This window comes from Cibotium barometz, chromosome 56, assembly GCF_041138505.1.
Source record: "Cibotium barometz isolate CiBa-2024 chromosome 56, ASM4113850v1, whole genome shotgun sequence".
Taxonomy (NCBI): Eukaryota; Viridiplantae; Streptophyta; class Polypodiopsida; order Cyatheales; family Cibotiaceae; genus Cibotium; species Cibotium barometz.
The window spans coordinates 26,100,114-26,172,202 of NC_141101.1; positions in this window are offsets into that span (position 1 = coordinate 26,100,114).

The window sequence follows — 72,089 nt, forward strand, 5'->3', positions numbered from 1 at the left end:
CTGCTGTTTCATAAGTTTACACCAACGCTTTGATACTAGCTGTGTGAGATCCCACTGTCCCCTCAGTGCACCGGATTCGCGGTTGCTAGCAGCGTAAGTAGCTTCTTCTTGCGCGGCGGGGTAGGGTTTCCCACACTCAAGGCCTCGCCCTCGAATGTCCAGATACGAGACTAATTTGGTGGTCATTCCGAAACCGAAATCGAAAAAATTACCCTTGCCCGAAAAACGGGGACGATTCCACCTTTTTTTGATTTCGTTAAAGGAATTTTCTAACGGGGTCAAGAGACTAAACTAACCTTCAGCTGATTAAACCGAATGGAAGGAAAATTATTATAGACTTAACTTGAAGAAATCAATGCTTTTTTCCTAACTCATTCAGGCACAACCATTGATTTATTCATTTGAGAAGTCTTTAGGTTTTTATTTAACTACTCGAGTTCTAAGCGTATTCCTATTATTCAATTTCATTATTAAAACTCTACTGATTCCAACCTAACCCCATCCGGCCCATGGGTGAGCCACCGCCCAACCACTAGAATTGGTAGAACCAGACAATTACTCACCCACCCATAATTAAATGCCTTTCTTAACTTTTGCTTTCGATGAATACAGATACGCACACGCTCCTCTTTAAACTTAAACTTATAAAACAATCCATTGATAAATAGTTATTGATTACAGATGTCATAACTCAAAATTTCCATCCAATCCTTGTTTCTCAACAAAAATAGTATCACTCTGGACTCTCCGTTGGCATCAGCTGTGATCAGCAACAACAACGAGATCCAGTAACAGTTTACAATAATCATTGGTCCATCATACAATATCTTCCACGACATACGCATGGGTGTCCTAGGCACCGCGAGCCCGTGCATTGCCTGGTCAGAACCCTCGAGGATCCTCCTTAGGTGTCCTGGCACTTCACTCAGGGACCACTTCGTCGGCTCTCGTTCATCGTACCGAAATCGTACCGAGGCTGACCTGGGCAGGTTTTGCCGCGTAAGCTGTCCTTTGAACACTCCCCGCCAACTGTTGCAACTGAACTTCCCTTAGATAAACACATATACCAAATGCTCCCTCCAGCATTTTAGTATAAGACAGTCCTTAAAGAAAACAGGGTTTCTATGCAAGTTTTCAATTTGATTTTCTTTTGAATATAATGAGTATATCTTAAATCAGTATCCCCAAAACTTCATAATCGTACTACTGGATTTCAAAACAGAATTCCTCAAATTTCGTGACCTTGATCCTCATATCAGTTCGAAGGGTCTTATCTTAGTTTCAGATTTGGTGGGAGATTTGAGTGTATTTTCCTAAACTGGCCACATCTTCTTTCCTCAAAACTGACGAAAGAGTGGGTCTTGGTCATAGTCTAATTCAAGGTTCGAGTCTGATAAGGTTTTTCCTGAACTATCTTTCTCCAAAGGGGGTGATATTTTAGTTACTATTTTATTGATTTTTATTCATTGAATATTCACTTAAATGATTTCTAAATTAGTCACGAATTCCGATGAGGGATTAATCATTTATCTAAATTTTTGACTTCAATAGATTTTTTGAATTTTCTCTTTACAATCTGAGTGAATATGAAACAATAGAAATTTCCCTCAGAGTATTTGCTTATTCATTTATCAAATACTCGTAGAAATTAAACATAGAATTAAAAATAAATCTAATTTTGATATTAAAAGTCTTTATGCATCTATTTATGCATAAAGTCCAACTTCAATGGAAATAACACTTTTATATAAAAGAAAATCCTTTAATGCATAAAATCAATTTAATAGGAATAACACTTTTAAAATAAAAAGGATTTCTTTATGCACCTTTTTATGCATAGAAATTAAATTTAATGAAAATAACACTTTTATAATTAAAAAATTTCTATTATGCATCTTTCCATGCATAGAATTTGAATTCAATGAAAATAACACTTTTATAATAAAAGAAATTCTATTATTCATCTTTCCATGAATAGAATTTGAATTCAATGAAAATAACACTTTTATAATAAAATAATTTCTATTATGCATCTTTTCATGCATAGAATTTGAATTCAATGAAAATAACACTTTTATAATAATAAAAACTTCTATTATGCATCTTTCCATGCATAGAATTTAAATTCAAAGAAAACAACACTTTTATAATAAAAAAATTTCTATTATGCATCCTTCCATGCATAGAAATTAAATCTAATGAAAATAACACTTTTATAATAATAAAATTTCCAATATGCATCTTTCTGTGCATAGAATTTAAATCTAATGAAAATAACACTTTTATAATAAAACAAATTTCCAATATGCATCTTTCTATGCATAGAATTTAAAGCCAATGAAAATAACACTTTTATAGTAAAATAATTTTCAATATGCATCTTTCTATGCATAGAATTTAAATCTAATGAAAATAACACTTTTATAATTAAAACAATTTCCAATATGCATGTTTCTATGCATAGAATTTAAGTCTAATGAAAATAACATTTTTATAGTAAAAAAATTTCCAATATGCATCTTTCTCTGCATAGAATTTAAATCTAATGAAAATAACATTTTTATAATAAAAATAATTTCCAATATGCATCTTTCTATGCATAGAATTTAAATCTAATGAAAATAACACTTTTAGAGTTAAAAAAAAATTCCAATATGCATACTTCTATGCATACAAATTAATTTAAATAATTAATATCAATGATATCCATGCATATTCATGGGTGAATATGTACATGGAGTAAATAAAAATATTCCTTTTAGAATGCACAAATGGTGGGATAACTCTTTTAGAATAACATAAAATAAACTTTAGTCTCGATAAAATTCAATAAAATTTTGCCATAACCTCCTTTGTATGGCTGACCATTTCTCAATTTTTACATTCTAATATCACTTTAAAATCAATCCTTATCTGAAGTAAAGTACTCTAATCTATTTAATTTTCACTTTCTAAAGAGTAAACAATAAGAAAAGTTTAAATCAATTTATTTGTCACTAATTTTAGGATAAAGAAAGGCTGAATTCTTAAGGAAGAGAAGGGGGTAGCCTTTTCATCAAGGCATAACATCAAGATTCACTTTAATCAACTAAAAAAAGCAAAGAAATCAGAAAACCATAGATTAGAATTTGAAAAGTAGAATTTTTAGCTTACATGGAGTTTTGTGAGCTTTTCTTTGGCTTGAGGGATTGAGGGTTCTACTCTTGTTTGGATCAAGAGTGGCCACCAATTATTTTGGAGATAATTTAGTAAAAAACAATTGAATTATCAAGTGAATTTAATATATTTGGCTCTAGGGAGGAGTAGAGAAACAATGCATAAACACTATGAAGCTTTTACAAAGGGGGAGGCTTCTATTTATAGGAAAAAGTGAGCTTTTCTTTGGCTTGAGGGATTGAGGGTTCTACTCTTGTTTGGATCAAGAGTGGCCACCAATTATTTTGGAGATAATTTAGTAAAAAACAATTGAATTATCAAGTGAATTTAATATATTTGGCTCTAGGGAGGAGTAGAGTAACAATGCATAAACACTATTAAGCTTTTACAAAGGGGGAGGCTTCTATTTATAGGAAAAAGTGAGCCTCAAACCAAGCAAACTGATTCTAGAATTTTCCAGATCATTTTGGTCAATTTTTGACCATTTTTGGGTCAATTTAGCTTACTTTTTGGAACTAGACTCGAAATAGGAGAGAGGAGAGATGAAATATCTCGCTTTATTGATTTAAAATTGGGAAGAAATGATGAGAAAAAAGACGCCTCCCTCATGAGGGGGAATCCCCACTCTGAGGTGTCAAAAATCAGTTTTCTAACTATTTTCTTTGGTCCTTAGTCCACTCTTTATCTTATGTGAGTATTTACTCATTTTGGTGGGTTTTTCTTTATTTCTTCAATTTATCTCCTTCCTATTTTGGATTAATCTGATTGGTCCCTTAGAACCTTAATCCAAAATTTTTAGAAAATCTGGACCCTTAGGCTAAGGTCTTTTGAGCAGATTATAATTTATTTCTAATGCACCTTAGGAAATTCTTTTTAAACTTCTATTTCAAGGGAATTTAGTTTAATAAGAAAGGATATTTTTCCATCCAAAGATATCTAAAAACTGAGTTATCTCTCTCTAGAATATTTTCTCTCTCTAGGCCAAAACAGGTAGGAACAAGATCTTTTACTTTTATTATTCTGAAAAAGGGGATTAATTACAGGGGAAGAAACTGGACCTCTTAAGGGGCTGGGGAGGAATCTTACATTCTCTCCCACTTGAAAAACGTGAGATGTCCTCATCTCGCAAACTGGGGGTAATCCCGCATCAGTTTGGCTTCTTTCTCCCAGGTGGCGTCTTCAAAAGGATATAACTTTCATTTGACTAATAATTCTCTTAGAATTCTGTTCCTGAGAACCTTCTCTCGAACATCAAGGATTTCTTTAGGTTGGAGTTCCATTAGCCCTTGGGTTGAAGAAGTTAAGAGTTCATCATTATTAAGCACATGATTCGGGCTCGGTACATACTTCTTAAGTAGGCTGACATGAAATACATTAATATGTACTTTGAGATGAGGAGGCAGAAGAAGTTCATAGGCTAAGTCACCTACTTTCTTTGTAATCAGATATGGCTTACAATATCTGGGGGGATAACTTCTTGTACATCCCAAGAGATAGAGAACTTCTTTTTGGGCGTACTCGAATGAAGACCATATCTGCTTTTTTGAACTTTCTATCTGACCTCTTCTTATCTGCATATTGCTTCTGTCTATAGCTCTTAAATCTTTGTGGATTGACTGCAACTACTGCTCCATGTCGTCAAGCATCTGTCTAGACATCTCGACCCTAAATCAATGGGTCGAACCAAGTTAATACTGTTAGGCAGTAGGCTCATCCCGATGCTTTGGTGATAAGAGGCATTGTAGGCGAACTCAACTAGGTGCAGATAGCTTAGCCACTTCTTGGGTTCCCTGCCACACAGTATAACCAAAGTATATCTTTGATTACTTGGTTCACCCTTTCTGTTTGACCATCGGTCTCGGGGTGGCAAGCTGTGCTGAGATCCAAGAAAGTTCCTACTGCTTTGAAAAATGCAGAGTAGAATCTTGACATGAACTTGGGATCTCGAATCACTTACTATTCTCATGGGTAGGCCATGCCATCTGCAGATTTCCTTGAGGAACACTCTGGCCACATCCACTGTAGTGTAGGATTCTTTTATTGGAATCAGGTGGGCAACTTTGGTTAGTCTATCAACTACCACAAAGATGGAGTTGTAAGAGTATAATGGTGGATAGACTGATTATCCCAAGCTTGGTTGCTGCATTAGCGGTATCGTATGCCTTTCATTATAGAAATATGCCGATGGAACTCGTAAGAAAGGTAGTCTAGTAATAAAATCCATACAGCAAGGAGTCTTTTGTACTGAGGGCATCTACTACCACATTTTCTTTGCCTTGGCGGTACTTGATTTCAAAATCAAATTCCTACAAGGTTTGCATCCACCTTCTTTGGTGCATGTTGAGATCCTTCTGAGTGAAGATCCACTTTAAGCTCTGATGATCTGTCCATCAAAGTGAATCTTTGACCCAGTAGGTAATGTCTCCACAACTTCAGGGCATATACTACTGAAAGTAGCTCCAGGTCATGGACAACATAATTTCTCTCATGTGTTCTCAGTTTTGGGATTCATAAGCCACTGCATGACCTTTCGGCGGGGCAGACCTTCCGGCATGAGTGCATCTCCCAAGGCAAAACCACTAGCATCAATTACTACCTCAAAGGGTAGAGAGAAATCTCGCAATTTCAGAATGGGATTGGTTACCAAGGCAGTCTTTAGCTTATCAAAAGGGCTCTGACAGTTGGCAAACCGTTGAAACAGGATATTGTTCTTGAGAAAATTAGTCAAGTGGGAAGCTATGAGAGCGTACTTAGGTATAAAAATTCTATACCAACTAGTTAATCCCAAGAATCCTCTGACTTCTTTCATTGTCTTTGGTTCAGGCCAATCTATGACTGCTTGGACTTTTGCAGAATTTGGAGAAATTTCATCTTTGGATACATGGAAGCCCAAGTATTCAACATGGTCGATAGAGAAAGTGCATTTGCTCTTTTTTGCAAAGAGTTGGTGCTTCCTTAGAATCTCAATAACTTTTCAGACGTGAGCTTCATGATCAGCTGCATTCTTTGAGTAAATCAGAATATCATAAAAAAAAACAAGAACAAAATCATCCAAGTATTCTCTGAGAATGTCCTGCAAGCATTAGGCGATTGGATGTAGCTGGGGCATTTGTCAATCCAAATGGCATGACTATAAATTCATAGTGCCCATAGTGAGTATTGATGGCTATCTTCGAGATATCTTGCATCCTGATCTAGTAATACCCTGATTTGAGATCTATCTTTGTGAAGATCTGGGCTCCACTTAGAGAAGCTCATCAATTATGGGTATAGAATACTTATTCTTAATTGTCAAATTGAGACCTCTATAATCCACACAGAGTCTGAGAATTCCATCTTTATTTTTCTGAAAGAGAACTGGCACTCCCCAAGTTGAAACACTGGGTCTTACAAACCCTTGTTCTAACAACTGCCTAAGTTGTTCCTTGAGTTCAATGGCTTCAGGGACTGGCATCTTGTACGTGCACTGGGCTACTCGCTGAGCTCTGAGGGTCAATTCTATCACATGATCTACTTCTCGAATTGGAGGTATCTCTGTTAGCTCTGCTAGGAATAAATCATCATACTCACTTAACCATTCTGGTTCTTTAGCCTTTAACTTTGTGTCTACCGGATTCATTTTGTGACAACGTAAATGAGATGCTTCTTTCTAAGTCCTTTCAATAACTTAGAAGCTTTTACTAATTACAGAACTAGGGATCCTGAAATTACGGTTCCTTGAACTTTGTTTCCGTGAAGGTCACAGAAGGAAATGGTTCCATTATGACAGTGAATGTCGACTTGATTTTTGTGGAGCCAATCCATTTCAAGGATCCCGTTGAAAACTCCCAAAGGTAGGACTCTGAACTAACAGTCAGTTATATTCCCATCTAGATTAAATTGAATACGATCTGTCTCATGGTGAGTGAAAAGGATCTTCCCACTGGCCAATTCAACTTGCATATGTTTCCCTGATTTCTGATCTAAGACTAGCTTATGCGAACATCCAAGGGAAATAAATGAATGAGTACTACCTGAATCAATCAAAAGTTTGAATGACTTACCCAAGAACTCATTAATTTTGGTTTCCAGGAAGCCCAGAGGACAAAACCTCTTCTTTAGGTAAACTTTAAGATCATACCAGGTCTAGGTATTTCGGTCAAGATGGTTTGTCTCGCAATGGTTCCTCCATGCGACCCTAGCGATTTCCATAATTTTTAATCTGGCGAGAGCCATCTTGCTCCTCTCATTGTAACCGGTTACATCAAAGTACTCTTCCATTGCCTCAATCCATTTTTCCATTGCTTCTCCTAACTGATCCCCTTCACCCTCAATCCATTTTTAATCTGGCGAGAGCCATCTTGCTCCTCTCATTGTAACTGGTTACATCAAAGTACTCTTCCATTGCCTCAATCCATTTTTCCACTGTTTCTCCTAACTGATCCCTTTCACCCTTAAATGGACTAGGTTGGGATCGGTGCAAAGCTTTAGGAACATCCGGATCTAACTCTTCATCATCGGTAAGAGGATCCAGTTACTTAGCATGGCCCCCGCCTCATGATTCAGACAAAACAAGATTTTTGTCAACTTAACTTCGTCATTAGATTTATGACTATTTAATTTCTGAGATTTATTTCTTAAACAATAAATATTCCATCATAATTTTTGAAAACAAGATTCACTCTGATAATTTTGTTAACCAATATTCACAACCACGAAATCAATTTGGAATCTTTTGCAAAACATCATTTATTATCAAAAGTTTTTGATATATACATAGAGCGTCTCGGCTCCAAAAGCCACTACCTCAATCACGTACGCATAAAAAGGCGATACTGTAATGGAGATATGCTATGATATACACGATTCATCACTGATAAAGGTGCTATAATTCTACTTCTAGGAATAAAGCGGCTTAGACATCTAAAAATTCGGCAAGAATTTCTAAAATTTCGGGGCAAATGATTAAAGAGTTGGACATAATGAACAACTCCTAGCCTTATCAAGATCATGGCTAGTGAGATATTATGCCTGAGTCTTTGAAGCTTATTGGTATTGACGTTAATACATCGCCCTCCAAAGAACTACATGTGCTGACATCACTCTACTGGATCAGGGAAGTATATATCCTCAAAGTGACGAGCGAGCCTCACTTTGCTTTCTCGAGTTGTAGTAGAGTTCATGAGATTTTTGAAGGCAAAAGCGATCATATCCTAAGTCTGGAAAAGTCCAAGAATGCTAGACAGATTTGGCGTATCCATCTAAAAATCCAATTCAATTTATGAGTTTTTAATTTATGAATTCATTTCAAACATAATCTTAGCAAGTGAAAACAAATTTTTTACAAATTTACTTTAAAATTTTAGGCTATTTCTGCTGCTGTTTCAAAAGTTTACAACAGCGCTCTGATACCAGCTGCTGTGAGATCCCGCTGCCCCCTCTGTGCACCGGATTCCCGGTTGTGCTAACAGCGGAAGTAGCTTCTTCTTGCGTGGGGCAGGGTTTCCCACTCGGGGCCTCGCCCTCGAATGTCCGGACACGAGACTAATCTGGTGATCATTCCGAAACCAAAATCGAGAAAATTTCCCTTGCCCGAAAAATGGGGACGATTCCACCTTTTTTTGATTTCATTAAAGGAATTTTCTAACGGGGTCAAGAGACTAAACTAACCTTCACCTGATTAAACCGCATGGAAGGAAAACTATTACAGACTTAACTTGAAGAAATCAACGCTTTTTTCCTAACTGAATCAGGCACAGCCATTGATTTATTCATTTGAGAAGTCTTCAGGTTTTTATTTAACTACTCGAGTTCTAAACGTATTCCTATTATTCAATTTCATTATTAAAACTCTACTGATTCCAACCTAACCCCATCTGGCCCATGGGTGAGCCACCGCCCAACCACTGGAATTGGTAGAACCAGACAATTACTCACCCACCCATAATTGAATGCCTTTCTTAACTTTCACTTTTGAATACAGATACGCACACACTCCTCTTTAAACTTTAACTTATAAAACAATTCATTGACAAACAGTTATTGATTACAGATGTCATAACTCAAAATTTCCATCCAATCCTTGTTTCTCAACAAAAACAGCATCACTCTCTGGACTCTCCGTTGTTTGGGATCAGCTGATTAGCCAACGAGATCCAGTAACAGTTTACAATAATCATTGGTCCATCATACAATATCTTCCACGACATACGCATGGGTGTCCTAGGCATCGCGAGCCCATGCATCGCGTGGTCAACCCTCCAAGATCCTTCTTAGGTGTCTTGGCACTTCACTTAGGGACTGCTTTGTCGGCCCTCATCCATCGTACTGGAAGCATACCATTTTAACCGTACCGAGGCTGGTCAAGACCTCGGCAGGTTTTGCCGTGTGAGCAGTCCCCCTTTGAACACTACTCGCCAACTATTGCAACCGAACTTCCCTTAGATAAACACATATACCAAATGCTCCCTCCAGCATTTTGGCGTAAGACAGTCCTTTAAGAAAACAAGGTTTCTATGCAAGTTTTCAGTTTGATTTTCTTTTGAATACAATGAGTATATCTTAAATCAGTATCCCCAAAACTTCATAATCATACTACTGAATTTCAGTTTGATTTTCTTTTGAATACAATGAGTATATCTTAAATCAGTATCCCCAAAACTTCATAATCCTACTTCTGAATTTTAAAATAGAATTCCTCGAATTTCGTAACCTTGATCCTCATATCAGTTCGAAGGGTCTTATCTTAGTTTCAGATTTGGTGGGAGATTTGAGTGTATTTTCCTAAACTGGTCACATCTTCTTTCCTCGAAACAGACGAAAGAGTTTGGTCTTGGTCATAGTCTGCTTCTTCAGGGTTCGAGTCTAATAAGGTTTTTCCTGAACTATCTTTCTCGGGGGTGATATTTCAGTTACTATTTTATTGAATTTCATTCACTAAATATTCACTTAAATGATTTCTAAATTAATCATGAATTTCAATGAGGGATTAATCATTTATCTGAATTTACGACTTTGATAAATTTTCTAAATTTTCTCTTTACAATCCGAGTGAATATGAAACGATAGAAATTTCCCTCTCAGAGTATTTGCTTATTCATTTATCAAATACTCGTAGAAATTAAACATAGAATCAAAGAGAAATCTAATTTTGATATAAAAATTCTTTATGCATCTATTTATGCATAAAATCCAACTTCAATGGAAATAATACTTTTATATAAAAGAAAATCCTTTTATGCATCTATTTATGCATAAAATCAATTTAATAAGAATAACACTTTTAAAATAAAAAGAATTTTTTTATGCATAGAAATTCAATTTAATGAAAATAACACTGTTATAATTAAAAAAAAATTATATTATGCATCTTTCCATGCATAGAATTTGAATTCATTGAGAATAACACTTTTATAATTAAAAAAATTCTATTATGCATCTTTCCATGCATAGAATTTGAATTCAATGAAAATAACACTTTTATAATAAAAAAATTCTATTATGCATCTTTCCATGCATAGCATTTGAATTCAATGAAAATAACACTTTTATAATAAAATAATTTCTATTATGCATCTTTCCATGCATAGAATTTAAATTCAATGAAAATAACACTTTTATAATTAAAAAAAATTCTATTATGCATCTTTCCATGCATAGAATTTAAATTCAATAAAAACAACACTTTTATAATATAAAAAATTTTATATTATGCATCCTTCCATGCATAGAAATTAAAATCTAATGAAAATAACACTTTTATAATAAAAAAATTTCCAATATGCATCTTTCTATGCATAGAATTTAAATCTAATGAAAATAACACTTTTATAATTAAAAAATTTCCAATAAGCATCTTTCTATGCATAGAATTTAAATCTAATAAAAATAACACTTTTATAATTAAAAAAAATTCAATATGCATCTTTCTATGCATAGAATTTAAATCTAATGAAAATAACACTTTAATAGTTAAAAAATTCCAATATGCATCTTTTTTATGCATAGAATTTAGATCTAATAAAAATAACACTTTTATAATAATTTTTTTTTTCAATATGCATCTTTCTATGCATAGAATTTAAATCTAATGAAAATCATTAGAAGATTGTTTTAAAGACAGTTGAATCACAGGCAATTTCATATTGGGTGTGTAAGTGGTGTGACTATCTTGAAGTTTGCTTGAAGCACCAGCTAGGGGGCATGGGAACTCTTTTCCTTGGTACCCAAGGCAAAACATAACCAAATTCCTAAATGGATCTTATCACTAAAGTGGTTGGGCAGTTGGCTAACCCATGGGATTGGATGGATCTAGGCTGGACTAATGGATCCCTAAAATGAGACTTAATTTTGTTATGTTACGATAGTTGAAGTAAATCTCAAATAACCCTTGTTCTATGGAAAAGAATCAATGGCTATGCCTCTTGATGATGAAAAAAGCGTTGAACTCTATGATCTAATTGCAAGTCTCTTCCTTGATATGACCATGAGACTTATGGGTTCAGTCCGATTAGGTTGGTTAGTGAAGACCTTGACTACATTAGAATAAAATATTCTAGAGGAATCGCTTATGTCTACTGGGCGAGGGAAGTTTTTTCTGGGTTCAGTTTTGGAAGAACCGAGGGATTAGTCTCTTGTCCGGATAACCGTGGGCAAGGCCCCGAGTGAGAGACTCTGCCCTACGCAAGAAGTACTACTTCCGCTGCTAGCACCCCAAAATTCATTGCGCAGAGGGGGCAGGGATCTTTCATTTGGACTCTCCATGCATCGCTCATGCTTAACCTTCTAAAATACCCAAGCAACCCATTCTCACCCTCTCCATCAAACGAAGGAAGATTAGTGAAGGGTGGAGGACAATGTGAAGAAGGATCATTAGGATATAAATATCACCAACCCAAAGATCCACATTAGTCCGTCCCTGTTGTCTTCTTGCATGCTTCTCATGTGCATTCAGACCTTCTTTCTTGATTGGTGCATGATTCATTCAATATGTGAATATGCAAGTCCACCTTCCGGACTCTTGTTGAATCTGAAATTATTGCCATTCAAAAAATGGAAGAGACTATTCTGAAGTGACTCACGACTATCCTATTGTATTCACAATAGGCATATTTTATTATGAAGAGGGAGAGAGAGAGAGAGAGAGAGAGAGAGAGAGAGAGAGAGAGAGAGAGAGAGAGAGAGAGAGAGAGAGGGAGATAGACTCAGGGTTGTCCTATTGTATTCGCAAAAGGAGAAGAGCGGCTTGGGAAAAAGGGAGAGAGAGAGAATGTTATTGCAGAGGTTGGTAGGAAATGTGATGAATAATAGTAAAATGATTGAAAGAAACAAAATGTGGGGGGAATTTCAAATACTATTAAAGTGGAGTAAATAAGATTGAAAGCGTAGATATCAATGATCCTAGTAGGGGGTTTTAATAGTTAGAAAGAGAATCCTAGTTCAAAAATTAGAAAGATCCCTAGCTTTTAGGCCCAAAAGTAGGCATCATTATGAGCTTTATCTCCTTAAGCCTCAATAAAATTAGTCTTAATTCCTTAAAATTAGGAATCCTTACAGGGCCCTTTTTATGCTCAAATGCCCCCTAATGTAATTGTATATTTTCTTAATTGTTTTTTGTTAGAGAGAGCTTGTTTTGGCGTGACCCAATAAGGGAGGATTATGACTATGGGTATAGAGCCTCCCATTTGTAATTGTGGACGTGGATGCGTACACGAGGCATATGCTTACCTTGCACTTGATGGCATGTATGTAGGATGAAGGGGAAGATGAAGAGGAGGATTCAAATTATCAGCATCGTAAAGCAAGTGAAGAGGACGAGGAAGACAATAATGATAATCACTCGGAATCCGATGAGGATTCCAATTAGACACCTCTTCATACCTCTTCATTGTAAAACTTTATGTATATATGGCCAAAGGCCCAACAATTTTTGAAATATAATAACTTTTTGGGCTCAATTGCATTCTTCACAATGTATGTGTTTCTTATATTTGTGTTATAAATCTGAAACTGTGACTCTATTTTAATTTTTTTTTTAAAGTTGGGGAGTCCTATGCAGACTCCCCAATCTCTGCCCCCAGCTCTTTTATTGTTGTGCTGAGCTCTCCGGCTGCTCAGGAGCAGCCAAAATAGCAGTCGCTCTTTAGAGCAACAAAAATAGCAATGAAATGATGTCGCTGCTGAGCAACGATATTTCATTGCTATTTTTGCTGCTAAGAAACAAAAATAGCAGTGTTTCTAGCAAAAAAAATGGCTTGACACCTACCTACCCTTCTAGTTATAAAAATGTTGCTAGACTCTCATTCTATTATAGTGAGTATAGGGTGAAAAGTACTCATGATCATTCTATTATAGTGAGTATATAGTGAAAAGTACTCGTGATCAGCTCTATTCACACGTGAACTTCTTGGACACAAAAGGCTAACAACACACCCATTGAGGTTTAGGTCATCCTTTTGTATAGGATGTGTACTATAGATGACCCTCCATAAGATGAAAAAATCTACAAAATGTAAACATACTTATTACAGCTTTGTTTTAACAAAAAGAGACCAACGTATATTTATGATATTAAGGCTTGTATGTAGATCTACATACTTGATTGAGTTTGGAACCATCCTCGGGTATAAAGGAACCTACTCTCCATGACCACATCTATAAGAGTATAAGCACAAGCCTCATGAGGTATAGGAGCTTATGCATGAGTCTCATGCATGAGCCTTATGCATAAGTGTAAGCCTCATGAATAAGAGCTTATAAAGAAGCCTTATGGGACATAAGAGCTTATGCATTAGCCTTATGCATAAGAGTAAGCCTTATGCCCATGTATAAGCCTATGAGACATAATCTATGCATACATAAAGTATGAATATGCCTATGAGGTAAGCTTATGCATAAGCTTCTTAGCTTCATATTCATAAGAATCTAAGGTAAGCTTATGCATAAGACTTATGGCTTCATATGCATGACACTATAAGGTATACTCTCTTTATGCATGCATAGAGTATGCTCTAAGGCATACTCTATTTATGCATACATAGAGTATGATTCAATAGACTTATGCATAAGAGAATATGCCTATGAGCATACATACTAACCCTAAACCCTAGCATACTTACACAAATGTAAATAATTAAAAAGCATAAATATTAAGAGAGCTTGTGTGTAAGAGCTTATCTTGAGTGGTTGAGAAGAGTTGGGCTTAAAAAAGGTGACCTATAAAACATGGAAATGAGGCCAGCATGAGAGCAATGATAAGGCTATGTATATGCACAAGACTTATGCATAAAAGCTTATGCACAAGCCTTATGCATGAGCCTACCTATAAGGTTTATGAAAAATCACGTCTACATAAGCCCCTTATGCATACGATCTTATGCATAAAAGCAATAAAAGCCTTATGCATGCATAAAGAGAGAACTATTTATGCATAAAGAGAGAACTATTTATGCATAAAGAGAGAACTATTTATGGCTGCCAATTTCCAATTTCGTAATCTCTTCAACTTCTATCTTCTCGTCATACCACTTGGGTACCGGTATGATCTCATTATCTCTCTCATTTCTAGCACTTTTAGTAATGTAATCTCTTCAATAGCTAGAGAAACAAAACACTCTCTTATAATATATCGGCAATAACGTAAAAAAAACTCTTACAACACATTACATCAACAAGAAAAATGATGTTTCATTATATTGAAAAATTACAGCAAGTGTGTGAGACCCCTCTGCCGCCCCCTCCGCACACAGGATTTCTGGTTGCTAGAGCAGAGCAGAAGTAGCTTCCTCTTCTTGCGCGGGGTATGGTTTCCCACTCGGGGACTCGCCCTCGAATGTCCGAACACACGAGACTAATCTGGTGGTCATTCCGAAACCAAAACCAGGAAAATTTCCCTTGCTCGAAAAATGGGGACGATTTCACCTTTTTGATTTTTTTAAAGAGGGGTCAAGAGACTAAACTATCCTTCACCTCATTAAACCAGATAGAAGGAAAACTATCACTTTGAAGAAATCAATGCTTTTTTCCTAACCAAAATCAGGCATAGCCGTTAATCTACTCATTTGAGAAATTCTTCAGGTTTTTATTTAACTACTCAAATTCTAAGCGTATTCCTATTATTTCAATTTAATTATTAAAACTCCACCAATTCCAGCCTAACCCCATCCAGCCCATGGGTTAGCCACCACCCAACCACTGGAATCGGTAGAACCAGACAATTACTCACCCACCCATAATTGAATGCCTCTCTTAACTTTTGCTTTCGAATTCAGATATGCACACACTCCTCTTTAAAACTTTAACCTATAAAATAATCCATTGACAAACAGTTATTGGTTACCAATGTCATAACTCAAAATTTCCATCCAGTTCCTTGTTTTTCAAAAAACAGTATCACTCTGGACTCTTCGTTGCTGAGACCAACTGGTCAGCAATGAGATCTAGTAATAGATTACAATAATCATTTCGTCCATCATACATATCTTCCACGACATACGCATGGGTGTCATAGGCACCGCGAGCCTTTGCATCTCCTGGTCAGAACCCTCCAGGATCCTCCTTAAGTGTCCTGGCACTTCACTCAGGGGGACCGCCTTGTCGGCCCTTGCCCATCGTACCAGAAGCGCATCATTTTTCAACCATACCGAGGTTGGTCAAGACCTGGGTAGGCTTTACCATGTGAGCTATCCTTAGAACACTCCCCGCCAGCTGTTGCAACCGAACTTGCATTAGAAAAACATATACCAAATACTCCCTCCAGCATTCTGGCCATTCTGGCGTAAGATAGTCCTTTAAGAAAACAAGGTTTCTATGCAAGTTTTCAATTTGATTTTATTTTGAATATACAAGGAGTATTTCTTGAATAAATATCTCCAAAACTTCTTGATCGAAATTCTGAATTTCATACCAGAATTCCTCGAATTCAATAACCTTGATCCACAGATCAATTCGAAGGGTCTCAAACCTAGTTTCAGATTTGGCAGGAGTTTTGAGTGTATTTTTCTAAACTGGTCACACCTTCTTTCCTCGAAACTGACGAAAGAGTTTGGTCTGGTCTTGGTCATAGTTTGATTCAAGGTTCGAGTCAGATAAGATTTTTCTTGAACTATCTTTCTCGAAAAGGTTTGATAATTCAGTTACTATTTTATTGAATTTCTTTCTTTGAATATTTATTTAACTGATTTCTAAATTAGTTATACGAATTCCAATGAGGAATAAATTAATCATTTATCTGAATATTTTGATCTCGATAGATTTCTTGAATTTTTGTTTTACAATCCGTGTGAATATAAAATGATAGAAATTTCTCTCTTAGATCATTTAATTATTCATTTATCAACTACTCATAGAATTTAAACATAGAATTTAAGAGAACTCTAATTTTGATATAAAAATTCTTTATGCATCTATTTATGCATAAAAATCAACTTCAATAGGAATAACACTTTTATAATTTAAAAAATCCTTTTATGCATCTATTTATGCATAAAATCAAATTTAATAGGAATAACACTTTTAAAAAAAAAGAATTCCTATATGCATCTTTCTATGCATAGAAATCAAATTTAATAGGAATAACACTTTTATAATAAAAAAAATTTCTTCATGCATCTTTCTATGCATAGAAATCAAATTTAATAAGAATAATACTTTTATAATAATAAAAATTTTCTTTATGCATCTTTCTATGCATAGAAATCAAATTTATTAAGAATAACACTTTTATAATAATAAAAAATCCTTTATGCATCTTCCTATACATAGAAATCAAATTAATATCAGTGATATCCATGCATATTCATAGGTGAATATGTACATGGAGTAATTAGAATATTTTTTGTAGATGCAAAAATGGTGGGAATCTCTTTTGGAATAACATAAAAACAAACTTTCTTTTTTCATAAAATTTTAGAAAATTTTGCCATAACCTCATTTGTATGGCTGACCATTTCTCATTTTTATCTTTCTTCACTTAACTTAATTAACCCAATTTAGAATTATAAAACTCTAATCTATACAATTTTCTAAATTCAAGAGTAACAATAAGAAGAGTTTAATTAATCACTTAGTTAATCTTTCTAGGATTAAGAAAGGTTGGAATGTAAAGAAGAGAAGGGGGTGGCCTTTTCATCAAAGGCATAGCATTTGAGTTTCATTCAATCATTTACAAAACATTAAAATCAAGAAAACCATAGATTTTTCATTAAAATTTGTAAACAAAGTAAGAAAATTAGCTTACAAGCTCTCCTTTAGCTTGAGGGATTGGGGGTTCTACTCTTGTTGAAGCAATAGTGGGTGGCCACCAATTCACTTTGGAGAGGATTAGTAGGCCAAAAACAATTGAATTATTAAAAAGTTCAATGTAGATGGCTCAGGACAGCAGGATTAGAGTAACAGTGCATAAACACCATTTTGCTTTTACAAAAGGGGGAGGCTTCTATTTATAGAAAAAAGTGAGCCTCTAACCAAGCAAACTGATTCTACAATTTTCCAGATCAGTTTGGTCAAATTTTGACCATTTTTGGGTCAGTTCAGCTTACTTTTGGGATCTAGATTTGAAACAGGAGAGAGGAGAGATGAAAATATCTCATTTTATTGATTAAAAATTGGGGGTGATGATGAGAAAAAGGCGCCTACTTCATGAGGGGAGATCCCCACACTAAGGTGTCAAAATTCAATTTTTAAATTCTTTTCTTTGGTCCTTAGTCCACTCTTCATCTTATGTGAGCATTTGCTCATTTTTGGGGGGTTTTTCTTTTACTCTTCAATTTATCTCCTCCCTACATTTGGATTAATCTCATTGGCCTGTCAAACCTTTGTTTGGACCTTAATCCAAAATTTTTCGAAAACAGGGGCCCTTAGGCTAAGGTCTTTTGTGCACATTATAATTTATTTCTAATGCACCCTAGGAATTTCTTTTTAAACTTTTGTTTCGGGGGAGTTTATTTAAATAAGAAGGGATATTTTTCCATCCAAAGATATCTAAAGACTAAATTACCTCTCTCTAGAATATTTTCTCTCTCAAGTAGAAACAAGATCTTTTATTATTCTGAAAAGGGGGATTGATTAAAGGGGAAGAAACTGGACATCTTGAGGGGCTCGGGAGGAATCTTACATCCTCTCCCACTTGAAAAACGCGAGATGTCCTCATCTTGCAAACTGGGGGTGATCCCCCATCAATTCTTTGGCTTCTTTCTCCTAGGTGGCATCTTCAAAAGGATAGAACTTCCATTTGACTAATAATTCTCTCAGAATTCTATTCCTGATGAGAACCTTCTCTCAAACATCAAGAATTTCTTCAGGTTGGAGTTCCATCTGCTTTTGGGCTGAAGAAGTTAAGAGTTCATCATTAAGCATATGATTCGGGCTCGGTACATACTTCTTAAGTAGACTGACATGAAATACATTATGTACTTTGAGATGAGGAGGCTGAAGAAGTTCATAGGCTAAGTCACCTACTTTCTTTGTAATCAGATATGGCCCATAGTATCTGGGAGATAACTTCTTGTACTTCCCAAGAGATAGAGAACTTCTTTTGGGGCGTACTCGAATGAAGACCATATCTACATCTTTGAATTTCTTGCCTGACCTCTTCTTATTTGTATACTGCTTCTGTCTATCCTGGGCAACTTTTATATCCTTACGAATTGACTGCATCTGCTACTCCATGTCATCAAGCATCTGTCTAGACATCTCGACCCTAATCAATGGGACGAACCAAGTTAATGGTGTTTGGCAGTCTTGTCCATACAAAGCTTTGAAAGGGCTCATCCCGATACTTCGGTGATAAGAAGCATTGTAGGCGAATTCGACTAGGTCCATATAGTTTAGATGTCAAGGATTGGGTAGAAGTAAGAATGAACCCAATGACCACTACAGAGGAGAAACACCTCAAGCTGAGAAAAACCTAGTACTTGAGGAAAGGGAAGCATCCAGATGTATCCAAATACTTGTCAACCAATTGGGAAGGTATTACGGGCGCAAAATGATGCGAATGCCACAATTCCAATCCACCATAATGGGTACCAAGAACTTGCTATCCTTGATGGAGGTGTAGGTGTGAGAATTATCACCAAAGTGATGTTGGGGAAAAGTGGGGAAAAACACAGCTAGAAAGAGCAGACCTAATCGTTAAGATGGTAGATGGAATATCCTGAAGGCTAATGGGGCTATTAAAAAAACGTTAAGCTTAGGTCTTTTTGTTACATTACCATCATGCATTTGTTGTAATGGACTTTTTGTGCCAACCAGATTCATATGATATTATATTGGGCAGACCCTTCATGAGGGAAGCCAAGGTGGTGCATGATTGGGCATTAGACCGTGTATATATGAAAGGATTCGCAATTCTGAAGATTGATCTCCATGCATGGAAGGCACACCCCATGGAAGGTAAATTGTTTGGATGATGATTCGGTCACGACATAATGAACCACATCCTTTATAAGTTTACCAACCAATTAAATAACACTCATAGGAAGAGGAAGAGAACGAGATGTACGCATCTCTTCCACCTCCGAACTTTAATGAAAACTGGATGCATGTACTTGCCACCATAGATGTGTTGCCCCCCCATAGGAACAAATTATGTTGAATCCAGAACCATTCCCACTACCTTAGTGCACATGGTGGATGTGCGACTCATGGAAGAGGAAACAAAGGATGAAGCCTCAAGCACAAAAGGGCCTAAACCGCATGGTCGCCAACAACACCCAATGCCTCATGGCAGAAACAAAAGAGGTATATCGCTCAACACAATGCCATGCTGCAAAGTAAACCCATGAACTTCGAGTGGCTAAGATATCTTGATGTCATTAAGGAGTTCTCTAAGAACTGGGGTGAGGAGATGAGTAAAATCATCTTAGAAGGCAAACGAAGATATCTTGATGTCACTAAGGTGCACAATGAGTTCTCTAAGAACTGGGGTGAGGAGATGAGTAAAATCACCTTAGAAGAGAAAACTACTCTTCAAAATCCTGATCCACCTAAACTTACTAAGGATGGACGAAGGAAACAAAATAAGGCTCTGGCTGAAACCGAGCCAGAGGCAAAGGCAAGGAAGGCGATGGATCAGAACAAGGATGATGAGGATGACAAGATAAACTGGCTCTCACTTCCAGACCATTTCAAAACATACACCATTGATGAGTGGAAATTAGTCTAGCTGATGGCCAAAAGAGTGAAGGAGAATGACCAGTCCCCATATCTTAGGATGGACCAGTAGAAGTTAAACATGTAGAAATTGCTGGGCCAAGGAAGGATCCCAAACTTGTCTACATTGCTAATGTCTTAACTTCTCTGCTGCTGAAGAAACGGAGCTCATCGCTCTCTTGAAGGAGTTTAAGGATTGTTTTTCTTGGAAGTACACAAAAATGAAAGGTGTACCACCCAAGGTGGTACAACACACTATTCCAATCATCGAGGGGTCTAGACCATCTAGGCAGAAACCTTACTAGATGAGTCCCAAATATGCAGCTATTGTAAAGGAGAAAATTGAAAAACTCATAGATGCATACTTCATTTATGAGATTGAGCACACATATTTTCTATCACCAATCGTGATCGTGCCAAAGAAGAATGGAAAACTAAGATTGTGTGTTGATCTCAAAAAGGTCAATATGCAGCTACCAGGAAAGCCCACTACCCATTACCATATACAGAACATGTATTAGAACAGGTGAGTTGAAGAAGCCTAGAGCTTCTTAGATGGTTTTTCAAGCTACAATCAAGTGTCCATTGCACCTGAAGACCAACACAAGATAGCCTTCAACACAATGTGGGGGACCTATGCTTATAAGGTTATGCCTTTTGGCCTCACTAATGCCCCTGCAACTTTCTTTCCAAGGATTGATGTGCATAGCTTTTAAGGACTACATGCAAAAGTGGCTTGAGGTTGTAAGATTTCTCCCTCCAGCTTTTGAGGTGTGCAGGTGTAAGAACCTCCCCTTCTGATCTTATAATTATTCCCCTCTCTGAAATAAAAAAAAAGATCCTATTTTATCCTATTTTGGCCTAGAGAGAGAAAATGTCTAGAGGAAGGTAATTCAAAATTGAGATATTTTTTGGATAAAAAAATCCTCCTAGTGTCTAAAATGGTTTCCCTTGAAACAGATATTCAAAAAGAAATTTCCAATGTGCAATTGGAATAAATTGAAATCAGGTAAAAAGGACCTTAGCCTAAGGGTCCTGATTTTTTGAAATTTTTAAATTAAGGTTCCTATGGACCAATTAGATTAATCCAAATGTAGGGAGGAGATGAATGGAACAATAAAAGAAAATCCCCTAAAAATGAGTAAATGCTCGCATAAGATGAAGAGTTGACTAAGGACAAGGTTATTAGTTAAAAAAGAAGAGATATTTAGAAGAAATGATGCATTTTTGACACCTCAGTGTGGGGAATTTCCCTCATGAAGGAGGCGCCTATTTCACATGTGTGGTTGAGTTTTAAACTCACAAATATTGAGATATTTTCATCTCTCCTCTCTCTTGCTTCAACTAGATCCAAAAAGTAGGCTAAACTGACTTAAAAATGGTTAAAAATTGACCAAACTTATCTGAAAAATTCTAGAATCAGTTTGCTTGGTTAGAGGCTCACTTTTTCCTATAAATGAATCCTCCCCCTTTGTAAATGGTTAATAGTGTTTTATGCACTGTTACTGTACTCCTCCCCAGAGCTAAAAATAGTGAATTCATTGATAATTCATTTGTTTTTGACCATTTCCTCTTCAAAAGAATTGGTGTGGCCACTCTTGTTGCAAACAAGGGGTAGATCCCTCAAACCATCAAGCCAAAGGAAAGCTCACAAAATTCCTAGTAAGTTAGAAATTCTACTTTTTCTTATTCTATTTTATGGTTTTCTGATTTTTGCTTTCTTTAAAATGAAAATGGATGTTATGCCTTGCTGGAAAGGCTTTCCCCCTTCTCTTCATTATTGAATTCAGCCTTTCTTTATCCTAGATGTGTAATCAAATTGATGGAAATAAACTTTTCATATTGTTTACTCTTAATAAAGTGGAAATTGATTAGATTAGAATGATTTAAATCATCTTGGATAATTTCTAGTAAATTTTAGAGTGAAAAAAATGAAAAATGGTCAGCCATACAGAGGAGGTTATGGTAAAATTTTCTTAAATTTGGTGAAGTAAGTTTTATCTTTTTATTACTCAAAAAGAGCAATCCCCACCGCTTGTGTATTCTAAAAGTATTATTTTTATTCTAGACATAGAAAAATGCATATTAGAAATATTTTTATTATAAAAGTGTTATTTTCATTAGAATTAATTTCTATGCATGGAAAGATGCATATTGGGAATATTTTGATTATAAAAGTGTTACTTTCATCAAAATTGATTTTTATGTATAAATAGATACATAAAGAATTTATTTTTATTTCAAAAGAGTTACTCTCATCAATTTTGATTCTATGCATAGAAAGATGCATAAAGAAATTTATTTTTATTTCAAAAGAGCTACTCTCATCAATTTTGATTTCATGCATAGAAAGATGCATAAAGAAATTTATTTTTATTTCAAAAGAGCTACTCTCATCAAAAGAGCTACTCTCATCAATTTTGATTTCATGCATAGAAAGATGCATAAAGAAATTTATTTTTATTTCAAAAGAGTTACTCTCATCAATTTTGATTTTATGCATATAGAAAGATGCATAAAGAAATTTATTTTTATTTCAAAAGAGTTACTCTCATCAATTTTGATTTTATGCATAGAAAGATGCATAATGAAATTTATTTTTATTTCTTTATGCATAGAAAGATGCATACAAAGAGTTACTCTCATCAATTTTGATTTTATGCATAGAAAGATGCATAAAAGATTTATTTTTTATTTTGAGAGTGTTATTCTCCTTAAAATTGAATTTATGGATGAATAGATGCATAAACGGATTTTTATAAAAGTGTTATTTTCCACTGAAGTTGTTCTTATGCATAAATAGATGCGTAAAGAATTTTTATATCAAAAATAAGAATTCTCTTACATTCTATAAATAGATGTGATAAGATGTGATATGAATCAGATAGATGAGAATAAATAGAGAATGGATGTGATGAGAATAGAAGTGATGAGAATGAGAGGTAAATAGATGTGATGATATGTGATGCGAATCAGATAGATGGGAATGAATGGATGGATGGATGCGATGAGAATAGGAGTGACGAGAATGTGAGGTAAATCAGATAGATGGGAATGAATGGATGGATGGATGCGATGAGAATAGGAGTGATGAGAATGTGAGGTAAATAGATGTGATGAGATGTAATGTGAATCAGATAGATGGGAATGAATGGATGGATGGATGTGATGAGAATAGATGCGATGAGAATGAGAGGTAAATAGATGTGATGAGATGTGATGTGAATCACGATAAATGTGAATGAATAGATGAGATGTGATGTGATGAGAATAGATGCGATGAGAATGAGAGGTAAATAGATGTGATGAGATGTAATGCAAATTAGATAAATGTGAATGAATAGATGAGATGTGATGTCATGTGAATCACGATGTAAATGAATGATATAGGATGTGAATGAGTGTGTTAGCATGTGAATCGAGATGTGAATGAATGATATAGGATGTGAATGAATGTGTTAGCATGTGAATCAGGATGTGAATGAATGATATAGAATGTGAGTGAATGTTTAAGCATGTGAATCGGGATGTGAATGAATGATATAGGATGTGAATGAATGTGGTAGCCTGTGAATCGGGATGTGAATGAATGATAAGGGATCTGAATCGGGATGTGAATGAATGTGATAGCATGTGAATGAATGATAAGGGATCTGAATGGATGTGATGTGATGTGAATCGAGATGTGAATGAACGATAAGGGACGTGAATGAATGTGTTAGCATGTGAATCGGGATGTGAATCGGGATGTGAATGAATGAGATGTGATGTGAAATGGATGTGATAAGATGGGATGTAAACTGGATAGATGTTAATGTATGTGAAGTGATGAGATGTATGGGTAGATGCAAGTGGATGAGATTTGATGAGGATAAATGAGGAAATAAGTGATGAGATAGAAAAAGATGTGATTAGATGAGAATGGGAATACTTATGAAATGAATGTGGATTGATGTGGGTTGATGTGTGGATAATGTGGATTGATGTGGATAAATGTATGAATGATGTAGATTGATGTGTGGGTAATGTGGATTGACGTGAATGGATGTATGGATGATGTGGATTGATGTGGATGGATGTATGGATGATGTGGATTGACGTGTGGATTGATGTGGATGGATGTATGAACGATGTGGATGGATGTGTGGATAATGTGGATTGATGTGGATGGATGTATGGATGATGTGGATTGACGTGTGGATTGATGATGGATGTATGGAAGATGTGGATGGATGTGTGGATAATGTGGATTGATGCATAAAAGATTTATTTTTAATTTTGAAAGTATTATTCTCCTTAAAATAGAATTTATGCATAAATAGATGCATAAACGGATTTTTATAAAAGTGTTATTTCTCACTGAAGTTGTTCTTATGCATAAATAGATGCGTAAAGAATCTTTATATCAAAAATAAGAATTCTCTTACATTCTATAAAAATAGATGTAATAAGATGTGATATGAATCAGATAGATGAGAATGAATAGAGACTAGATGTGATAAGATGTGATATGAATCAGATCGATGAGAATGAATAGAGACTAGATGTGATGAGAATAGAAGTGATGAGAATGAGAGGTAAATAGATGTGATGATATGTGATGCGAATGAATGGATGGGAATGAATGGATGGATGGATGCAATGAGATTAAGAGTGACGAGAATGTGAGGTAAATAGATGTGATGAGATGTAATGCGAATCAGATAGATGGGAATGAATGGATGGATGGATGTGATGAGATGTGATGTAAATCAAATAAATGTGTATGAATAGATGAGATGTGATGTCATGTGAATCAAGATGTATATGAATGATATAGGATGTGAATGAATGTGTTAGCATGTGAATCGGGATGTGAATGAATGATATAGGATGTGAATGAATGTGTTAGCATGTGAATCGAGATGTGAATAAATGATATAGGATGTGAATGAATGTGTTAGCATGTGAATCGAGATGTGAATGAATGATGTAGGATGTGAATGAATGTGATAGCATGTGAATCCAGATGTGCATGAATGATAAGGGATCTGAATGGATGTGATGTGATGTGAATCGGGATGTGAATGAACGATAAGGGACGTGAATGAATGTGTTAGCATGTGAATCGGGATGTGAATGAATGAGATGTGATGTGAAATGGATGCGATGTAAATTGGATAGATGTTAATGTATGTGAAGTGATGAGATGTATGGGTAGATGCAAGTGGATGAGATCTGATGAGGATAAATGAGGAAATAAGTGATGAGATAGAAAAAGATGTGATTAGATGAGAATGGGAATACTTATGAAATGAATGTGGATTCATGTGGGTTGATGTGTGGATAATGTGGATTGATGTGGATGGATGTATGCATGATGTGGATTGATGTGTGGGTAATGTGGATTGATGTGAATGGATGTATGGATAATGTGGATTGATGTGGATGGATGTATGGATGATGTGGATTGACGTGTGGATTGATGTGGATGGATGTATGAAAGATGTGGATTGACGTGTGGATTGATGTGGATGGATGTATGGAAGATGTGGATTGACGTGTGGATTGATGTGGATGGATGTATGGAAGATGTGGATTGACGTGTGGATTGATGTGGATGGATGTATGGAAGATGTGGATTGACGTGTGGATTGATGTGGATGGATGTATGAAAGATGTGGAAGGATGTGTGGATAATGTGGATTGATGTGGATGGATGTATGGATGATGTGAATTGACATGTGGATTGATGTGGATGGATGTATGAAAGATGTGGATGGATGTGTGGATAATGTGGATTGATGTGGATGGATGTATGGATGATGTGGATTGATGTGGATGATGTGGATGATGTGGTTGATGTGGATGGATGTATGGATGATTTGGATTGATGTGTGGATGATGTGATTGGATGTGATTTGATGTGGGAATGATGTGATGTGATAGGGATCGATGAAGAAAAAAATTTGTGGGAAGATGAGAAAAGATGGGGACTAATGTGAAAGGATGTGGAGTGATGAGAAAAGTTATCCTTCCTGTAGAAATCGCCCGTGCTTTCCGGGCAAGGGAAGTTTTTTCGGGTTCGGTTTTGGAAGAACCGATGGATTAGTCTCTTGTCCGCATATCCGTGGGCGAGGCCCCGAGTGTGGGACCCTGCCCCGTGCAAAAAGTGCTACTTCCATTGCTAGCACCCCTGAATTCCTTGCGCGGTGGGGATAGGGACCTCTCAGAGGTGTTCATTGACGATTTGTGTGCACACTCACGATGGACTGAACATCTGGCTTGCTTAAAGAAGGCGTTTCAGAGATGTCAATTATATCGCATATCCTGAAACCCTTTAAGATGCCATTTTCTAGTCAAGCATGGTGTTATATCAGGACACATTGTGTCTAAGAATGGTATTTCCAACGACGAGAGAAAAGTTAAGTTAATTCTCGAATTACTACTGCTAACAAACTATAAGGGTGTGCAATCATTTAAAGGACATGTTGGGTACTATTGATAATGTTGAGATATCGAGCTAGTGCTACTGAGGACATTGATGACCCACCTGGGTGATAGCTTCTGCATCTACTCTACTGGCATGGTTGGTGAGATTATGAGTGATATGCGGCCAGTGGGATGACAGGTGGTGTGACAGCCATCTTGGATTACTAGAGACTGGCATAGTTATAGCGCCAGCTCATTTAGTCTGGTTCACATTATGGGCCGACCCTTATATATTGTAGTAGTTGAGTACTAACCCATATAGTGTGTACTAACCCATATAGTGTGTACTCTTATCTTTATGTTAAGTTGGTTGAGTAGAGAAGAAGAAGATAGAAGAAAATTCAGCTATCCATCTCTCTCTTGTGTCTTTCTCTCTCTTGTGTGTGTGTGTTTGCTTGCTAGGGTTTGAAGATGTCCCTCTCCCCCACATTCTCTTTATGGTATCAGAGCCTGGTTTGTATGAGAGCTAAGGAGGCAAGCAAGAGGCAAGAACAAGCAAGGAAGGAAGCGGTATTACACGGGGTACGAGCACCATCATCGCTTTCCCCTTCTTGTTTTAGGTACAAAGGTAGATCAACCTTTTGTGCATGATCTATCAGCAGGTCACTCATATGTGGATAGTGACTCTAGTGGCTCTGGGCAGAGTCTTGATGAGGAGCTTGGAATTCCGTCTATGGTTACTCCTGGTGTAAGGAGAACCAGGGCTATTTTGAGGACACTGGCAGTGATCCAGGTGTATGCAGGTCTACGAGGGTTAGATACCCTATTGACAGGTTAATATATGATGGATATACAACCCAAAATTATGCTTACATGGTAAAAGAAATATAGGCGGTTGAGCCCACTTGATTTGAGCAGACAATTGGAAATAAGAAATGGGAAGATGCTATGGATGAGAAGATGGCAGCACTTACAAATGCAACATAGTTAGTGCCTTTACCTAAGAAAAAGAAGGTAATTGGATGTAATTGGGTGTATAAAGTCAAGCACAATGTTGATGGTTTAGTGAGAAGGTACAAGGCAAGATTGGTTGCCAAGGGCTATGTACAGACTTATGGCATAGACTATGAGGAGACATTCAGTTGCAAGAATGGCAACCGTGAGAACTATCATTGCTATGGCTACAGCAAAGGGTTGGCCTTTACATCAAATGGATGTAAAGAATGCTTTCTTGCATGGTGATTTGTAAGAAGAAGTGTACATGATGTAGCCACCAGGTTATGAGAGTGAGGTTACGCAAAGCCTTGTAGGGCTTGAATCATGAACTCAGAGCATGGTCAAACAAGATTAGGGAGTATCTTGTTACCATTGCATTTCAAATATCCAATGTAGATTTTTCACTATATGTGAAAGACAGATAAAGGGATCATGCTATTAGTCATCTATGTGGATGACACTATCACTGGTGATAGTGATGTAGACATACATGATGTCAGGATGCTTTTGAAGAAGAATTTTGAGATGAAGGATTTGGGTGAGCTACGGTATTTCTTGGGCATACAGGTGGTGAGATCACCTCATGGCATTTTGCTATTGTAGAGGCAGTATGGTTTGGACATGTTGTCCAAGTAAGGTATAATAGGCTGTAAGCCTATTTCAGTCCCATTGGAGCAAAACAGAAATCTCTCCGCAGGATACAGGTGAGCTTTCGGAGGACCCCACTACATACAAGCGCATAGTGGGTAGTTTGATCTACATGACCATTACAAGGCCAGACTTGAGCTATGATGTTGGACTTGTGAGTCAGTTTATGAAGGCCCCTAAGAAGCCACAATCGGATGCGGCTAGATGGATCCTCAGGTACATAAAGTCCATAGTTGCTTATGGACTTTTCTATGAGGCTGGTACAGAGATATAGTTGCATGGGTACATAGATGTTGATTGGGTTGGTAGTATTGCAAACAAGAGATCTACCAATGGCTTTATGTTCCCATTTGGGAGTGCTGCTATGAGTTGGAGTAGTAAGAAGCAACCAACAATTGCTTGTTGAGTACACAGGCAGAGTACAGGGGTGCTGCTATGGCAGCTTGTGAGGTAGCTTGATTTCAAAAGCTACTTGGTGACATGGGAGAGCGCGTGGATAGGGCAATTGTCATATATTGTGACAACATGAGTAACATACAATTGGCCAGTAACACAGTATATCATGCTAGAATGAAGCGCATTGAGGTGCATTAGCACTTTGTGAGTGATAAGGTTCTAAGCAGGAGATGTAGATCTGGTATATCTCATTACAAAGCATCAAGTGGCTCACATCTTCATGAAGGCATTGAGCACAAAGAAGCTCCATAGGTTTAGGAGCTTCTTGGAGTGCAGTGTGTGGACTTGAGCTCGAGGGGGAGTGTTGAGATATTGAGCTCAACTAGTGCTACAAGGGACATTGATGACCCGCCTAGGTGATAGCTTCCGCATCTACACCACCATTGGCGGTTGGTGAGATTATGGGTGATATGTGGCCACTGGGATGACAGGCTGCGTGATAGCCATTTTGGATTACTAGAGACTTGCATAGTTATAGAGCCAACTCATTTAGTCGAGTTCACATTATGGACCTACCCTTGTATGTTGTAGTAGTTGAGTACTAACCCATATAGTGTGTACTCTTATCTTTATGTTAAGTTAGTTGAGTAGAAAAGAAGATAGAAGAAAATTCAACTATCCATCTCTCTCTTGTGTCTCGCTCTCTCTTGTGTGTGTGTGTGTGTTTGCTTGCTAGGGTTTGAAGCTTTCTCTCTCCCCCACATTCTCTTTAGACGATTCATCATATTCTATGCTGAAATTTCCAAGCCATTATATCGACTACTCATCATCAGGTCATTGCGTACTATCGTTGATTTATCATATTCTATGCTGAAATTGTCAGGCCATTGTATAGACTACTCATCATCTTTGAATGGACTAAAGAGTGCCAAAAAGCATATGATCAATTGAAGCAAGCACTAGATAGTGCACCAATCTTAAGACCACCCAATTGGAACCTTGTATTCCATGTGCGCATCGATGCATCAAATTTTGCTATAGGATGCGTATTAGCATAACCTAGGAAATTCAAATTGGATTATCCATTTTTCTTTGCCCCCAATCAACAATTAAATGATGCAAAAATAAACTATACCACAACTGAGCGTGAAGGGTTGGTCATGGTATATGCTGTTAAGAAATACAGGTATTACTTGTTGGCCAATAAGTTTGTATTTTTTGTGGATCATCAAGCCATATTGTATCGGGTGAACAAGCCATACACCACAAGGAGGATCACACGATGGTTACTGGAATTTGACTTTACCGTTAACGGTAAGAAAAGGATCACTACATGTCTTGGCAGACCAATGTCTAGGATTCCAAACGGAGAACCTGTAAGTGGTGGATGATGATCTTCTAGATGCACGTCTATTCAATATTAATATGGTTCTTGAGTGGAGCGAGGATATATTTGAGTACCTAGCTTATGGTTTTCCACAAGATCGGCCTTTGAATAAGGATAAGATACGTTGAACTATTAAGTTGGCTGCATCCTATTAATTAATTATAGGAGAACTATATAAGCTAGGCAAAGACGATATCCTTAGATGATGTGTGTAAGAAGATTAAGTTGTTATAGTATTAGAAGAATCACACTCGAGAATATCCAGAGAGGACATTTTGCTGGAGAAGTCACAACTTGCAAGGTTCTTTAAGAAGGACTATGGTGGCCTATATTGTTCATAGATGCCATAGAATTTGTGAAGAATGTCAACGGTTTGCTATTCCACAATAAAAAGACAGGATGCCACTCACCCTTATAATTATAAGAAAACCTTTTGAGAAATGGGACACTGATTTTGTTGGACCCATTAGTCCAACAGTGAATCTATCACACAAGATCGATATGTGATCGTGGCCACATATTATTTCACCAAGTGGGAAGAGGCGAGAGCCTCTAAAAAAGCTGGTGCTCAAACTACGGCCAAGTTCTTGTGTGAACAAATTATTTCCAGATTTGTTTGCCCGCTAGAATTGGTCAGTGAACTGAGGATCACATTTCATCAATGAGGTGATTGAACATTTACTCACGAGATTCGTGGTAGTACACCATAAATCATCACCTTATTATCCACAAGAAAATGGCCAAGTTGAGAGCACTAACAAGATTCTATGTGCTATCTTGACCAAAGATCTTAGAAGCCAGTAGAGCGGATTGGGAACAGAATTGGGAACAGAATCTGACTGCAACATTATGGGCTTATCATACGTTGTACAAGGTAGCGATGGGATATACTCCCTTTCCTCTAACCTATGGCATTGATGTGATAATGCCTATGGAATTTCTAGTTCCAAGCCTATGTATTGTGATACAAGAAAGGCTTACAAATAATGCATTAGCCGAGAGGTTGGTTGACTTGGAAAACATGGCTAATTACATCACACAGTCTTATGGTTGAGAAACTACAGAGAAAGAATTGGTTTTACGATAACCTAACGAATGAGATGTGGATGTGGATGTATGAATGAGAATGTGGATGTGGATGTGCGAATGAGATGTGGATATGAATGTATGAATGTGGATGTGGATGTGCGAATGAGATGTGGATGTGGATGTATGAATGTGAATGTGGATGTATGAATGTGAATGTGGAATTGGATGTACGATGTGGATGTACGAATGTGGATGTGTATGTAGAATAATGAATGTGAATGTGTATGTGAAATGATGTGTTGTCGATATGAGTGAATGGATGAGATGTGATGACATGTGAATTTATGATATGTGATGTGAATGAAATTGAGTTGATGAGATGGAAAATGATGTGATTGGATGAGAATGAGTACATATATGAAATGGAATGTGGAATAAGTAATGTGGACTGATGAGGGATAATGTGGAAAGACGAGAGTTCAATATAGAAACTGTATTTGTGACCTGTTTGTAAATGATTGTTTTATGTCAAGAATGCTGGGGAAGCATTTTGACTGTCTTAAGAATGTGGTCGTGGAGACCTACCTGATAAAGTTACAATAGCTGACGGAGAGTCAACGGAGGACGTCTCGCGTAGCAAGGTCGGCCGAGGTCTTTGACCAGCCTTGGTTCGATTTAAATGGTGAGCTTCCGGTACGGTGCATGAGGGACCAAGGAAGCGGCCTATGAGTGAAGCGCTACGTGACCTGCGAAGAATCCTAGAGGGTGCTGACCATACGGTGCTCGGGCTCTGGGTCACCGAAGATACCCACACGTGCATCGAGGAAGATATTTAGAACAAGGAGTAAGAGTTGTTTTCTGAAACCGGGCATGGATCTGGTTGATTGACCTTGCTGGTCCTCAACGGATGAGTCCATGGCTCTTTTATATGGATCTGTTGGTTGATCTTGCTGATCTTCAACGAAGGTTCCATCTTGATTTTTATAAGTGATTATATTGCCAGGTACTATGAGCTAGGAACTATTGAAAAGACCCCTGAGTGAACAGGTGGTGAGCGTTCTGGTTGCCAAATGATGCTATAAGTACACCGATTTGGAAATAAGGATTCAACCAGAGATTTTAAGGATTGTGATAAGTGACACAATGGTTTCATTAAAGGATTGTTTTAAAGATAGCTGATGCTGAGGAAAAGGCAATTTCATATTGGGTGTGTAAGTGGTGTGACTAGTTTTATGTTTGCATGAACATTTGGCTAGGGGGCCTGGGAACTCTTTTCCCTGGTACCCGGGACAAAACCTAACCAAATTCTAAATTGGATCCCATCACTAAAGTGGTTGGGTGGTTGGCTAACCCATGGGACTGGATGGGGTTAGGCTGGACTGATGGATCTGTAAATCGAGACTCAATTTCTGTTTAGTTCGATAGATGAAGTAAATCTCGGACAAAAATTATTCTATGGAAAAAGAATCAATGGCTGTGCCTCTCGATGAGGAAAAAAGCGTTGGTCTCTATGATCCAAGTGCAATTTGTCCCTTGATCTGACTATGGAACTTACGAGTTTGGTCAGATCAGTTCAGTTAGTTAAGGATTTTGACTACGTTAGGGAAAAGTTATCCTGGTGGAATCGCCCGTGCTTTCCGGGCAAAGGAAGTTTTTTCGGGTTCGGTTTTGGAAAAACCGACGGATTAGTCTCTTGTTCGGATATCCGTGGGCAAGGCCCCGAGTGTGGGACCCTGCCCTGCGCGCAAGAAGTGCTATTTTGGCTGCTAGCACCCCAAAACTCGTTGCGCAGTGGGGTCAAGGATCTTAAAGCACCTCTGTACTTTCACAGACCATTTCACGTCATGAAATACACCTCTACATTTTCATAGATTAACCATTTCATGTCGTTAAATGCACTTTTAAATTTTCACAGACTAACCGTTTTATGTTGTGAAATGCACCTCTGCATTTTCACAGATTAACCATTTCACTGGTGATGAAATGTACCTCTGCATGTTCACGCGTATGACCATTTCACATCGTGAAATACATACTCTACTATTTCACGGAATAACCTTTTCACGTCGTGAAATGCACCTTTGCATGTTCACGGGTTTGACCATTTCATGTCGTGAAATACATGCTCTGCACTTTCATGGAAGAACCTTTTCATGTGTCTACTATTTAATAGCGGTGAAATACCATTTCACGTCGTGACATACTAACTCAGCTAATTTAGAACAACACTGCAATTATGTTGTTTCTCATTGTACTTACTCTCTTCCCATCATCAAACACATCTTAGAGAGGATCCTACATGTTCACTCTCTTGATTTTGTTATAGATGGCCACAGAAGCCTCCGATATAAAGTATGAAGAGACCCCGGCAATCACTCAAGCCGGTGCCACCAGATCACGAGCGGTGGCGAAAAAGAAGAGAAGAACAAAGCAAGATCCGGCATTGGAAGAGGGGGCATCGCGGCCTAAAGCTCACTTATCTAGGCCCCTATGCCAAGGAATTGAAGGGAACAATGATCTAAAAAGATATCGAGACAGAGCAAGGAAAGCTTTTCTTTTAGTACCATAGCCTCGAGTGCCTTAAAGTTGTGGAAGACAGATGTACAATACAAGCTGGAAAAGGTGGGCTTGGGCAAGATGGTTGAGGTACTCCACACGACTTTCAATCAAACAATGTATGATGTAGAGTACCTCAAATCATACAACAAGAATACCAAAAGAGGAACCATCACAAATCTGGATGGATCCAAGGAGCATGTACATATCACAAAGAATATGATCAGAGAGGCACTTTAATTTGCCACCTTCTGTCACATCACATCCCCATCACATTGATCAAATGCTAGTAGAGGATATGTTGAAGAAGATCTCATAAAATTCTACCGAGGTAGAATATGCGAACATGAAGGAAGAGGTTGATGAGAGAGCCTGCTCTGCTATGTCTATGATCATGCAGATAAAGCCGGTGGACAAGTACAACCTCATACCTCTTCACAAAATAGACAAAGTGCATGAGGAGAAGGAAGACGATTGGGCATGGTATCTACACAAGGAAATGGATCACTACCTCAAGTCCCACCAATTAAAGGTTTGCAATCGCTATCTCCTAACAAACATTCTTAGCCATGTAGGAAACATTATGATACCCACGGCCCATCAAGAACACGATGTCTCACAAACCCAACAGCAAACAATAGGAGGTGAGGGTGGATCCAGCACAACTAACAACAAACCTATAGTTAGGACAAGCTATCCTCAAAGATACCAAAGAGTTTATAAAGGAAATGTCCAAAGGTGTCAAGGAAGGTATGAAGCCAAAGCATATGAGAGGCCTCATTAAAGACACCTCACGGAGGCCGATCACCACGTAGCAATAGATCGAAGATGTAAGATTCTTCCCTCCAGCTTTTGAGGTGTATAGGTGTAAGAACCTCCCCTTTTCATCTTGTAATTATTCCCCTCTTTGAAATAAAATAAAGATTCTGTTTTACCCTGTTTTGACCTAGAGAGAGAAAATGTCTAGAGGGAGGTAGTCCAAAATTGAGATATTTTTGGATATAAAAATCCTCCTAGTGTCAAAAATGGTTTCCCTTGAAATAGAAATTCAAAAAGAACTTTCCAATGTGCAATTGGAATTAATTGAAAATAGGTAAAAAAAAGACCTTAGCCTAAGGGTCCAGATTTTCAGAAATTTTTGAATTATGCTCCAATTAAGGTTCCCATGGACCAATAAGATTAATCCAAATGTAGGGAGGAGATAAATTGAAGAATAAAATAAAAACCCTAAAAAATGAGTAAATGCTCACATAAGATGAAGAGTTGACTAAGGACAAGGTTTATTAGTAAAAAAACTATGAGTATTACAAAAAAAGTGAAATATTTTGGGTATAATGATTCAATTTTGACACCTTGGTAAGGAGAAGGGGGCTCTTCAAGGAGGAACCTATTTCACATGTGTGGTGGAGTTTTAAATTCAAAAATATTGTGATATTTTTATCTCTCCTCTCTCCTAGATCAAACCAAATCAAAAGGGAGCCAAACTAGGTCCAAATCTTGTCCAAATTCAGCCAAACTGAACCTGGAAAATTCTAGAAACTAGTTGGACTTGGTCAAAGGCCTTCCTCACCTATAAATAGATCCTTAGCCCTTTGTAAAAAAATATAAGAACTATACCATGCCAGTATCATACTGAAATAATGATATTTTTTATTATCCTCTAAAAATCCTCTATAAATTGAAGAGATTGGAGCTTCTCTCTCTCTTCAATCTTCCTTGGAGACTTCATCAACATACCAAACCAACTGATTGCCTGGGGGCCTCTGCTGTGATCAAAGAATCAAGTAATTTAGGAGGTAAAGTGTGGATTATTGTCTTCTTTATCTTAAATCCCCAAATGTTTCTCTTCTCAACCCCTCTCAAGCTTGAGAAGCAGTAAATTGAATGGCTTTTGAACACTATTGAAGTTCTTTAATGTATTGTAATGAAGAAATACATAAATTTTTATTTATGCTTAATTTATAAAGGTTTTTAAGCATTTCTCTCTCTCCCCCAAAGAATGGTCATCCTCAATTCGAATGAAGCTTCTCATGAAGCATTTCTCTAATCTATAAGTAATTTCTATGCTTGTCTCATTGGAGGCCAAAATAAAGGCTTTTTAATACTTTTATGCTATTAAATTTATGGTAAAATTAAGAATCAATCCATAATTGGATAATGATCCAATTAGTGGTTATTCTAATCATAGGGATATTACTAAACTTTATGCTTTCAAATTATTTGAGAATTATTAGTAATAGCAGCGGAGCTATGGTAAAATTTTTGAAAAAATTAACACATAAATCATTTTCATTCATAATATGAAAAGAGGACTTCCTACCATATTCTACCATATGAAAAGAGGACTTCCTACCATATTCTAGGATTAATCATCCTATATTAAAATTGAATGATTCTCATTATAATCATGGAAAATTTGATTTTTATGTTTATGCATAAATAGTTAATTAGGAAAAAGAGAAATTTCTAGTAATTCATTTTTATGTTAAAAGAGTAATCCCCATGACAATGGAAATCCATGTATTCCAATGAAGTAAGTGAAAAATTAGGATGCTAAAATAATGTATATTTTATTTAAAAATTAAAGAAAGATTCTAGTTAAATTTATCTTTTTGTATAGATAAGTTTGAATGATGAAAGAGGAATTCCCACTATATTGGAATTTAAATATTTATATGAGAAAAGTGTAATTTTTAGCATATTGAAATTATTGGGTATTTTATCTAAATTCAAAGATGAATTTTAGATAAATTTATTTTATCTATGAGAAATATTTAAATGGTAAAAGAGGAATTCCTATGACATTTGGAATTCCATCATTGAGATGGGGAAAGAGAAATTCCTAGTATATTGGAGTTAATGAGTATTTTAATTAAATTTAAAGATAAAATTTAGATAAATTTATTTTATCTATGAGAAATATTTAAATGTTAAAAGAGGAGTTCCTATGAAATTTGTAATTCCATCATTTAGATGGGAAAAGAGAAATTCCTAGCATATTGAATTAATGGGTATTTTATTTCCATGGTAATTGAGATCCAAGAAATTAAATGAGAAGAAGAGGAATTTTTAGTATAATTCAATTTATGATTATTTATCAAAAGTGGAAATATGGGTAGAATTGATTTCTGTAAATCCCATGAATCCTTTTATTCAAAAGAGGAATATTGAATATAATTCATTTGAGAAATTGAGAATGAATATGGAAATAGTTGTCGAGAAAAAGAACCTTTAATTAGGCCAAGAAATTGGTAAAAATTTAGAAAAAGTCCCATTATCGGGATCAACCTCGAAAAACTATTAAATGGGAATAGCATGTGAATGGATGTGATAAGATGAAAATAGGATGTGATAAGATGTGTATGGGATGTGATAGGATGTGATAAGATGTGTATGTGGAAGAATGGATGTGGATGTGTATGTGGAAGTATGAATGTGGATGTGTATGTGGAAGTATGAATGTGTATGTGTATGTGGAAGAATGGATGTGGATGTGTATGTGGAAGAATGGATGTGATGTGTATGTGGAAGTATGAATGTGGATGTGTATGTGGAAGAATGGATGTGGATGTGGATGTGTATGTATGGATGTGGATGTGTATGTGAAACAATAGATGTGGATGTGTATGTGGTGGAAGAATGGATATAGATGTGTATGTGTATGTGAAAGAATGGATGTGGATGTGTATATGAAAGGATGTGATGTCGATGTGAGTGAATGGATGAGATGTAATGTGATGTGAATCCAGATGTGAGTGAATGAGATGTGATGTTCATATAATATGAATTGGATGTAAATGAATGATATGGGATGTGAATGGATGAGATGTGAATCGGGATAAGAATGAATGAGATGAGATGTGGAATGAATGTGATGAGGTGTGATGTAAATTGAAATAGATGTGAGTGAATGAGGTGTGATGGGATGTGAATATGGGTTGATGCGAGTGGATGAGATGTGGAATGAATGTGATGAGGTGTGATGAGATGTGGAATGAATGTGATGAGGTGTGATGTAAATTGAAATAGATGTGAATGAATGAGGTGTGATGGGATGTGAATATGGATTGATGCGAGTGGATGAGATGTGATGAGAATAAATGAGGAAAGATGGGATGAGATGGAAAATGATGTGATTGGATGAGAATGGGTATACATATGAATTGGATATGGATTAAATAATGTAGATAGATGTGGAACAATGTGAAAGACGAGAGTTCATTATAGAAACTGTATTTATTTTATGACTTGTTTTTAAATGACTGTTTTATGTCAAGAATGCTAGAGAAGCATTTTGACCGTCTTGTGAATGAGGTCGTGGTGGAGACCTAGTCTGATGAAGTTGCAATAGCTGACGGAGAGTCAACGGAGGACGTCTCGCGTAGCAAGGTCGGACGAGGTCTTGACCAGCCTCGGTTCTGGTGAGCTTCCGGTACGGTGGATGAGGGACTAAGGAAGCGGCCTATGAGTGAAGCGCTAGGTCACCTGTGAAGGATCCTAGACGGTGCTGATCATACGATGCTCGGGCTCTGGGTTGCCGAAGATACCTACACATGCGTCGTGGAAGATATTGGAACAAGGAGTAAGTGTTGTTTTCTGAAACCGGGCATGGATCTAGTTGATTGACCTTGCTGGTCCTCAACGAATGAGTCCATGGCTCTTTTATATGGATCTATTGGTTGATCTTGCTGATCTTCAACAGAGATTCCATCTTGATTTTTATAAGTGAATATATTGTCGGGTACTATGAGCTAGGAACTATCGAAAAGGCCCCAGAGGGACAGGTGGTGAGCGTTGTGGTTGCCAATGATGCCATAGATACACCGATGAAGGAATGATTGGAAATAAGGATTCAACTGGAGATTTTGAGGATTATGATCAGTGAAACTATGGTTTTATTAAATGATTGTTTTAAAGATAGCTGAATCTATGAAAAAGGCAATTTCATATTGGGTGAGTAAGTGGTGTGACTGGCATTAAATTTGCATGAATATCCGGCTAGGGGGCCTAGGAACTCTTTTCTTGCTGGTACCCGAGACAAAACCTAACCAAATTCCTAATTGGATCCCATCACTACAGTGGTTGGTGGGCGGTTGGCTAACCCATGGGACTGTGGATGGGGTTAGACTAGACTGATGGATCCGTAAAATGAGACTCAATTCTATTATAATACGATAGATGAAGTAAATCCTGGATAGTAATTGTCTATAGAAAAAGAATCAATAGTTGTGCCTCTCGATGGGGAAAAAAGCATTGGTTTCTATGATCCAAGTGCAAGTTTCTTCCTTGATATGACCAAGAGACTCATAGGTTCGGTCAGATTAGTCTGGTCAGTAATGACCCTGACTACGTTAGAGTAAAAATATCTTGGAGGAATCGCTCGTGCTTTTTGGGCGAGGGAAGTTTTTCCAAATTTGGTTTTTGAAGAACCGAGGGATTAGGCTCTTGTCCGGATATTTGTGGGCGAGGCCCCGAGTGAGGGATCCTGCCCCGTGCAAAGAGTGCTACTTCCGCTGCTAGCACCCCCCAAATCCATTGCGCGGAGGGGGCAGGGATGTTTCATAAGAAGAAGCATTAATAATGGAAGAATATGTGGCCAAAGACATCACTGACTACAATGCAGCCTTGGAAGGCTAGGACATTCATTTGTAGGTGATAACAAAAAACCATGAATGCCAAATCAAGACTAGATACCATCAGTTTCACCGAGCAATTACCTGTGGTGGAGACAGGGGAACCTGTTATTCCTGAATCTATACTCCAAACCCCCCATCCAGTGCAACAGCCTTGGTCTTCAAAAACCTCTTGCCTCTCCATGATATAATACTTTCAGATCTTCCCCCATCCAGTGAGGAGGGAGAACAAATAGACAAGGAGGGGTAGCCACAACTATAGGCAAAGGTCATTAAGGATATCGAGGAAACAACCTTGGTCCCTCATGAGCCTCATCTGGAGGACAAAGCCAAAAAAGTCAAGAAGTGGAAAAAGTAGAAGGATAGTCCCAGCCCTAGCAAAACGACAATGCCTAGAATTCAACTACTTTTTTGAAGGCACAAGTTCATTCTTAAAGTAGCTAGCCATGCCAATAGATGCAATTACGTTCCTACAAGAGAGCTTGGAAGGAATGGACCAAGTGCTACAACTCCAACTTCAGGAAATAGAAGGCTTCGCTTATACAAGCTCATGTATGGTCATAGGAATAGCGAGTATGGCAATGCCACCTCGTGACCACACATCTACTACACAACAAGCTTGTCAACCTCTGAAGAATATCAAAGCCACCACAAGCCAGGTACAAGACTTGAAAGAAGAGCTAGCTACAACAGCCACTCGAGGCCACACAGAAAGATACAATTGTTAAAGGTTTAAAGGCTGCAGAGGATGAGAAGCAAAGATAACAACATTGGAGGAGCATAACATGCTCTACTGAGTAAAACAATTATCAGGAGACATAAGGAAAATGAGGCCCTAATCATGCAGCTAGAACATTCTAAAGAGAAGCTCCAAAAAGAAGTGGCACATAACAAAGAGCACAATGCGCAACACAAGACCCAACTCAAGGAAGCTCATCCCACCTTTCAAGTTAAAGAAGAAGGCTTTACTAGACAAATAAACGAGCTCAACGAAGAAAATATTGCCGCTCAACAAAAGGTAACTAGCTTGCAACTTGAGAGCGAGAAATTCTAAACAAAGCACATGCAAAGAAGATAAGAGAGTTGAATGAGAGTACTAGTGCCAAGAACAAGGCAATCAAGCAGCTGAAAAAGGCAATGGAGAAGATTCTAGAGAGTCACCAGCAGGTTCTTGAACATGTTGTTACAGCAACTTCACAACAACCAAGAACTGGCATATAGGATCGCCTCACACAACTAGAAGATGCAAAACCTAGGTAAACACCCATAGCACTGCAAGAGAAGAAGTAGAGAGAAGGTACATAGAGCTCACTACTTGGAATGCAAGAGAAGCTGCCATTTCCACACTACTCAACAACAAAGATCAAAGGATACAAGAATTGGAGCAACAACTCACTCTCAAAGAAAGGCCTCAAAGAAGTGAGTAGACGGATGAGTTACGCCAACTTATCGACCAGCGATAGGCTCCTTGCTAATGACTCCTCAGGACCCTCCTCAAACTCTCACTTTATTTTTGTCTACACTGAGCCTCTCACTACTTCAATACGAGATTAACCTAACAGAAGACCTCATTTTAGGTGATCTAACACTAATACATCAAAACACAGAGCAAGATGCAGATCCCACCATAGTAATGGGTATGCTTAGAGGAGATGGGGTACTAACTCATCCCGCTGACATTTTCTTTTTCCAACTACATCCCATAGTGCTTCAATATTCGGAGTTGGTGTCGAGTGCTACAAACAATCAGCCATCTTGGATGACAGTGTCGACAAACTCGACTTGTTAATGCTAAAGGACATGCCATCCACACCGGCCAACTACGAGGTTGTTGCTCGCAGGAGCAGCTAACAGTGGGTAATTAGCCATGGGTGGGTTGAGGTTTATGATACCCATCAATATCTAAATCTATCTATCTCTTCATTATATTATCCCTTGGGTATCATAAAACTATATAGAAAAATACATATAAAACATCTTGAGGCAATACTCACTAATGTCGTTTATGATTTTGAATGTTTGTACATAATATATCGTGAAAATTCCTCTTTTTGTATCTAAATTTTTATGCATGTACATATGTAAAGATAAATATAAAAACTCCTCTTTTCTCTATTTAAACAATTATGCATAAATACTATGAAAGTATTTTTCATAAATGTAACAAAAATCATTCTTTTAGCATAAAAATGTTTATGCCTAGAATATGATGAGAATTCCTCTTTTTGCATCTAAAGTTTTATGCATGTACGTATATAAAGATAATTATAATCCAAATTCCTCTTTTCTCTATTTAAACAATTATGTATAAATACTATAACAATATTTTTCATAAATGTAACAAAAATCATTCTTTTAGCATAAAAAAGTTTATGCCTAGAATAGGATGAGAATTCCTCTTTTTGTATTAACAAAATTATGCATAAATTTAAATTTATTTTTTTAAAAAATTACCATAGTTTTGCTGCATTTTTTGAGAATTCTCAAAAACTCTACTTCTAGCTATATACTCATAATTATGAAATGTGGTGGGAATTCCTCTTTTACACAAAAAAAATTATTTTTCATACATAGCATAATTATAAACATCATTGTAATTAAATATCTTGATTAATCTTAAGAATATCCATTTATCATTCCTATATGAAAATACTTACAAAAATATTAGCATAACTCTTTTTCAATCCTAAAATGAATTAATATGATTTTTCTTAATCATAAACAAGTTTAAAAGATTTAATTATCATTTTTATCTAGATTAAAATCATAAAAATACTTAATCTTTTTCTCTAGCTTGTCAAGCCTAGCATTTTGATTAAGATAATGAGATTAACACTAAGATCCATCCTTCTAAAAGGATCCACCCAAAGAGATGATTAATCTTTCAAAAAGAGAGATTTACTAATCAAAAATATTAAATTTAAGCATAAAAGATTAGCATTAATCTAATTACACATTTTGAATCACTAAAATATTAAATTTAAGCATAAAAGATTAGCATTAATCTAATTAAACATTTTGAATCACTAAAAAGCTTGATTTTAAAAAAAACATTGATTAAAAAGCTTTCCAAGCATTAGAGAGGTTGGGAAGAAGATAACCATTAAAAAAGATAGAAAAAACACCATGGATTACGGCTTACCTTTGGTTTTTGGCTTGATTCTTTTTAAAAGAAGTGAAGCCCACAAGGAAAGCTTGGCCACCAAGATGGGGAGGGTAATCTCCAAGGGAGGATGGAGATTTGTGAAGCTCCAAAGCTTCCCAAAGTGAGGCAAAATAGAGGGATAATAAAATTACACTAATTTGAAGATTATATTGGCATGTAAATACAAAAATATGAAAATACAAAGGAATGAGGGTCTATTTAAAGGTGAGGGAGGCCACCAACCAAGTCCAACTGGGATCTAGAGGTTTCTAGCTTCAGTTTGATACATTTTGGACAAGTTTTGGACCAATTTGGCTCACTTTTTGATTTAATTTGAAAGAGGAGAGACGAGAGATAAAATATCCAATTTTTCTTGAATTAAAAATAATAATTAATCATTTTATTTACGTGCCTCCTTCATGAGCCCCCTCCCTCCTTACTGAGGTGTCAAAAATTCATTTTTTTACTAATAAACCTCATTTTTTAACTAATAAACCCAATACTTGGTCAACTCTTGATCTTATGTGAGTATTTACTCATTTTTGGGGGATTTTCTTTTATTCTTTGTAATTTTCCTATTGAAACACTTGGATTAAAACTATTGGCCCTTTAGAACCTTATTTGGACCTTAATCAGAAATTTCTCTAAAAATGTGGACCCTTAGGCTAAGGTCTCTTATACACATAATCAGTTAATTTCTAATGCACATTGGAAAAAAAATTTGAACTTTTCTTTTAGGGGAATTCGTCTTAAATATAAGGAGAAACTTTGTATCCAAAAATATCTCAAAATTGAATTATCTCTCTCTAAGCCAGAAACAAAGGAAAATACTATTTTCTTGCATTTTCAAATAGGGGATGATTACAGGGGATTGACAAGAGAGATTATACATCATTTAGGGCTGAGGAGGAACCTTACACTATAAGTCTTATATTTTAATCTTATATGAAGGTGGGCTTACAATTGGGCTAGTCGATGCCGTGGGGGTAGACTATCCCACTTGGCCAATTGACGTCGTGGGGACAATCTACCCCACTTTCTCAGTCAGGGTAGACCATGCCTTTGCTAGGCACGGGGCCGAGTAGTGCAGGCCCATCATGATATGGTTGTGAGCCTATATACCACCTTCATCTACTAGACCCACCCCTGCTCCCTCACGTCTGTCTTCACCACACGACGACGACATAGTAGTAGGGAGTCTGGGGGGGTAGTAGACATGCTAGTGGGGGGGAGCATGCTAATTTTTCTTTGGAAAAAGCAACACTAGGTCTCTCGATGTGTCTCCTCAATAGGGGGGCTCTTCATCTACACATTATGACCTAGCCCCCAGGAGACCCATTCCACCATTCGACCCATTCCACCATTCGATCCATGCCTCCTACCATACAACGTGGATGTAGATGGTGCCCTCATGATGGATGCATGAGGAAAGCAAGTCATGAACCATATGCATGTGCTTGTAAACCTGGAGTTAGTGAACTCCTTCAAAAAGTGGAAAGCACAAGATGAACTTTCTAAGCAATACGTTATCGATGTGCTTAAGTAGGAGTTCCTTGTGTCACATGTGGGTCTTTTCTTCTCCGAGGTGTGGATGAAGGGGCGGATCAAGATTTTTCTCTCTAATAGGAGAGTAAATATCAAGAGAGCAGCAAAGAATAATTTGGAGAAGCCTAGCGTGTGTACGGCCGAGGAGTGGAGGCATGCATGCAACTTCATGAGAAAGCACCTAGGTGCTTTTCAATAACAAGCGGTGGCGAGTGCTTCCTGACTAAGGAAGCGAGGGGCTTCGCACTTCGGCTCCAGTGGGAAATTCTCCTTTCTTTCTCATTTTGTAAGTAATTTCTTCTCTTCTTTCATTTCGTTTTGTACTATATACTCACGCCATAGAGAGAGGAGGGCAGATGCTGCAAAAAAGTTTGAAAATAATGACTTAAAAAGTTCTTGCGCCATTAATGGTACCCGATTTTTTTTGAATATTTTCTCCTTTTTATAGAATGCGATGTCATCATTATGTAAGGATGATGTAAGCCCTACACATGGCTCTACGGTGATGATGTAATCCCTACACATGGCTGGAGGGTGATGATGCCAGCCCTACACGTGGCACAACGGCACACTTTGGTGATGTTATCCCTTTACTTCCATCATACATGTATGACATCAACCCTAATAATATCTATATATAGTCGTGCCACCTTGTTTGAATTTTAATTTTTTAATTTTGGTTCCCCTTCCTCCTACCGTAGATTGTTTTCGGTCCCCCTTCCTCCACTCAATCTTTCAGTTCACCGTGCGAATAAGGGAGTTTGTTTCTAGTCAATTATTTGTCCTCGTGTCATGGCTTGGCTTTCGTCTCCCTTCACTTGCGCCTTCAGTTCACCGTGCAATAGGAAATTTCACTTCTTGTTAGTTGTTTGTCCTTGCACCGTGGCTAGCAATTGGAGTATGGAGCAAATGGTTCAGGTGGTTCACTGCTATGATCCTGTGGAAGATGTGAGACACTTGAAGAGGTAATAGATGAGCCTAGTGCCAATGAAAACCTATTAGATTTGTTAAGGAGAGCTGGGCAAGATAAACGTTTTCCAGATGTTGAGCCTATATTCAATGTGCCCTTTAGTTTAGAAAACAAATTGTTAAGGACATGGTAAGCTCTATGTTAGGGGAAGAGTGGAAGGCATATAGTAAATTGGTTAGTATAGAAATTATAAATGAGGGATCACAATATGTTCACATGTCTAGCTTTGCCCTATCCTCATCTGAAAAAGAAGAGCATGTTAGGAATGTGGGATGCCTATTCAAAAGATAAGAGGATAAAGATTTGTCTTGATCACTTCCCTATGCACAAGAAAAAGTGCAAAGTTCTTGAGTACTACTTTGGATTTGTTGCTTATCTATTTCTTCATGCAGACAAAGAGGACTACACAAAGGATGAACTGGAAGTTCACAAGGGTCAAAAGGTTTCACAAGCTTCATTTGTCACAGAGATTGAATCTGATGATGAGGTTATGGACCTAGTTTTTGGTGATGAGGAGTGCCTTCTAAGCACAGGGTTTGATGTGGCAGAGTTTAAGGCATCCACTGTTATTGATGAGGGATCATCTGTGCATGGAGAACACTTGAAATGAAACTTCGTCATCCCTGAGCTATCCTCCTTTCTTTAAAATGGCAAGAATTTAAGGGAGGATTATTGCCTTGCAATTATAGCAGATGGTTGTGAAGCTGCCAGGGGTATACTCGATGTGGAAAATGAACATAAAGAGGAGCTTTTGAAGTTGGACACTGAGGTGATAGAGAACTTTATTGAAGCCCCTAGAGCCATGTCATTGTGCTTTGAAAAAGCCAAGGAGACTGAATCTTCTCTTCCCACATAGCTAGAATTTCAAAGTCTTCAAGAGGAGTTAGGAATTACTGAAATGGGAAGAGAGCCCTTGCCCACCCCCCCTTGTGATCAAGGAAATGAAGAAGGCTCCATCAACCTTTGAGATGCATCCAAGTTGGAAGAGGATGAGAACCAAAAGGTAATTTATCTATTCTTTAGTGAGACTGAATTTATGTGAAAGCCAAATTCTTTGTTTAATGCAGATTAAGCTTGATGATGCTATAAGATTCCTCCCCAGCCTTCGAGGTATACAGGAGTAAGAATCTCCCTTTTTGATCTTATAATTATTCCCTCTCTAAAATAAAAGAAAGATTCTGTTTAAAAAAGGAAGACCCTTTCCCTAGAATACTTCTCAGGAGTCACGCCTGTTTTAAGGATTCAGAACAATGAGTTCAGAAGTGAAAATCGGTGTTCTGGATACCAAGGTTTTGGTTTTCATTCGAGTACGGCCCAAAAGAAGTTCTTTATCTCTTGGGGAGTATAAGAAGTTATCCCCCAGATATTGTGAGCCTTATATCTGAATTCAATGAAAGTAGGTGACTTAGTCTACAAGCTTCTTTTACCTCCTCATCTCAAAGTTCTTAATGTATTTCATAGAAATATGTGCCAAACCCAAATCATGGAAAGACGGTAAAACTTCAGTGATAAGATATCGTTGGCTTCTAAGTTACGCTAGCTCCTTCCTTTATATAAGTCGTAACTTTTACCTGTCGCTCACAGTAATCTTACTTCCATCGATCTCCCTTCTTCTTAATCTCCTTCATGGCTTGGCAACAGGAATTAGTTTTATCCATGATGATTTCTCACCTTCAAGACGCAAGCGAGTCTATTTCAAAGAGGGGGATAATTACAAGAACAGAAGGGGTGGTTCTTACACCTTTACACCTCAAAAGTTGGAGGGAGGAATCTTACACAAATGCCAAAATCTCATAATCAACAGATATTCCTAAAGAAGTTTCCCAAGAACAACCATCTATCTCTAAAAAGGAACACAAAGGAAAAGCCCTAGAGCCAATGCTTCTTCATCGACTAACCGCACCAAAGGAGATGGTTGCATGCTGAAAAGCCTCATCATCAACAGCCACTCCGCAAGATACTCAAGCCTCATTAACAGCAGCATCCATGAGTCTCAATCCCACAACCTTAGCACCAACCAATGTGACGGATGTTAATCCCATTTTGGATTAACAAGTATGCTCCTCCAATTGAGTACATTAATAAGTGTCATGTAACGGCACTATAAAAGTTGTACATTATGAGATATTGTCCACCCAAGGTCTAGTTAAGTAAGTTATGGGTGCCCAAGTGTGAATAAGGGCCAAATGTATATAAGGCATTTTCTCATAATCAAAAGACACAATCCCCCTTTGTGCTATTTAGAGATCTCCCTTGTGCTATTTAGAGATCTCCCTTGTGTCTTGAGAGAGATTGAGAGAGAGAGCATTCTAGCATTTGTGCATCTTCTATGAAAGATCCTTGCCCCCTCCACGTAACAAATTCGGGGATGCTAGCAGCGGAAGTAGCACTTCTTGCGTGGGGTAGGGCCTCTCACTCGGAGCCTCACCCACGGATATCCAGACAAGAGACTAATCCCTTGGTTCTTCCAAAACCGAACCCAGAAAAACTTCCCTCACCCGGAAAGCACGGGCAATTCCTCCAAGACATTTTTATTCTAACGTAGTCAAAGTCATCACTGACCAAACTGATCCAATCGAACCTGTAAGTCACTTGGTCAGATCAAGGAAGAAACCTACACTTGGATCATAGAGACCAACGCTTTTTTCCTCATCAAGAGGCACAGCCGTTGATTCTTTTCCATAGAACAATTACTATCCAGGATTTACTTCATCTATCATACCATAACACAATCGAGTCTCATTTTAGGGATCCATCAGTCCAGCCTAACCCCATCTAGTCCCATGGGTTAGCCAACTGCCCAACCACTGTAGTGATGGGATCCAATTAGGAATTTGGTTAGGTTTTGTCTCGGGTACCAGGGAAAAGAGTTTCCAGGCTCCCTAGCCGGCACTTCATGCAAACTTCAAGATAGTCACACCACTTACACACCCAATATGAAATTGCCCGTTTCACAGATTTAGCTGACTTTAAAACAATCTTTTAAAGAAACCACAGCATCACTGATAATAATCCTCCAAAATATCCGGCTGAATTCTAATTTCCAATCATTCCTTCATCGGTGTATCTATGGCATCATTGGCAACCAGAACGCTCACCACCTGTCCTGTAAGATTCCCCCTCCAACCCCCTTTTTTATGTCTAGCATATTTTCCTGTAATCAATTCCTTTTCTAAAATATAAGAGATCTTGTTTGTGGCTGTTTTAACCTAGAGAGAGAAAATATTCTAGAGAGAGAATATTCACATTTTGAATATTTTTGGATAGAAAAATATCTCATCTTATTAAAATAAGTTCCCCTGAAACAGAAATTCAAAAAGAATTTTCCAATGTGCAATTGGAATTAATTAGAAATGGGTATAAAGGACCTTAGTCTAAGGGTCTAGATTTTCAGAAATTTTTGGATTATGGTCCAATTAAGGTTCCTATGGACCAATAGCATCAATCCATGTGTAGGGAGGAGATAAATCCAATTTGAAAAAGAAGATACCCAAAAATGAGTAAATGCTCACATAAGGTGAAGAGTTGAAAATGTACAAGGTTTATTAGTAAAAAACTATGAGCAATAAAATTTTGACACATATGTAAGGAAGGGGAGTTCTTTAAAGAAGGTGCATATTTCACATAAGACGAAGAGTTGAAAATGTACAAGGTTTATTAGAAAAAAAAACTATGAGCAATAGAATTTTGACACATATGTAAGGAAGGGGAGTTCTTTAAAGGAGGTGCATATTTCACATGCTTGAATGAGTTTTTAACTCAAAAATAATGTGATATTTTTATCTCTCATCTCTCTTGAACCAAACCAAATCAAAATGGAACCAAATCAAATCAAAAAGTAACCAAACTAGGTCCAAATCTAGTCCAAATTCAACCAAACTGACTTGGAAAATTCTAGAATCAGTTTGTTTGGTTAGGAGCTCAATTTTTCCTAGAAATAGAAGCCTTCCCTTGTTGAAAAAAATATAGTGTCTTATGCTTTGTTACTCTACTCCACCTAAGCCAAAATATATAGTGTCTTATGCTTTGTTACTCTACTCCACCTAAGCCAAAATATATAGTATCTTATGCTTTGTTACTCTACTCCACCTAAGCCAAAATATATAATGTCTTATGCATTGTTACTCTACTCCACCTAAGCCAAGAACTATGAATTCTTTAATAATTCACTAGTTTTTGACACTTTTCTCTTTCTTAAATCCCCATTGGTGGCTCCATCAACATACTAAACCAATTGATTGGTTGGGGGCCTCTACCGTGATCAAAGAATCAAGCAAATTATAAGATAAGTATAATGAATTTTGATCTTTTCTATAATTTCTCAATGATTCTCTCTTCTCAACCCCTCTCAAGCTTGAGAAGCTTAATTGGTATGGTTTTTGAAATGCTATTGAAGTTAATTAAGTAATGATAGTAAAGAATTACATAAAATTCTATTTATATTTAATTCTAATGGTTTTTCTCTCTCTCTCACTTAAGAAATGGTCATACTCATGACCCTTTTCAATCCAAATGAAGCTTTTCATAAGGCTTTTCCTTAAGCCAAGATTAAGCTATGCTTGAGGCCAAATTAATGGCTTTTTTCTATGCTTTTAGTTTATGTATATTGATGATTCAATCCATTATGAATTGATGATCCAATTCGAGACTATTCTAATTATTTTCTTAATGATCCAATTAGAGACCATTATGGATTGATGATCCAATTAGAGACCATTCTAATTATTTCGTTAATAATGAGCCTTATCCCTTAGAAAAAATTGAGATTTATCATTCATAGTAGCGGAACTATGGTAAAATTTTTATAGAAATTACGCATAAAATAATTTCATTCAAAGCTTAAAAAGAGGACTTCCTACCATATTCTAGGAACTATCATCCTAGATTAAATAAAAGAATTTTATTATGTATGGAGATGTGGATGTGGAGATGGATGTATGCATGTAGATATAGATGTATAGATGTAGATGTGAATGGAGATGTGGATGTATACATGTAGATGTAGATGTATAGATGTAGATGTGGATGTGGAGGTGGATGGATGCATGTAGATGTAGATGTATAGATGTAGATGGGAATGGAGATATGGATGTATGCATGTAGATATAGATGTATAGATGTAGATGTGAATGGAGATGTGGATGTATACATGTAGATGTAGATGTATAGATGTAGATGTGGATGTGGAGGTGGATGGATGCATGTAGATGTAGATGTATAGATGTAGATGGGAATGGAGATATGGATGTATGCATGTAGATATAGATGTATAGATATAGATGTGAATGGAGATGTGGATGTATACATGTAGATGTAGATGTATAGATGTAGATGTAGATGTGGAGGTGGATGGATGCATGTAGATGTAGATGTATAGATGTAGATGGGAATGGAGATATGGATGTATGCATGTAGATGTAGATGTATAGATGTGGATGTGGATGTGGAGGTGGATGGATGCATGTAGATGTAGATGTATAGATGTAGATGTGAATGGAGATGTGGATGTATGCATGTAGATGTAGATGTGGATGTAGAGGTGGATGTATGCATGTAGATGTAGATGTATAGATGTGGATGTGAATGTGGAGGTGGATGTATGCATATAGATGTAGATGTATGGAGGTGAATGTGAATGTGGATGTGGATGTATGCATAGAGATGTAGATGTATGCATGTAGATGTGAATGTACGCATATAGATGTGGATGTATGGATGTGAATATACGATATGTGATGTGAGGGAATCTGAAGTGATGAGATGGAAATGATGTGATGGGATGAGTATACATATAAATGGAATATGGAATAAGTAATGTAGATTGATGAGGGATAATGTGAAAAAATGAAAGTTAAAATAGAAATTGTATTGTAAACTGTTTGTAAATGCTGTTTGTAAATGATTGTTTTATGTCAAGAATGCTGGGGGGGAGCATTTTGACCGTCTTGTGATTAAGGTCGTGATGGTAAAGTTGCAACTGCTGACGGGGAGTCAATGAAGGACGTCTCGCGTAACAAGGTCGGCCGAGGTCTTGACCAGCCTCGGTGCGATTAAAATGGTGAGCTTCCGGTACGGTGGATGAGGGGCCAAGGAAGCGGCCTATGAGTGAAGCGCTAGGTCACCTGCGAAGGATCCTAGAGGGTGCTGACCATACGGTGCTCGGGCTCTGGGTCGCCTAGGATACCCACGCGTGCGTCGAGGAAGATATTGGAACAGAGTTGGAGTTGTTTTCTGAAATCGGGCATGGATCTGGTTGATTGACCTTGCTGGTCTTCAATGGATGAGTCCATGGCTCTTTATATGGATCTGTTGGTTGATCTTGCTGATCTTCAACGAGAGTCCATCTTGATAAGTGATTATATTGCCGAGTATTAAGGGCTAGGAACTATCGAAACGGCCCCTGAGCGTTCTAGTTGCCAATGATGCCATAGATACTCTGATGAAGGAATGATGGGAAAATTAAGAATTAACTGGATAAATTGGAAGATGGTGATCAGTGATACTATGGTTTTATTAAAGGATTGTTTTAAACTGGTTGAATCTGTGAAAAGGCAATTTCATATTGGGTGTGTGAGTGGTGTGACTAGTTTTATTTTTGCATGAACATCCGGCTAGGGGGCCTTGGAACTCTTTTCCTTGGTACCCAGGACAAAACCTAACCAAATTCTTAATTGGATCCCATCACTACAGTGGTTGGGCGGTTGGCTAACCCATGGGATTGGATGGGGTTAGGCTGGACTGATGGATCCGTAAATCGAGATTCAAACTTTTGTTTTTACGATAGATAAAATAAATCCCGGACAGTAACTGTTCTATGGATAGGAATCAACGGCTGTGCCTCTTGAATGGGGAAAAAAGCGTTGATCCCAATGATCCAAGTGCAAGTTCTTCCTTGACCTGACCAAGTATCTTATAGATGTAATTGGATCAGCTCGATCAGAAATGATCTTGACTACGTTAGAGTAAAAAGTTTTCCTGGTGGACTCGCCTGTGCTTTCCGGTAAAGGAGTTTTTCCGGGTTCGGTTTTGGAACAACCGACAGATTAGTCTCTTATCCGGATATCCGTGGGCGAGGCCCCGAGTGTGGGACCCCTGTCCCGCGCGAGAAGCGCTACTTCCGCTGCGCCAGTACCCCGAATCCGTTGCTCGGTGGGAACAGGGATCTCACAGTTGGTATCAGAGCATTTGGTTAATAAAGATCAACTGAGAAGACAAATATGTCAAAAATTTATCTAGAAAGACAAAAAGGTTATAATTGTGTGATATAATTCATACAAATTGATATTCAAACTGAAACTCGTAATTTGGTAATTGGGTCTTCAGATGGAAGTACCGCAATTATATAGAATCCCTGACTTGCTTGAGGCCTAGACATGATAGTATTTACCTTATAATTCCAAGGGCCGTGACTACCCGTATATACCGAGAGTATACTACAGCTCTTTACTGACAGTATATACAAGTAAATCTAAGACTTGAAATTATAAGCGTTAATGCTATCTAGATGATGATTTCGAATGTGATTGATATGATTTTTAATTCTGTTTGAGAATTGATGAATTGATTTGGATTCTGATTGAAAATGTTGATTGAAAAATGTTGATTTTTAAAAATTAGTTGAAATATAATGAAACCACAATGAGGGGGAATGGGACGAGTCCCTGTGATGATATTCATAACTAGAATGATGATAATGAATTCAGCAAATCACTATGAGATTAGTGGGTTGTGCTGTTAGATTGCTACTGTTAATACTTGACCGATCAAGTTAAGGGATGTCAAATTGAGAACTTGCTTGACTGAAATTTCCGTGGAGGAATGTTCCGAAGAAAACTTTTGGGCCTAATGGACCATTATCATGTTAAACATATGAATGACATGATCTGAATGAATTGTTATTTAATTATGAGTTCTATATAAGGGATATTTATCCCAGTGTTCTGTTGGGTTGACCAGAATATAAGGAACCCCAGAATAAAATTGGATCTTAAGAAAAAGAGCTGTCCTCTACCTTGCAAGATGAGGACATCTCGCACTTTTTAAGTGGGGTAGAATGTAAGATTCCTCCCCAACCTTCGAGGTATACAGGAGTAAGAATCTCCCTTTCTGATCTTATAATTATTCCCTCTCTAAATTAAAAGAAAGTTTCTGTTTAAAAAAAGGAAGACCCTTCCCTAGAATACTTCTCAGGAGTCCCACCTGTTTTAAGGATTTAGAACAATGAGTTCAGAAGTGAGAATCGGTGTTTTGGATACCAAGATTTTGGTTTTCATTCGAGTACGGCCCAAAAGAAGTTCTTTATCTCTTGGGGAGTATAAGAAGTTATCCCCCAGATATTGTGACCTTATATCTAAATTCAATGAAAGAAGGTGACTTAGCCTACAAGTTTCTTTTATCTCCTCATCTCAAAATTCTTAATGCCTTCTATAGAAAAATGTGTCAAACACGAATCATGGAAAGACGGTAAAACTTCAGTGGCACGTTACCGTTGGCTTCTAGGTTACGCTAGCTCCTTCCTTTATATAAGTCGTAACTTTTACTTGTCGCTCACAATAATCTTACTCCCATCAATCTCCTTTCTTTCTTAATCTCCTTCATGGCCTGGCAACAAGAATTAGTTTTATCCATAATGATTCCTCACCTTCAAGACGCAAGTGAGTCTGTGAAGAAGGATTTTATAGAACAGTATGAGCGCTCACTTTTCCTTCACTTGGGAACTTCTGTAGCTCAAACCAAATGGCGGACCTATCAAGACATAACTAGGGTAACACCCTGGGGTCAGCATCACTTTCGTAACAATGTCCGCTTGGCCATGGTTATCGAAGCCTTAGGTTTGGGTCCCCGATACTACTGCGTCATGAGATCAAGGCATCTTGGGTTTTCTGAGCGAGTCTTCTTACTGGCGTGTTTTCTTCCTCATGAGAAGATATGCCTTTACCCCGTTTTTGGCTTGCCTCTCAGAGGTCCTTTTGTTGGATCACCTCATACCACTGAGATAGGTGCGGCAATAACCAGCAGAATCATTCCCATAGATGAGTTACCCTATACTTGTGCAGCTTGTGAGGACTGCTTTTGTGACCATATGATGGACGGGCTTATGGAAGTGTAAAGAGTTCTTCTATCTTTACTGTATAAGTTTCGAGAATGAATAAAGTTTAAATCTTGTTCTATCTTGCTTTCTTTAAGACTTTTCTTGGTGGTTAATCTTGATTAAAATTTTTCTCTAAGTCTCATATTCGTGCATCTTGCGAAATTATCCCAGTTTGCGAGATGAGGACATCTCGCATTTTTTAAGTGGGGTAGAATGTAAGATTCCTCCTCCAACCCCCTTTTTTATGTCTAGCATATTCTCCTGTAATCAATTCCTTTTCTGAAATATAAGAGATCTTGTTTGTGGCTGTTTTAACCTAGAGAGAGAAAATATTCTAGAGAGAGAATATTCAGATTTTGAATATTTTTGGATAGAAAAATATCTCATCTTATTAAAATAAGTTCCCCTGAAACAGAAATTCAAAAAGAATTTTCCAATGTGCAATTGGAATTAATTAGAAATGGGTATAAAGGACCTTAGTCTAAGGGTCTAGATTTTCAGAAATTTTTGGATTATGGTCCAATTAAGGTTCCTATGGACCAATAGCATCAATCCATGTGTAGGGAGGAGATAAATCCAATTTGAAAAAGAAGATACCCAAAAATGAGTAAATGCTCACATAAGGTGAAGAGTTGAAAATGTACAAGGTTTATTAGTAAAAAACTATGAGCAATAAAATTTTGACACATATGTAAGGAAGGGGAGTTCTTTAAAGAAGGTGCATATTTCACATAAGACGAAGAGCTGAAAATGTACAAGGTTTATTAGAAAAAACAACTATGAGCAATAGAATTTTGACACATATGTAAGGAAGGAGAGTTCTTTAAAGGAGGTGCATATTTCACATGCTTGAATGAGTTTTTAACTCAAAAATAATGTGATATTTTTATCTCTCATCTCTCTTGAACCAAACCAAATCAAAATGGAACCAAATCAAATCAAAAAGTAACCAAACTAGGTCCAAATCTAGTCCAAATTCAACCAAATTGACTTGGAAAATTCTAGAATCAGTTTGTTTGGTTAGGAGCTCAATTTTTCCTATAAATAGAAGCCTTCCCTTGTTGAAAAAAATATAGTGTCTTATGCTTTGTTACTCTACTCCACCTAAGCCAAAATATATAGTGTCTTATGCTTTGTTACTCTACTCCACCTAAGCCAAAATATATAGTATCTTATGCTTTGTTACTCTACTCCACCTAAGCCAAAATATATAGTGTCTTATGCATTGTTACTCTACTCCACCTAAGCCAAGAACTATGAATTCTTTAATAATTCACTAGTTTTTGACACTTTTCTCTTTCTTAAATCCCCATTGGTGGCTCCATCAACATACTAAACCAATTGATTGGTTGGGGGCCTCTACCGTGATCAAAGAATCAAGCAAATTATAAGATAAGTATAATGAATTTTGATCTTTTCTATAATTTCTCAATGATTCTCTCTTCTCAACCCCTCTCAAGCTTGAGAAGCTTAATTGGTATGGTTTTTGAAATGCTATTGAAGTTAATTAAGTAATGATAGTAAAGAATTACATAAAATTCTATTTATATTTAATTCTAATGGTTTTTCTCTCTCTCTCACTTAAGAAATGGTCATACTCATGACCCTTTTCAATCCAAATGAAGCTTTTCATAAGGCTTTTCCTTAATCCAAGATTAAGCTATGCTTGAGGCCAAATTAATGGCTTTTTTCTATGCTTTTAGTTTATGTATATTGATGATTCAATCCATTATGAATTGATGATCCAATTCGAGACCATTCTAATTATTTTCTTAATGATCCAATTAGAGACCATTATGGATTGATGATCCAATTAGAGACCATTCTAATTATTTCGTTAATAATGAGCCTTATCCCTTAGAAAAAATTGAGATTTATCAGTCATAGTAGCGGAACTATGGTAAAATTTTTATAGAAATTACGCATAAAATAATTTCATTCAAAGCTTAAAAAGAGGACTTCCTACCATATTCTAGGAACTATCATCCTAGATTAAATAAAAGAATTTTATTATGTATGGAGATGTGGATGTGGAGATGGATGTATGCATATAGATATAGATGTATAGATGTAGATGTGAATGGAGATGTGGATGTATACATGTAGATGTAGATGTATAGATGTAGATGTGGATGTGGAGGTGGATGGATGCATGTAGATGTAGATGTATAGATGTAGATGGGAATGGAGATATGGATGTATGCATGTAGATATAGATGTATAGATGTAGATGTGAATGGAGATGTGGATGTATACATGTAGATGTAGATGTATAGATGTAGATGTGGATGTGGAGGTGGATGGATGCATGTAGATGTAGATGTATAGATGTAGATGGGAATGGAGATATGGATGTATGCATGTAGATATAGATGTATAGATGTAGATGTGAATGGAGATGTGGATGTATACATGTAGATGTAGATGTATAGATGTAGATGTGGATGTGGAGGTGGATGGATGCATGTAGATGTAGATGTATAGATGTAGATGGGAATGGAGATATGGATGTATGCATGTAGATGTAGATGTATAGATGTAGATGTGGATGTGGAGGTGGATGGATGCATGTAGATGTAGATGTATAGATGTAGATGTGAATGGAGATGTGGATGTATGCATGTAGATGTAGGTGTATAGATGTAGATGTGGATGTAGAGGTGGATGTATGCATGTAGATGTAGATGTATAGATGTGGATGTGAATGTGGAGGTGGATGTATGCATATAGATGTAGATGTATGGAGGTGAATGTGAATGTGGATGTGGATGTATGCATAGAGATGTAGATGTATGCATGTAGATGTGAATGTACGCATATAGATGTGGATGTATGGATGTGAATATACGATATGTGATGTGAGGGAATCTGAAGTGATGAGATGGAAATGATGTGATGGGATGAGTATACATATAAATGGAATATGGAATAAGTAATGTAGATTGATGAGGGATAATGTGGAAAAATGAAAGTTAAAATAGAAATTGTATTGTAAACTGTTTGTAAATGCTGTTTGTAAATGATTGTTTTATGTCAAGAATGTTGGGGGGAGCATTTTGACCGTCTTGTGATTAAGGTCGTGATGGTAAAGTTGCAACTGCTGACGGGGAGTCAATGAAGGACGTCTCGCGTAACAAGGTCGGCCGAGGTCTTGACCAGCCTCGGTGCGATTAAAATGGTGAGCTTCCGGTACGGTGGATGAGGGGCCAAGGAAGCGGCCTATGAGTGAAGCGCTAGGTCACCTGCGAAGGATCCTAGAGGGTGCTGACCATACGGTGCTCGGGCTCTGGGTCGCCTAGGATACCCACGCGTGCGTCGAGGAAGATATTGGAACAGAGTTGGAGTTGTTTTCTGAAATCGGGCATGGATCTGGTTGATTGACCTTGCTGGTCTTCAATGGATGAGTCCATGGCTCTTTATATGGATCTGTTGGTTGATCTTGCTGATCTTCAACGAGAGTCCATCTTGATAAGTGATTATATTGCCGAGTATTAAGGGCTAGGAACTATCGAAACGGCCCCTGAGCGTTCTAGTTGCCAATGATGCCATAGATACTCTGATGAAGGAATGATGGGAAAATTAAGAATCAACTGGATAAATTGGAAGATGGTGATCAATGATACTATGGTTTTATTAAAGGATTGTTTTAAACTGGTTGAATCTGTGAAAAGGCAATTTCATATTGGGTGTGTGAGTGGTGTGACTAGTTTTATTTTTGCATGAACGTCCGGCTAGGGGGCCTTGGAACTCTTTTCCTTGGTACCCGGGACAAAACCTAACCAAATTCTTAATTGGATCCCATCACTACAGTGGTTGGGCGGTTGGCTAACCCATGGGATTGGATGGGGTTAGGCTGGACTGATGGATCCATAAATCGAGATTCAAACTTTTGTTTTTACGATAGATAAAATAAATCCCGGACAGTAACTGTTCTATGGATAGGAATCAACGGCTGTGCCTCTTGAATGGGGAAAAAAGCGTTGATCCCAATGATCCAAGTGCAAGTTCTTCCTTGACCTGACCAAGTATCTTATAGATGTAATTGGATTAGCTCGATCAGAAATGATCTTGACTACGTTAGAGTAAAAAGTTATCCTGTGGTGGACTCGCCCGTGCTTTCCGGTAAAGGAGTTTTTTCGGGTTCGGTTTTGGAACAACCGACGGATTAGTCTCTTATCCGGATATCCGTGGGCGAGGCCCCGAGTGTGGGACCCCTGTCCCGCGCGAGAAGCGCTACTTTCGCTGCGCCAGTACCCCGAATCCGTTGCTCGGTGGGAACAGGGATCTCACATGTCCACTCAGCGGCCTTTTCGATAGTTCCTAGCTCATAGTACCTGGAAATATATTCACTTTTAAAAATCCAGATGGAATCTCTGTTGAAGATCAGCAAGATCAACCAGCAAGATCAACCAATAGATGCATATAAAAGAGCCATGAACTCATCCGTTTGAGGACCAACAAGGTCAATCAACCAGATCCATTCCCGAATTTAGAAAACAACTCTTACTTCTTGTTCCAATATCTTCCTCGACGTACGCGTGGGTATCTTCAGCGACCCAGAGCTCGAGCACCGTATGGTCAGCACTCTCTAGGATCCTTCGCAAGTCACCTAGCGCTTCACTCATAGGCCCCTTCCTTGGTCCCTCATCCACCGTACTGGAAGCTACCCATTCAAATTGTTGGTCAAGACCTCGACCGACCTTGTTACGCGAGACGTCCTCTGTTGACTCTCCATCAACTGTTGCAACTTTATCAGTTCGGTCTCCACGACCTCATTCACAAGACGGTCAAAATTCTTCCCCATCATTCTTAACATAAAAAAGTCATTTAAAAATAGGTCATACATACAGTTTCTATAATGAACTCTCATCTTTCCACATTGTTCCACATCAATCCACATTACTTAGTAATCCAAGTCCAATCATATGTATTTCCATTGTCCTTCATCCATTCTCATCCAATCACATCATTTTCCATCTCATCACATCTATCCACATTTATACTCATCACATCTCATCCACTCGCATCTACCCATATCCATATCTCATCACATCACATTCATTCACATCTCATCCATTCATATCTACCCCGATCCACATCACATCACATCCATTTCACCTCGCATCTCATTCATTCACATCTATCTCAATTCACATCTCATTCATTCACATCACATATCATCCATTCACATCTATCCCAATTTACATCACATCCATTTCACATCACATCTCATTCATTCACATCTCGATTCACATCACATCTCATTCATTCACATCTCGATTCACATCACATCACATCTCATCCATTCACATCCCATATCATTCATTCACATCCCGATTCACATGACATCACATCTCATCCATTCACATCCCATATCATTCATTCACATCTCAATTCACATGACATCACATCTCATCCATTCACATCCCATATCATTTATTCACATTCAGATTCACATGATATCACATCTCATCCATTCACATCACATATCATCCATTCACATTTATCCCAATTTACATCATATCACATCACATCCACTCCACATCACATCTCACCCATTCATACCTATCCGTCGACTCACATCACATCACATCACATCCACATTCATCACATTCATTGTATCCCCATCCCATCACATACATTCTATCCACATTAAATCACATCCACATCATATCTCATTCATACACATCCCATATAATTCATCCACATCCGTCCAATCATTCACATGCATGACTATTCACATCTATCCATACATTCACATCTATCACTTCACATCCACATATATTCACATCTCATCCACATCCACATCACATTTAGATCCACATCTCTTTACATTACACCACATCTCATCCACATCTACATCACATTCGCATCCACATCCCTTTACATCACATCACATTCTTTCACATACACATCCACATCCATTCTTTCACACCTACACATCCACATCCATTTACATTACATTCTTTCACATACACATCCACATCCATTTACTTCCCATCTCACCCTTTCACATATCCTCTCATCTCATTCTCATCTCATCATTCACATCTACATCCATTTACTTCACATCTCATCCACATTCATTTTCATTACACCACATCTTTTATCATTTAAATATTTCTCATACATAAAAATAAATTTATCTAAAATTCCTCTTTTAAATTTAGATAAAATATCCATTAACTCCAATATGCTAAGAATTCCACCTTCCTATTTAAATGATTGAATTCCAATGTCATGGGAATTCCTCTTTTATCATTTAAATATTTCTCATACATCAAATAAATTTATCTAAAATTTCTTTTTTAAATTTAGATATTATATCCATTGATTCCAATTTGCTAAGAATTTCACTCGTCCTATTTAAATGATTGAATTCCAAATGTCATGGGAATTCCTCTTTCATCATTTAAATAAAATTACCATAATTTTCTCTTTTCGTAATTATTTAGTTATACATAAACCTTAAAAATTAGTTTTTTATCGCATGTGATGAAAATCATTCTTTTAACCTAGGATATTCAATCCTAGAATATGGTAGGAAGTCCTCTTTTCATGTTATGCATAAGAATGGTTTATGTATCAATTTCTTAAAATTTTTATCATAGCTCCGCTGCTATTACTGACAAATTTCAATATTTTTGAAAAGAATAAGACTTAGTAATGTAATTATGATAGTATAACTATCTTTTAACCTTAAATCCAATTTATGGATTTATCTCATAATATTACCATAATTTACAAGCATAAAAGTATAAAAAATCATTTTCTTAACCTCTAGCTTCACAAGCCTAGAGTTTGATTTGTGAATTAAGAATTTCTCCATAAGAAGCATCAATTGAATAGAGAATTGGTCATAGGAATGACCATTCTTTGGGGGAGAGAGAGATAAACATAAAAGCATTCTAATTTAAGCAAAAATGTAAACTTTTCTTAATTAATTATTCATTACAACACTTAAGAAAAGCTTGATTTGCATTATAAATACTTAATTAAGAAGCTTCTCAAGCTTGAGAGGGGTTGAGAAGTGAAAACATTGAGAATAGTTTAGAAAAAACCATAAAATTACACTTTACCTCTTGTTTTTGCTTGCTTCTCTATCATAGAAGAAGCCCCCAACCAATCAATTGGTTTGTGTGTTGAAAGGAAAGCTCCAAGGATGGTTGAAGAGAGAGAGAGGGTCCACTCTCTCCAAAAGTAGAGGATTTTTAAGGGATAATAGAAAATATCATTATTTTAGTATAATACTGGCATGGTATAGTTCACAGATTTTTTTACAAAAGACTACGGATCTATTTATAGGTGAGGGAGGCCTCTAACCAAGTCCAACTAGGTTCTATTTATAGGTGAGGGAGGCCTCTAACCAAGTCCACAACTAGGTTCTAGAATTTTCCAGGCTCAGTTTGGCTAAATTCGGACAAGATTTAAACCTAGTTTGGCTCCCTTTTGATTTGGTTCGATCCAAGAGAGAGGAGAGAAAAAAATACCATAATTTTTTTGAGGTAAAAACTCCACCACATGTGTGAAATAGGCGCCTCCTTGAATTCCCCCCTTCTCCTTATTACCAAGGTGTCAAAAATGTATCATTATACCAAAATATCTCATTTATTTAGTAATATCTCATAGTTTTTAACTAATAAACCTTGTACTCAGTCAACTCTTCATCTTATGTGGGCATTTACACATTTTTGGGTATTTTCTTTTATTCATTGGATTTATCTCATCCCCACACTTGGATTGATCCTATTGGCCCATAGGAACCTTAATTGGACCATAATCCAAAAATTTCTGAAAATCTAGACCCTTAGACTAAGGTCCTTTATACACATTTTCAATTAATTCCAATTGCACATTGTAAAGTTCTTTTTGAATTTCTGTTTCAGGGAAAACCATTTTAGGCACTAGGAGGATTTTTATATCCAAAAATATCTCAATTTTGGATTACCTCTCTCTAGATATTTTCTCTCTCCAAGCCAAAATAGGGTAAAACAGGATCTTTCTTTTATTTCAGAGAGGGGAATAATTACAAGATCAGAAGGGGAGGTTCTTACACCCATACACCTCAAAAGCTGGAGGGAGGAATCTTACATCCTACCCTACTTAAAAAACGCAAGATGTCCTCATCTCGCAGTTGGACGACATTTCTTTCCCTTAAGATCCAACTGACTCTGGGGTTCCTTATAGTCTGGTTAACCCAATAGAATCCTGGGATAAAGATCCCTTCTACAGGAAGAACATATAGAACTCATTATCAGATATCAATTCATTCAGAACATATCATTCATATCCTTAACACAATGATATTCATCATACCGAAAATTCCATCTGAACATTCCTTCACAGGAGTTTCAGTTATACAAGTTCTCAATTTGTCATCACTTAATTTGAGCCGCTAGGTCAAAGGTCAAATAACAGCAATCTGTCAGCACAATCCACTAATCTCGTAGTGATTTGCTGAAGTCATTATTGCCATTCCCGCTATTAACATCATTATTGGGATTCGTCCCATTCATCCTCATTGTGGTTTTGTTAAACTTATCTTCTTTCAACTAGAATTCAGGAATCATTATCTTTCAATCAGAATCCAAATCAACTCATCAATTCTCAACCACAATTCTAAAATCATATCAACCAGCATTCGAATTCATCATCTGGATAGCATTTTTGCTTATAATTTCAAGGTCTTAGACTTACTCGTATATACTGCCAGTAAAGAGCTGCAGTTATACCCTCGGTATATACGGGTAGTCATGGTCCTTAGAATTATAAGGTAAATACCATCATGTCTAGGCCTCAAGTAAGTAATTGCGGTACTTCCATCTGAAGACCCAATTACCAATTTATGAATTTCATTCTGAATATTAATTATTATGAATTTCATCACACAATTTCAATCTTTTACTGGTACTCCATAAATTTTTGACATTTCTGGCTTCTCGGTTGATCCACTTTAGCCAATTCGCTCTGATACACCAGCTGAAAGATCCCTGCCCCCTCCACGCAATGAGTTTTGAGGTGCTAGTAGTGGAAGTAGCACTTCTTGTGCAGGGCAGGGCCTCTCACTCAGGGCCTCGCCCACAGATATCCGGACAAGAGACTAATCCCTCAGTTCTTCTAAACCGAACCCGAAAAAACTTCCCTCACCTGGAAAGCACGGGCGATTCCTCTAGGATATTTTAATTCTAACGTAGTCAAGGTCATCATTGACCAAACTGATCCAACCGAACCTGTAAGTCACTTGGTCAGATCAAGGAAGAAACTTGCACTTGGATCATAGAGACCAACGCTTTTTTCCTCATCGAGAGGCACAGCCGTTGATTCTTTTCCATAGAACAATTACTATCTGGGATTTACTTCATCTATTGTACCATAATAGAATTGAGTCTCATGTTAGGGATCCATCAGTCCAGCCTAACCCCATCCAGTCCCATGGCTAGTGATGGGATCCAATTAGGAATTTGGTTAGGTTTTGTCACCCGGGTACAAGGGAAAAGAGTTCCCAGGCCCCCCCTAGCCGGCGCTTCATGCAAACTTCAGGATAGTCACACCACTTACACACCCAATATGAAATTGCCCGTTTCACAAATTCAGCTGACTTTAAAACAATCTTTTAACGAAACCATAGTATCATTGATTATAATCCTCCAAAATATCTGGATGAATTCTAATTTCCAATCATTCCTTCATCGATGTACCTATGGCATCATTGGCAACCAGAACGCTCACCACCTGTCCACTCAGGGGTCTTATCGATAGTTCCTAGCTTAAAGTACCTCGCAATATATTCACTTATAAAAATCCAGATGGAATCTCCTTTGAAGATCAGCAAGATCAACCAACAGATCCATATAAAAGAGCCATTAACTCATCCGTTTGAGGACCAGCAAGGTCAATCAACCAGATCCATGCCCGAATTCAGAAAATAACCTTCCCCAGCATTCTTGACATAAAACAATCATTTAAAAACAGGTCATAAATAAAGTTTCTATAACGAACTCTCGTCTTTCCAGATTGCTCCACATCAATCCACATTACTTAATCCAAGTCCAATCATTTGTTCCCATCGTCTTTCATCCATTCTCATCCAATCATATCATTTTCCATCTCATCCAATCACATCCATTCTCATCCACCAATCACATCATTTTCCATCTCATCCAATCACATCCATTCTCATCCAATCACATCATTTTCCATCTCATCACATCTTTCCACATTTATACTCATCACATCTCATCCACTTGCATCTATCCATATCCATATCTCATCATATCACATTCATTCACATCTCATCCATTCATATCTACCCCGATCCACATCACATCACATCCATTTCACCTCATATCTCATTCATTCACATCTATCCCGATTCACATCTCATTCATTCACATCACATATCATCCGCTCGCATCTACCCATATCCATATCTCATCATCATCACATTCATTCACATCTCATCCATTCATATCTACCCCGATCCACATCACATCACATCACATCCATTTCACCTTACATATCATTCATTCACATCTATCCTGATTCACATCTCATTCATTCACATCACATATCATCCATTCACATCTATCCCAATTTACATCACATCCATTTTACATCACATCTCATTCATTCACATCCCATATCATTCATTCATATCCCAATTCACATCACATCACATATCATCCATTCACAGCCCATATCATTCATTCACATCCCGATTCACATGACATCATATCTCATCCATTCACATCTCATATCATTCATTCACATCCCATATCATTCATTCACATCCTGATACACATGACATCACATCTCATCCATTCACATCACACATTCACATCTATCCCAATTTACATCATATCACATCACATCCATTTCACATCACATCTCACCCATTCATACTTAGCCGACTCACATCACATCACATCACATCCACATTCATCAAATTCATTGTATCCCCATCCCATCGCATACATTCTATCCACATTACATCACATCCACATCATATCTCATTCATACACATCCCATCTCATTCATCCACATCCATCCAATCATTCACATGCACGACTATCCACATATATCACTTCACATCCACATATATTCACATCACATCACATCTCTTTACATCACATCACATCTCATCCATATCCACATCACATTCAGATCCACATCTCTTTACATTAAACCACATCTACAACATATTCACATCCACATCCCTTTACATCACATCACATTCTTTCACATACACATCCACATCCATTCTTTCACATACACATCCACATTCATTTACATCACATTCTTTCACATACACATCCACATCCATTTACATCGTCACATTCTTTCACATACACATCCACATCCATTTACATCACATTCTTTCACATACACATCCATATCCATTTACTTTCCATCTCACCCTTTCACATATCCTCTCATCTCATTCTCATCTCATCATTCACATCCACGTCCATTTACTTCACATCTCATCCACATTCATTTTCATTACACCACATCCTATCACATCCCATTTACATCTTATCACATCCCATTTGCATCTTATCACATCCATTCACATCCTATCGCATCCCATTTACATCTTATCACATCCATTCACATCCTATCATATCCCATTTACATCTTATCATATCCCATTTACATCTTATCACATCCCATTTACATCTTATCACATCCATTCACATCCTATCGGATCCCATTCACATCTTATTTCTATTTAGTAGCTTTTCCTACTTCGATACTGATAATGGGACTTTTTCTAAATTTCTACCAATTGTTTGGCTTAGATAAAGGTTCTTTTTCTCAATGACTATTTCCATATTCTTTCTCAATTTCTCAATTTAACTATATTTAATATTCCTTTTTTGAGACATCAAATAAATTTATCTAAAATTTCTCTTTTAAATTTAGATAAAATATCCATTAATTCCAATATGCTAAGAATTCCACTCTTCCTATTTAAATGATTAAATTCCAAATGTCATGGAAATTCCTTTTTCATCATTTAAATAAAATTACCATCATTTTTCTCTTTTCTTAATTATTTAATTATACATAAATCTTTAAAATTAGTTTTTCATCGCATGTGATGAAAATCATTCTTTTAACCTAGGATATTCAATCCTAGAATATGGTAGGAAGTCTTCTTTTCATGTTATGCATATAAGAATGAATTATGTATCAATTTCTTAAAAATTTTGCCATAGCTCCGCTGCTATTACGGACAAATTTTAATATTTTTGAAAAAAATAAGACCTAGTAATGTAATTATGATAGTATAACTATCTTTTAATCTTAAATCCAATTTATGGATTTATCTCATAATATTACCATAATTTATAAGTATATAAGTATAAAAAACCATTTTCTTGACCTCTAGCTTCACAAGCCTAGAGTTTGATTTGTGAATTGAGAATTTCTCTATGAGAAGCATCAATTGAATAGAGAATTGGTCATAGGAATGACCATTCTTTGGGGGAGAGAGAGATAAACATAAAAGCATTCTAATTTAAGCATAAATGTAAACTTTTCTTAATTAATTATTTTATAACACTTAAAAAAAGCTTGATTTGCATTATAAACACTTAATTGAGAAACTTCTCAAGCTTGAGAGGGGTTGAGAAGTGAAAACATTGAGAATAGTATAGAAAAAATCATAAAATTATACTTTACCTCTTGTTTTTGCTTGTGTCTCTATCATAGAAGAAGCCCCCAACCAATCAATTGGTTTGTGTATTGAAAGGAAAGCTCCAAGGATGGTTGAAGAGAGAGAGAGGCTCCACTCTCTCCAAAAGTAGAGGATTTTTAAGAGATAATAAAAAATATCATTATTTTAGTATAATACTAGAATGGTATAGTTCACAGATTTTTTATAGAAGACTAAGGATCTACTTATAGGTGAGGGAGGCCTCTAACCAGGTCCAACTAGGCTAGAATTTTCCAGGTTCAGTTTGGCTGAATTCAGACAAGATTTGGAACCTTGGCTCCCTTTTGATTTGGTTTGATCCAGGAGAGAGGAGAGATAAAAATATCACAATTTTTTTGAGTTAAAAACTCCACCACATGAGTGAAATAGGCGCCTCCTTGAAGTCCCCAATTCTCCTTACCCAAGGTGTAAAAAAATGTATCATTATACAAAAATATCTCATTTTTTTAGTAATATCTCATAGTTTTTAACTAATAAACCTTGTACTCAGTCAACTCTTCATCTTATGTGGGCATTTACTCATTTTTGGGTAGTTTCTTTTATTCATTAGATTTATCTCCTCCCCACACCTAGATTGATCCTATTAGCCCATAGGAACTATAATTGAACCATAATCCAAAAATTGAACTCTTCATCTTATGTGGGCATTTACTCATTTTTGGGTATTTTCTTTTATTCATTAGATTTATCTCCTCCTCTCACACTTGGATTGATCCTATTAGCCCATAGGAACTATAATTGAACCATAATCCAAAATTTTCTAAAAATCTAGACCCTTAGGCTAAGGTCCTTTATACACATTTTCAATTAATTCCAATTGCACATTGGAAAGTTCTTTTTGAATTTCTATTTTAGGGGAAACCATTTTAGACTCTAGGAGGATTTTTATATCCAAAAATATCTCAATTTTGGATTACCTCCCTCTAGACATTTTCTCTCTCCATGCCAAAACAGGGTAAAACAGGATCTTTCTTTTATTTCAGAGAGGGAAATAATTACAAGATTAGAAGGGGAGGTTCTTACACCTATACACCTCAAAAAGTGGAGGGAGGAATCTTACATTCTATGCTTGTATATGATTCATGCTTGTGTGGGAGAGTGAGAGAGAGTGATTGCCTTATGGGATGGTGTGAGCAACTCTATGGTGACAGCGTGGAGGTGGAGCTTGGAGATTTGGAGCTTAACAAGTGATCTTGGAGGCCTCAAGGGACTCAAGCTCGAAAGCATTGGTAAGTTCCCTATGATAGTTGTGTTCTATTGCTCTTCCTTTAGGTGAATGCATTGAGTTCCCTCTTGGCGGTGTGGTAGCCCATAATATTTTTGGCACTGCTGCTGCTGGGGGAAACACCTTTGTTTCTTCCTTCCTCTTGGAGTTTTAGCTCCCATTGCAAAAGATCATGATTGCCTTTGCATTCTGGTAGTGCATTGTGTAGGAAATGAATGGATAAGATTTGTGTGGGAGTAAAAAATTATGTGAAATTGGTTGTGTTTGTTGTGTATGTGTGTGGTGGAGTGGTATTAGAATAGAGCTTCACTATTTTTTCTAGTTAATTTTGATATTTACATCACTGGAAGCATTAACGTGAATGAGAAGGTTGGTGTTTTGTTTTTCTTCTTTTCTAAAAATTCACAAAAATCTAAAAAATAAGGAGCTATTGATTGTGCCTTGAACTTGTATTCCACTCCTTAGATGTGGCACAATCATTTTGGAAATTGTTGGATAAGTATTTTGCACCTAGAGTCACATTAGTCGACACGAGAAGTTCTCACATGAAACTGTAGGAAAATGTTCACGTCGTGAACCATTTTCTATAACTTCACGTCGTGAACCGCTCCGGACATTAGCATTGCAATTCACGGGATTACCTTGCCAAAAATAGGTAAGCTTATCTTGACACCTTTGACACCACGAGATCTAACAAATCTAAGAAACATGAAAGTGCAAAAAATCGTTCACAACGTGTGAACTTTTTCAAAACTCTTCATAGCATGAACCAATTCGTTCACGACGTGAACCATTTTAGAAACTCACGGCGTGAACCATTTTTTGTTCACAATGTGAAACCTTATCCCTTCATGGCGTGAACTTTTTCTTGCAATCTCACGCCTTAATCAAATCCAACTTATTACGAGCTTGGTAGAGTTAGGTTACGACTAAGGAAGTCTTGAAAAGATTGACGCCCATAACAAGGTAATGATGAGGAGTTCTGATTCCAAGAACAAAAAATTTTAAACACGTGAAAGTGTAGAAAATCGTTCACAATGTGAACTGTTTTTTGCAATCTCATGGCCTCAGAAATAGATCGACAGAATCTGATTAAAACTTAACTTGGACATCAAAGTAGCTTATCAAATCATACATACATGCACTTAAGATCTAGAAAGCTCATCGGAGACGATCTTACACACCTGATGATAGTGCATCAAATCACCCACCAGGATCTTCCTATAAAAAAGTCAGGGTTTAGATCACTCAATAAGCGCTCACTTGAGTGTCTTAAGGAACCTCACCACCGTTGAAACTAGTACTGAAGAGTCCAAGGAAGAAGGACTGAGGTACTCTGGGTTTGGGGAAGAGGAGAAACCACCCTCCCCAACCAGATCCAGTGGTATCATTGATATCGCTTCTGGATTTTTTGGTCTCCAAACCAGTCATGATGAAGAAGCGCAATCTACGGGCATGGGTCCGTCAACCAACGCTGGACTTGGTCCAAGGCAAGAAGTGCCCATCCAAATGTCAAATTCAAGGCTATCAAACACCAGCATACCCTAAATGAGACAGGACATGGAGAGTGCGGCTAGGACAGGTCAAGTATTCTTTCCCACCTCAGAAGAAGTAGAGTTAGATCTAAAAAGGATCGAGGTGGAATGATAGCCTACGAGAGTTGAGCTTGAGGAAACAAGAGCTTGATACTCAAAGGGCGAGAGCTGAACAAAAGAAGATGGGAGGTTCAAACCTACTCCAATCATGGTGGGGTAAGGAGCCGAAAATAGTCATGGGAAGAAATGAGGGATAAAATCCAAACTTAGAACCCATAAATTAAGAGCCCAGAGCTAAGGAAGGGTTTGTAACCCTAGAAGAAGAGGATAATCTAGAAAAAGCAACGGGTGAAGTGGAGGACCATCTGTACACCAAAAAAGACATTGAGAAGATGATTAATCATCCTACATTCCTACAGGACATGGAGCTTTTAATTCTGCAAAGGCGTGCAGAGGATGCTAATGATGAGCCACTCCAAGGTGCAGTGGTGGCAGGACCATCCCATGGACCAGAGATACCTAGAAGAGCCAACACAGGAAGAGGACAAGGTCTAGGGGTAGGGGGGGAGAAATTTCTCAAAGACCAAGCGTGGATCCAACCATTGACCTTAATGCAGCCACAAGGATGAATTTGTTGCATATGGCTGCAGAGATAGGCCGAGGAGCACCGCTCTCTAGAATCCCGACCCTCCCCAGATGAAGCCACACATCATTTCCAAACTCGTCCAAAAATTCTCTGGGGATGGAGATCCTATCCAACATGTAGAGATTTTTGAATCCACATGGCAAAACCTGTGGACCTATCAGTGATGTGACAATGATTCATGCTTTCTCACTGACCCTAGAAGGGAAAGCACATAAGTGGTTCCTAACCCTCAAACCTGAGGATAAGGTTAACTTCACACGACTCAAGAATGTGTTTGTGCCCAGGTTTGCTAGAAGTGGAGACCGATGGAGAGCCTAGTGGCACAGCTGCACAATATCAACAAACAAAAGGAAATGGAGTCAATGAGAGACTATGTGTCTCGACTTAAGCACTTATCAAGGTGCAAACTACAGGAGAGGTTAATTGACGATCAGTTATTACCTTGCTTCCTAGAGAGGGGTTAGAGACCATAAGATGCATGATTATCTGGTACTAGCCCGACCAGCCACTCTAGATGCATGTTGCAAACTGGCAATTGAATATGAAGATAATATTCTAGAATTGCCGCAACTAAAAGATGTCAGAATATCTTCAGCAACAACGACTTTGTGTGTCTTGAGTCGCCAAGAAATTGGAACTTGGAGCAAGCAAGTCGGAAACATGACTCTGGACGAGCTTCGTAACGCAATACTAGAGAAATTGAAGGTAAAGGATGGAAGAGAAATTGAAGGTAAAGGAGGGAAGAGAAACATCTCGGCATGGGCATAACCAACTTTACCCCCGTAGTAGGGAATTGGTGTGGTGCTCTATGTGCAAATTGAATCACACTACCACTGAATGTCCATAATTAAGAGCAAGGCCATTACTCTATTGTGCACACAATGTAAAATTAGGAAATCATGACACTTCAATGTGCAGATATTCAAGGTTCCAAACTATTGCACAGCTTCCAGCACCTAGAGCTCCATTGGCTTTACTAGCACCACCTAGACAAATCACTATAGCAACAGGACAACCCAACCCTTCCTATTTACCTAGGAGGATGGTCGGGGTACAGGACACTTCACCTCTACCACCACCTCTTCTACCACCACAACCACCACAATCTAAAATTAACCAAGTATTGATTGAAGAGCCATCTGAAGATATTGATATGGCATGTGAAGTAGAACTTAGCGGAGAGTACTATGAAGAACATGCGGAGGTTACACCAGAATTCTACGTCCTACGGAAATAACACGCCAGTACCTATGTTTCAAACCATAGTATAGTGGAATGGCAAGGACATGAACTTGAACATGAGGAGAGGACCGCTACAATGTTTTGGCTACAGAGGGCCGCATCAAATCGCTAAATGCCCAAACAAGAATGTGGTTCATACACACTAACCCCAACAAGTGACTGCCTTGCCCAATGACATGCCAGTACTTACTTGTACTAAATGTGGTATTGATCATTTGATCAAGGATTGTCCATATCGTGCAAGTGGTTCAGCTTCCACTTCTAATCAGGCCACCATCCGAACCATTAGTGTGTAGCCTGGAAATATCACACCACTCAATGTCCTGTGACACGAGCCCAAGCCCAATTAGGGAACAAGGGGAAGAACCGAGCAGATTTGACTATTTCCAGAATTGGCCACAAGAGAAGAGTGAAAAAAGTGGGTAAGCGTGACAGAAGGATCACAATCCAAGATGGATCCGAAGAAGATACGATCGACACAAAATCCACCCAATCCAGAGAAGATGGGGATCAAAGGATCAACCACAAAGGGCCGGACCTAAAGGAGCAAAGGGAGAGACCATCAACTCCTAAAGGAGTCGGTGAGTACCCCAATGCCAATGAGGAGATAAGAAAGCTCAAATATGCCAG